The 72,089-nt window shown below is 35.8% G+C and overlaps 3 protein-coding genes and 1 non-coding gene across 4 annotated transcripts in view; 1 reads left to right on the forward strand and 3 right to left on the reverse strand.

Moving 5' to 3' along the window:
• Nucleotides 1-2,397: 2,397 nt before the first annotated feature.
• On the reverse strand, nt 2,398-36,317 carry Smp_073800 (hypothetical protein; the record flags this gene model as incomplete). The annotated part of the gene is made up of 8 exons (XM_018793181.1): nt 2,398-2,510; nt 2,610-2,727; nt 6,919-7,212; nt 15,865-16,697; nt 18,271-18,703; nt 33,116-33,390; nt 33,832-33,997; nt 35,979-36,317. 8 exons carry the CDS (start codon nt 36,315-36,317, stop codon nt 2,398-2,400), a joined length of 2,571 nt encoding a protein of 856 aa, XP_018647719.1.
• Smp_tRNA_01085_Gln_TTG.1.1 lies at nt 7,493-7,558 on the reverse strand. Its single transcript has one exon. It is a non-coding gene (tRNA).
• A 4,235-nt stretch (nt 36,318-40,552) lies between the features above and the next one.
• On the reverse strand, nt 40,553-44,449 carry Smp_073790 (putative gaba(A) receptor-associated protein). The gene is made up of 3 exons (XM_018793182.1): nt 44,311-44,449; nt 42,258-42,455; nt 40,553-40,996 (listed from the first exon to the last, which is right to left on the reverse strand). Exons 1-3 carry the CDS (start codon nt 44,398-44,400, stop codon nt 40,910-40,912), a joined length of 375 nt encoding a protein of 124 aa, XP_018647720.1. The 5' UTR covers nt 44,401-44,449; the 3' UTR covers nt 40,553-40,909.
• A 14,894-nt stretch (nt 44,450-59,343) lies between these two features.
• The window catches only part of Smp_162060 (hypothetical protein), a 42,736-nt gene continuing 29,990 nt past the window's right edge, over nt 59,344-72,089 (forward strand). Inside the window, exons 1-5 of the mRNA XM_018793183.1 lie at nt 59,344-59,649; nt 59,694-59,878; nt 59,925-60,000; nt 60,038-60,134; nt 64,681-64,955. Coding sequence (XP_018647721.1) covers nt 59,376-59,649; nt 59,694-59,878; nt 59,925-60,000; nt 60,038-60,134; nt 64,681-64,955 — 907 coding nt within the window. The 5' untranslated portion in view covers nt 59,344-59,375. The remainder of the gene's footprint in view (nt 59,650-59,693; nt 59,879-59,924; nt 60,001-60,037; nt 60,135-64,680; nt 64,956-72,089) is intronic.

Genomic DNA, 72,089 nt, shown 5'->3' on the forward strand with positions numbered 1-72,089 from the left:
GCATCTCAGAATTGATGTTCACTCCGGGACTCGAACCCAGTACGTTTCGCTCCAAACGCCATCGCGTTATCCACTCAGCTACTGAGTCCTGATAGCCACTTGCTTGTGCGATGGGGTGAAGTTTAAATTCACTTAGTATTACTTGTTTGAATCTTCCCCATTGATGTTTAGGACTGCAACTGGTGAGTCTCTAATTGGTATGACGTCCTGGGTTTGAGTCCCAGAGTGAACATCAACTCTGAGATGAAGGTACATCTGGCTGACGAGTCCCAAATAGGACGAAACGCGCGTCAAGCTGGATTCCACTGCTAGCCAATATCAATCTTTGCTTACTATGCTTGTGAATTAAGGCTATATCGAGGCAATACGCACAGTATGCACATACGCCAATAAGAAACTGATCAGTTGCAGTCCTAAACATCAATGAGAAGATTCAAACAAGTAATGCTGAGTGAATATAATTCATTTATTTTTTTATTTAAATAAGATATTACTGAGTATTACTACTGCTATTCCAAAGCCTTGACATAATTAAAAACTCAAATTTAATCTTATAAATTTTTCAATGTATCGATAAGACAATTAGTATCATTTTTATTCAATGTGACATACCTTATTAGTTGAAATTAGACATAAATCATATGACTGTCAAATAAGTAGAACAATGTCATTATTAGTATACCTATAAAAGAAAAAATGGTGATTGTTACACAATAATAAATTATAATAATTAATTGTTAACTATTTTAATGACATCATATGAGAATAATTGGTATAGATATGCTAAATGAAACCCATATTGTTGTAGTTTTCTTCTCTCTTATTCCATAGAATCAAGTTTCCAATAACATTTATCATCGGAACACATTCAAGTGTTATACAGATTGAATTAAGTTATGAGCAACGAATTTAGAACACAAATAGAGAGAGGGAATAACAAGTACACTTTCCATTAGGGAATTCACTAAACACAATACGGTATTCAAGATGATAAGAAAAAACCTCGACAAAGGCTGAAAAACAACGAGAACAAAATAAAAATATACTGAAATATAAAATCACACAACTAGGGAAAAAGTAGACAAACTATAGCATGAACATGATTAAACTTCATAACTATTCAAGGTCAAAATCTAGAAGACGATAAAGGATCAATACACCCTCTTTTTACTGTTGAAGCCGAATTTAGGTTGGACAGATCACAATTCGGAGGCCGGTACCTTGTAATACAGACACTCCGACAAACAATAAGTGGCTTCGTCAACTGATTTCGTTATTCAAACCTGTAATAAGTGACGCTGAATGATAAAGTATATCTGACAACAAATCAGAGCTTTCTTAACATTATATATATATATATATATCTTGGTGATGAAAACAGAGAATCGATTCCTGCTTACTGCTTAATTTATCTAGTCGGTCTAAATGATGTTCATAACTTACATATACAACAGATTGACGTTCATGATGTTGGAAGTCCATTTACAAAGTCACTCGAAGTCTAGAAAGGGCTAAAATAATTTTCTCCGATCGGTATTGTAAGGAGCCCGTCAAGAAAAGTGAAGGATTATACTTCACGCTGGATAATTACCTATATTAATACTGGATTCAGAAGTTTCTAGAAGATCAAGGTCACTAAAGAAACCAACAAACGAATCCAATTTTATGCATATAGATTCAATTTGAACTAAAGCTTTTACTCAAAATTCGCACCTTTTTCCTATTACTCGATTTTACGTTTATATATAGTCTGGAAGGGGGTATTTAGGAAGTCGGCCACAAGTGATTAAGTAGAAGACTTACTGATTTATATAACTAATTACCAGTGAAAAATTCAAATCAAGATACTACCAATCCATGCCATAGATTATCACTATGAGCCCGTAAGATAAACCTAGTTGACTTTGTACAATTCCAACTAATCAAAACACTTGTAAGCTATTAGAAATATAAGCAAAGATGGATAGTGGCTAGCAGTGGAATACAGTTTGACGCGCGTTTCCTCCTATTCGGGACTCATTAGCTGGATGTACCTGCATCTCAGAGTTGATGTTCACTTTGAGACTTGAACCCAGTACACCATACGCACAGTATGCATATATGCCAATTAGAGACTGACCAGTTGCAGTCCTAAACATCAATGGGAAGATTCAAACAAACAATACTAAGTGAATTTATTAGAAATATAATTATTACCCATCATTAACCACAAAAAGCAATCAGAAACAGAAAAGAGACACCATGTTACGTCATCATAATAGTAATATTTGCAAATAATTTTACATTTTCTCTGAAATGCAATAAAACATAAACTGTAATACACCTATAAAACTATGGACAAATATCTTAATGAATTTACAAAATTAGGAGAAAAAGAAAACATGAAAATTTATTTATTTATTCATCTATGTTTTTCTCTTTCATCTTTGATAGCAAACTTTTCTCTGTATAAAGAGCATTAATTCTGTTTTGTAATTCTTTCAACCAACATTGATCCATTTCTTTATAACCTATTAAAATAGGACGTATCGATAAGGATGATGATGATGATGATTGATCAATAGTAGTAGAAGTAGTAGTAGTAGTATTGTTTGCTGTATTCTTTTCACATTTTAAAACATTATCATTGCATGTTTGAATTGTAATATTGAATAAACCGCCTAAATGTGATAAAAATGTTTGGAAATTTGTTAATGCTGTACGTAAACGTTGACGATGTTTTTGTGCCTAATAGTGGAAACAAAAAAAAATAACAATACATAAAGTGATAATACTTAGACAGATGAGTAGTATAAACAGTAGTAGTAACAAGTTGCTTAAAACTATTCTTACATTCATTACTTAGAGAATTGTTTAATAATAATGATAACAAAAATAGGACAATAACTAAAACAAAGGAGTAACATACAAAACACAAACAAACAAGAAAATGAATGATCGTATCAAATGAATAACAAATCTACAAAATTATATGTATAGGAATATATCGGCAAGATGAATATAAAGCATGATAATGATGATGAGGTGGAGAAGAGAAGGAGAACATACAACACATTATGTAAGTAAACTTGACATTTTCTTCCTGCTAAGATCGGTCACGCAATTATTGAAAAATTAAAAACAATAATGACAATAACATTTAGCTAGTTAAGTTAATTTTTCACTCTTTACACCATCTTCATGCTTAATATTAAAGATAACATGATAATGATGAATGTATAAAATGAAAATAAGTTGTCCTTTTACTCTGTTTTCTCCTCTTTTCTTTTCTCTGAGATACATAAGATAGGAACAATGGAAACCAAGAAATACCCAATTTTCAATAAATCTTGAAATATATACACGTATTTTATTATGATTATTAATTCCACCTGTAGCTCTTTTAGGGCAAATGCCGGTTTCAAACCCAGGTAAAAGAGGAGGGTTGGACATGGGGTCAGCATCTCCATCCCGTAGAAAACAACCTTGCTAAAACAAACGCTAACTAAATTATTATTATTATCACTAATAATAGTAATAATAATAATAATAATAATAATAATAATGACAGTCCATATTTTAAACAATTGTAACATTGTGAACAATATTTACTTGGATTTCAAGATGAGGATAAGTTCAACCATTAATGAGAGATTAGAGATTATATAAATCCTGTCTTATTGAGAAGACTCTTTGAAACTGTCGTAATATTATGATAGTTGTGTATTAATCATAAAGATAACTTATATTTACTTTTTTTAAATTAACAGATGACTGAGACTAAGAACTTGAGAATCTATACATAAATAAGTAATATTTAATTGAGTTTGTAAGTAATCATTGAGTAACAGATGAAAAATTCATTTTTTATAATAGTAAGGCTTTAGATTATCCTTTTATTGATATTCGGGACTGAATTCTGATCATTCCTTTCATTATGATGTATGTTGTCTTATGCGAATTGCCTTGACATAGCCATTTTAAACAAAGATTGTTTAAAATAGGTGAATTATGGATAACAGTGGAATTCTAGGAACGTGTATCATCCTATTTGCGACTCGTCAGCTGGATGTACAACAACGGGACAGTTTAAACTCTTAGTAGTAACTATATAAAGGTCATGTTCTGAAAAAGTCAATAAAGTCATTAGATAAGGTCCTTCATTGAAGACCATACAGAGCTGAACAGAATTTTTACTTTAATCATTTCTCTAGCAGTATACGTCTCCACTGCGCCAAGGACCAAAACCAGGGCGATCCATGAACAATTAACTTCTATACTATCGATTTAGAATTCACTGATCTATAATTCTAATTCCAACCAACCAGTGAAATAGCACAACAATTATACAAACCTATTGGTCCTAACTGCCTTACTTTTCATTACAGACTGACTCTATCATACCATGTAATTATAACACTTAAAGCTATGAATCTATTAATCTAAGATTTCTATAAATTTGTTTAAATAATCATTTATCCTTTGCAGTTTCTTTCCTAGGGTTATCGAGCAAAAATGTAACGTCTCTAAACGATGGTAATATATATATATATAGTGAAATAAAAACAGTATCCTGTACTTTATTGTGCATAACACACGTAATGGATGAGAAATATTTATTTTCATATGACTTCCTAATTAAAATCTCTAAAGAATACATATTCAACCGAAAAATTTGTGAGATCTGAAACACTCAAAAAGTATATAACAATCTGCAGCAGAATAGCTTATTGATTAAGGGGTTCGAATTCAAACCACCAAGTTACATGTTCGACCCCTTGATAAAAAACATCAGGTAACTAGTTACACGATGGTCGAGTTAATTCGCAAGGCTACACTCGTAATTCATCTTTAAAGTACTAATAGAAAATGAACTTATTAAGCTTTTTCAAAAAATAATATCATTGTTGTTATTTGTAGTTAATTCGTTGAAGTTGGATTCCAACTTATTACATTATACTGAAAGATGAAGTCGGGTATTTAAAAGTAGAATGATTGTAATTGGATGATACGATTCTCGATAGTGATGTGACAGGTTATAGTGAAGGGATACTATCATCTTTTACCAATGTCCTGACTCACCAATGGAGTTAGGTAAGGTCGTCCGATCTCACTGTTTCTCTTCGACTTTGTCATCGATGATATTCTGGAAACAGCAATGATTGAAGTATGTGATGGTGTGGGTCTGTTACCTTGAGAGAGACTTTTCAATCTTGAATATGCAAACAATACTGCCCTACAGTGTGATGACACAAATTATGCAAATTCCACTTAATCAGTTGGCAATCAGTGGCCGTACGAGTAACATGGTATCTTCTAGATAAAAAGTACTCCCCGATTAATGATAAGGGTATGTGTTTGGAATCACTCTTCGTGGTGATGCATTAGAAGTAGTTGAGATGTTTGCACATTTGGATAGCTACGTAAATAACAGATGAAATAAATCTACGTATACTGAAAACCAGAGCCTTATCAGTCTAGGCAGCTGCTTTGGAATCGTCTTTAAGTTTTGTTCCATGCATTTGAAACCTAGACTCTCCGAGTTGAAGATGATCAGCAACCCTCTGTGTCCCATCATAGTTGTTTTCCAATGGTTTCTGACATTTAGTGGCAACATCATGTTAGTAACACTGAGTTTTGGTAACGAGTATTCTGACAATTCAATTGTTGTAACCATCTTTAAACATCGGCTTCGGAGGCCCGGATATGTTTTGTACGAATTTCATTTAGGCGGCTTCTACACCGGGAAACGATTTCCGATTTCGGGACTGGGTAGAAGAAATGGTCATTTTATAACATGGGGTCGGGTTACGGGAGAAAACTGTGTTCCATTATGACTATGTGTTTGGGGTACGAGAGATAGTGTGAATGAGTGGATTGAAATGTTATCAAATAAGGCTCAGAATAGAAACCAGTAGTGATCCTGATATAGTTTTCGTTTACTTTCAGCATAAACATGGAAGTCTTTCTTAGTTGTGCATTTTTAAAATAAAGTGTGTTTCTTACTAAATATTTTTATTCCCTCTTGTATTTCCTTATAATCCTATTTACTTGGTCGGTGTAGAGCATAACTCTGTATAATTAACAAAAATTATAATGAATTACTGTTTACAATACAATATGAAGACAGAAGGTCCTGAGATCGATCACAAGTGGTGAGGTTCTAATGTGGCCTTTCATCTGACTCCAATTAAATCGTGTTATGATTATCATTGAAATTTGCATTCTGTCTACCCTCATATACAATCATCGACTTAACTCGCGTTAGTGAATTACGGAATTAAAAAAAGTCAAATACGAGAATGAAGTTTGAATACGTATATTTCGTACGCGCATTGACCTGGATAGACAATCAGGGAAACGCAGAGAAGAGAGAGAAAAGTGAAACAAAATGACGCATAGTGGGGGTGAGTGAACCAACTCTATTTAATCAATCGTGACACGATATTTATAGTCAAACAAAAATAAGTTACAGACACATAACAAATAAGGTGAAAAATTAACACACATACACTCAACTAAAAACCGTTACGGTTAATAAGAGAATAAGTCACAAGGCAAGAATGTGACTTGAGAAGAATGAAAAGATTGGTCTGTCTAGAGGCTAGAATAACCTATGTGGGCTTGACATATTACCAGCCCCCACAGTGTCATAGAAATGCACTGATGAGGGGACTCATGCTAGAATGAAACTCTAGCCAAATACTTTCTACATTCAATGGTACTCTAGCTAAGATCCGTTTGTAATTTGAAAAAATAATAACTTTTCAGTAAAACATCAAAAACAAGTGTAACGGAATAATATAACAATCATGGAGATAAAATAATGAATGAATTTTTCATTATACTCTTACAGAAACGTTTTAAAATATTATTATCGAGCAAGAAAAAAAGCATTTCGAATTATCAGACCAGATGAGAAAGGAAAACAATACTCACTTCTTGAATTGCAAGAGGATTTGAAGAATTCGAGTCAATTTTACTTAATATTCTTAATGATTCACTTTCACTGGGAGTTAAACCAATCCATTCAGTTAGTAAATCCGAAGCGACATCTAGATCAAGAATTGCACTACCATCTGTAATTCGTACAGCAAGTGTCCACTTAGTACCATGATGGTGTTCCAATGATGACAATAGACTAATAAGTAAACCGCGAATTGTATAAACAGGATTTATGGAAGATGAACTATTACTACTATCTTTTGTTTTAAGTAGTTTGTCATATATATCCTAAAAAGATTAAAACAAAACCTAATCAGTATTAGCGAAAATCCAATGAAAGTTTTTATTAGAAAGACTATTAATTAAAAAGAAATTCAACCTTAGAATGATTTGAGAATGTGTAAGGTCAATATATCCTTTGATAATCACTGGAAATTAAATGAAAATGGGAAAACACTGAGCAAATTAAGCAGAGATGGATAGTGGCCAGCAGTGGAATACAGTATGACGCGCGTTTCGTCCTATTTGGGACTCGTCAGCTGGATGTACCTGCATCCCAGAGTTGATGTTCACTCCGGGACTCGAACCCAGTACCCTCGCTTCAAACGCCATCGCGTTATCCACTCAGCTACTGAGTCCAGATAGCCACTTGCTTGTGCGATGGGGTGAAGTTTAAATTCATTTAGTATTGCTTGTTTGAATCTTCCCATCGATGTGTTAGGACTGCAACTGGTCAGTCTCTAATTGGCATATGTGTATACTGTGCGTATTGCCTTGATATAGCCTCAATTCACAAGCATGTTAAGCAGAGATGGATAGTGGCTAATGTTTCGTTGCAACACGAGATTTATCAGATATGCGCATCTACAACATGGTTATACACTGAGTTGAGTTACTAACATTTTCTAATTTTATGCGATTCGAAAGCGGTCGCAAGTAATAGGACATGCGCTCAACGCATTAACTTAGGATTCATCATCCTCACGATATTTCCCCTACATGATAATACAATATGTTCACGAGCATACTTCTTTCTTCAGATAGGTTAATATAAAGACTCACAATATTCTGATAAAAAGCCATCCTGAAAAATTTTAATCAAATTCTGTGGGAGTTCGACTTTGGGTAGCTAACCAACTTTATGGATCGGTTTTTGGAGAACTAAATAGTATCATTAACCGATATTTTGTTATAAATAGGTATTAATACTATCGAAGCATTCAACTACACGACTGAGATAAGCGTGAAATCAAGGTTTAAAATGACAACTTGTGTAATGAACAATCCTCAACTTGTAAGGTATCGGTATCGGTTAACGTGTTTGTATGTATGAAAAGAAAAAGATTTCGAAAATGTAAATGACAGCCGGTAGCTGTGACTGAAGTCGATAATAACTATCAGCAATCAAAATCGGGACTAAGATCACATAAATAAAGAAGTTATCAAGTTCGAACGAAAATTCGAGGAATGCACAAAAAATGGAAATAACAGTTACAAGGGTTGAGAGAATGTAATTAGAATAATAAATGCAGTAAATGTCATTAGCTAATGTAAATACATTAGGATATTACACAATACCACGAATTATTTGAACTGATTACTGAATATTAGCAAGTAGTATAGAGCGATGTGCGAAAAACGAGTAGGTGAAAACACAAGAACAGGAAGTTCATATTTTCAATGTGATGATTAACATGATAAGCTGACTTTATTCAAATAAACATTTAGACATAGGGAGCACTAGATAGATGTTGAGTCTTCACACAAGACAATGAAGGCTGTAAGTGATATGTCTGAAGCGTTACGAATTCACTAGTAGCGAACGGAACAAAGACACGTGACCAGAGACCGATAACTAGCTATACTGACGCGACCCAGTCCCAGCTAACTAGAGTAAGAAGTCCAAGTTGGAGCGGGGAAGTTATATTCCGTAGCAACCAGAAGCACAGCAATCAAATAAGGGAAAACGTCAAGCGTATTTATACAGCAACAAAATGTCCTTGAGCATCATTAGTAAATAGCACACACAAAGAAACAATGGACCAATAGCGTTTAAGATAGTTTACAAGTGGGAAATATGACGTGAAGGTAAAGGAGCGCTTTTGGCGCGAAAACAGCTAAATTCAAATTTTCAAAATAAAATTACAAGATTAAGCCATTTACCAAGTAAGTTCTGGGGATTTGACATCCCCAACACCTCCCCCTTTAATAACGCACATTCTTCGGGTCCACTTGCATTCTGACTGTCTTTCGCCGTTGGCGCAGTGACCATCTTCGGGACCGTAGGTCGACCTTTTGTGTTTCTTCCTGCGTTGGGACTGCCGGCAGATTAAATGTATCCAATAGTACGTCCAGCGGAATCTTTACTCCGGTCGATGGGCGCTCTGGCATTAACCGCTTGCGTAGTTGATTTCGATGTCTGGTCCACCTGTCTGCTCCCACCTCAACCTCGTACATGACTTCTCCTATCCTTCTTACCACACGTGCTTCGATCCAAGGATCACGATTTGCTCTGTAGTCCCTAGCGAATACTGGGCACCCAACGTTGTACGTGGGTAGCTTCCGGGACGTGGTTTGTACTAGTGGTGGTGTGGTTTTCGGCAGCATCAAGTTGTGGATGGTCCTCAACCGCCTTCCCATGAGGATCTCTGCGGGCGACTTCTGCTCCGGCAGCGTATCGTTGGGGGTCGTTCTGTAGGCGAATAAAAAATTCTGCAGTGTTTCCACTGGCGTCCCCTCCCCTTTTGACTTAATCAGAGCCCTCTTGAATGTATCCACGAACCTTTCCGCTTGCCCATTCGATTGTGGGTGATAAGGCGGGGCGCGAAGATGCCTGATGGTTAGGCGTTTGCAGAACTCTTGGAACTGCGCCGAGGTGAACTGCGAACCGTTGTCGGATACAATCACTTCCGGTAATCCGTTTCGTGCGAACAACTCAGTCAGATGTTTCAGAGTCTGGGTGGTCGTTGGTGGAGTGACGGGAACAATCTCCGGCCATTTCGAGAAGGCGTCGACCACGACAAGATAAGTGGTGCCGTTGACTGGACCAGCAAAGTCGACATGTATCCTAGACCAGGGATGCTCAGGCTGTGGCCATGGAACCGGCGGCACCTTCGCATTGGACTTTGCAGCTTGTTGACACTGAGCACATTTGTTTACTAGATCCACGATATGCTGGTCCATGAGGGGCCAGTAAGCATAGCTCCTGGCGATGGATTTCATACGCTTTATGCCTGGATGACCAATGTGGAATTGCTTCAGCACTCTCGGTCGTAGGGATTCTGGCACCACCACTCTATCTCCAAACATCAAGCATTCATTTACCACACATAATGAGTCACGTCGATGGTAAAGCTGCTTCATGTCACCGTCAAGTTTAGTTGATGGCCAGCCATTGGTGACGTACTTCATCGTTTTCTTAATGATGGGGTCGTTTCTGGAAGCAGTTTGTATCTCAGATTCTGAGACTGGCAAAGCACGAACCGCAGTTGTCAGGTGGCATTGCGCGTGGTCTTCTGTCGAAAGAGAAGCAATAACAGCATCTTCGTCGGTCGTAGAGTGTTCGCTGATGAGTCGTGACAATGCGTCTGCTTGACCAAAATATTGGGTCCGTCGATACTGAATGTCAAAATCGTAACCCAAGAGAATCAAGGCCCATCGTTGGAGACGGTTTGCAGAGTGGGCCGGGACGCCAGACTTTGAACCAAAAATTGCAAGGAGAGGCTTGTGATCAGTTAGCAGAGTAAATCTCCGACCATAGAGAAATTTGTGAAAACGACGCACTGCGAAGACTAGGGCAAGAGCCTCCTTCTCTATCTGGCCATACTTCTTTTCTGCTGGGGTTAATGTTCGGGATGCATGCATGATGGCTTTCTCTGTCGCGTCGGGGAACTGGTGTGAAATGACAGCACCGAGCCCAAAGGCTGAAGCGTCTGCGGCCACGATGATTGGCAGAGACGGGTCGTAGTGCGTTAATAGTAGTTCTGAACTAATAATTGTCTTTAGCTTACAAAAGGCATTCTCACACTCCTTTGTCCAGTTCCAGCTGATATCCTTATTCAGAAGATAATTCAGTGGGGCGCGTATGTCATGCATCGATGGAACGAAGGCTGAGTAGTAACTAACCAATCCCAGGAATGATCGTAGAGTAGAGATATTGGTAGGTGTGGGCATAGTTCTTATAGCTCGAATGTTCTCGGGATCTGGTCTGCGACCTGCAGCATCGAAGATGAACCCCAAATACTTCACGGATTTCAAGAAAAGCTGGCACTTTTCCGGACGTAACCGGAACCCGTTGTCGCTGACGCGTTGGAGCACGGCTGTTGTGCGCTCTCGTAGCTGTTCCGACGTTGTGGCAACAATAAGGATGTCATCCAGATAAGTTGCGACCCCCGGGATACCCGATAGAATGGTATCCATCAGCTGCTGGAAAATAGATGGGGCGGTCTTGACTCCAAACGGCAGTCGATTATATTGGAACAGGCCACGATGAGTATTAATAGTGAGTAGCTCTCTTGATTCTTCAGCAACTTCTACTTGTAGGTAGGCATCAGCAAGATCTAACTTCGCAAAGAACTTTCCGCCATTCAGCATAGTGAACAAATCTGCCGGGACTGGCAGCGGGTAGTGATGCTGTTCTAGGGCTGCGTTGAGACCTGTGGAAAAATCTGCACATATTCGGATTGTACCATTAGCCTTCTTGATAACAACAATGGGTGCTGCCCATGCGGAATAAGAGACAGGAGTAATAACTCCTTCACGTTGAAGGCGATTAAGTTCTTCCTCAACCTTCTGCAATGCAGCATATGGTACTGGTCTCTTCGGACGAAAAACAGGTTTGACCCCAGGTTTCAATCGAAGCGTTGCTTTCATGGCTGAGCACCGACCCAAAACAGGCTGGAAGACGGTCGAAAACTTCGTAACTAGTTCCTTTGAATAGGCTTCCGGGTCATGGGGTTGCTTTACTAGTTGATACACAGTGTTTAACGGGACGTCTGCTAAATGCAGTTGGTCAAACCAATCTAATCCAAGTAAATTAAGATCACCCGGTGCAATGTAACATACCCCAGTGAACGTCGAATCGCGGAAAGACACTTCACAATGTAGTTGACCTAACAAACGTAAGTAACTACCGCATGCTGTACGAGGCTTTTGTGTTGTTGTCGCCATACGTGGTCTGCCCATTTTAATCCAGGATTTTTGTGAAAGAATTGTCACGTCCGATGCTGTGTCTATTTGTAATCTAAATGGGTGCCCGTTAATATTAATGGTAATAAATTTTCTCTCACCTGGGGTTGAGTTCTGACAGGATGCTACAAGACTCAACGAATTCGTGCACGGCTTGGGAGCAGACTTTCTAGTACTTCTGGGGCGATTCGGCTTTTTATTTTGGCAAAACCCATCTTTGTGGCCCACAGCTTTACACTTCCTGCAACGATGTTGTTTGTACGGGCAGCTTCGAACATAATGCCATGCACCACAGTGCCAGCATGGAGCAGGAGGATTCGTCTTTGCTTGTTGAACTGAGTTAGAGTGAGACGAACTAGGTATAGCTGGAGCGGGTTTAACAGGTTTCGTTTGTTGTTGGACTACATGTACTTCACGGCGATCAGAAACACCACGTTGAACCATGGTAGTGTCATTCTGCAGATTAACTAGACGTTGATATTCGTTAGCAATATCATTTAGAGTAAGCTTAGGGTCTTGATCCAATCGACTGAGTAACCGTGTTCTAATGTCACCGAACTTTTGCGATTGGAGGCTGCAGATGAGAATGAGGGCTTTAAACTGATCTTCAGTTAGCGACTTCAACCGAAAGCGTTCGCATTCGCGGTTGACAATGCCCACATGCGTCAAGTTGCTGCTCCCTGTTTGGCGGTCTCATCACCTCACCCATCAACTAATCATCCACTCGTCCACAGATATAACAATTGGTGACGGGGACAAAAAAAAGTGAAAAATGACGCTCCCTTCTGATCGATTACAGTTGCTATTTGACCGACATTTGGAGTTCATAGTCAAACTACGCACACAGTTTCTGGATCACCAATGCTTTGCATATGCGTCGGAAGTGGATGGATTAATTTCTGAATTGCACACAGAGCTGGTAAATGATCGCAGCCTTCATGAATCCTCGACCAGCCGCAACTCAAACGAAACAGCAGTCTCGCAAGAGACGCCCGGTTGTCCATTCAAGTCTATTTCAGAAACGTGCCCGGTAGTGGATTCAAACCCCACTATCCCTGAATTAGCAGGTCCGAACAGTGACGCTTCTAGCTCTCATCAACATGATGCCATGTCAAATGCCCATGAAATTGTCGAACCAACCGCCCACAAAGTGCCAGACATCATATCGAGCAGTACACCGAGCAAATCGCATTCTGCAATAGAAATTTTTACCGAATCTAGTGATAAAGATTCCCAAGCTTGTCCAGAAATTTTGTTACATGCATCAAATCTGGAACCTAGCGCAGTTTTGGTGGACGCTGTTTATCATAGTGATCCACAACCTGCCAGTGATGTTTGCAATAAGTCTGATGACTACATTTCTGCAGAATCAAATTCTGACCTCACATCAAATGTCGATCCTCACCATCCAGTCAATCTTAACGGGTTCCCTATTGAATGCCAGAAACATGTTATAAATAGAATCACATTAATAGAAACTTGGGTATATGAGGATCCAACACTATTTCGTGGGGGAGGAGGAGCTCGGAAAATTTAAAATCCGGATATCAACTCCGGATTTCTCAAAAAGGGGAGGTGTTATATCCCCCGGTGAATTACGAATGTTTACTTTTAGGTCTATTTATCGACCAATGTATTATGTCTATTTCCTATTGTATAATTGTTACGTAACTAAACTATTCATATTCGTGTTTCTCTTATCATGAGCTTTATTTTGATCTTTGATTTATTATCATACGATTCTTGAGTTATACTGTTATTGATTACTTTGGTTTGTATAAAAACCCAGTATGTTTGTAAATAATGATTCATACCACTGAGGCTGTTATTGGTGTTTTGGGCTTAAATGGCTGGGCTAGGCAGATCGCAGGACCGGTTAGCACTCTAGTCTGCTCGTACGGTTTCGTGTGTCACCGTTCCAACCGATAATTCGCTGCTTCCTAATTGGCGGTCTCATCAGTAAGCGCCTATAAATCAGCTATAAGACCAGGAACTCTTAAGTTTGTTATTCATGAAGATAATTGATAATCTTTGGGAGTAACATTATGAATTGATCGGAGTTAAAAATGTGAACCACTGATTCATGTGATGACTGAAGATCTTCATCTCAACGCTGTACTAATTCATTAGTGAGAAAAACTGAGCAGTCCCAAATTAAGACGGGAATCACATGACTTCAGGATTATCAAAGCATTAAGACTAAAGGGAATACGATGAAGGTTATCCAGTGCTACGCACCTATCAGTGATAGTAGCAAAGAAAAAGACCAGTTTTATGAGTGGCCAAGAAAAAACCTGACGATCTTGATGGGGTACCTAAATGCCGAAGTCGAAATGGACAGCGCTAAGCATGAACGCACTATGAAGCAACATGAACTGGGAGAAAGTAATTAGAATGGAGAGATTGGTAAATCTATGTATTTTCAACAATATAGTTATAGACAGAAACATTTCCGTCCGCAAATCTATATATAAAACCACACAGATTTCACTAAACCACACTACAGGAAACAAGATCGATCCCATCTCCATCAATAGAAACCAAGAAGGTCCATGAAAGAAGAACAAAGAGATAAGCTGATATAGCTTCAGATCAACTCCACGGTTAGATTATATGCGGGAAAAGGAGGATACTTGTAGAGTCACATAAGATCTTGGGCTTCTAGAAATTTCTGAGGCAACACAAAATATAGTAGCGGTATAGGTAAACATCCATATTTTTGCATTTTATAGATGTATCTGCGAAGATTCTATTCAACGCTGATTACGTGAAACGTTTCCTGGCCATTATGGGCCTCTAGGAACCTTGAAGAAGTAAACCTTGAGACTCATTCAACAAGACGTGCAGGTTTCCATCAGAGGAATGATTATATAACCTTATACATGTTAAGAATATTAGTTGGATGCATCATTTAAAACTAAGGGAATAATCAGATATTTTTGTTTAAACTAAGTGAACATTTGTTCGTATAAGACACCGTCAAATGGTTAACGAGAAATATAAATTGTTTAACATTTGACAAGTACTTTAATAACCAAACTGATTTTCATTAACCTTCTTATTCTTTTCTTCAAACAACACTAGAAGGAAAGTAAATCACTTCAACAATTTTTCTTTTCGACTTATTATTAGTCTAAACTATCCGACTGATCACAACTTAATACTAGATATTGTTTTCAACATAAGCTTTACCTTATTATGTTTACTCGTTAAAGTTCATAACATGTTAAGATGAAGATTGTTTTCTGAAGATTGAACTAACTGATTCGAGATAAAACGAATTTGAAACAAAATGTTAACAGATGACAATTGAGTAATGATTTTACGAGGTATACGATAGCTTCAATTAGCCACTGAACACTTTATGAAAGTGTTAAATGTAAATTTTAGACTGTTTGTTACGTAATTGTATCTGAAGGTGGTTAAGTAGTTAAGCTACCAAGCTTCCATCTTGTGGATCGCTAGTTTTACCCCATAATTCACCAACTTTGGTTTCACTAGGCAGGTAGTCGAATTAGCTATCACAAACAACATGACTCAGAATTGAGTACATAGCCGAATAGTAGATAAATGAGTTGCAATAATTAATCAATTTTAACGCTGAGGGATTTCATATTAAGATAAAACAGTCATTTAGCGCTCTGTGGTTTCCAATAATTTAAAATGAGATTAATCTTCACTACATGTCAAATCAGCCTTGAAATTCTGAAAGAAAAGACAGAAATGTGTAAGGGGGAATTAGTCATAACTCACTTGAATATAACAAAATGGATGGAAATGATAGTCAGTTTTCAATGAACTGGATGGCAGTTGTTTACTACTAACCATGTATTTATCATGATTATTTTCTGTAGTCATTGGAAAAACTTGATCGTTAGATGAAGACGCAAACTGTAGTATATTTTTAGATTTACTATTACTTGCAATAGAACTGTTCGTTTGTTTGAATTCCAATGTTTTACGTTTAGGCACTGGTGGCAGAAGATCTTCACTGTTGTCGATGTTAGTCTGTACTTTTATGATATCTGATTTTACTGGTTCTGGTGAGAATGTTTCAGTCGGTTGTGGTTTAGACGAAGAAGAAGGGAGCGATGGATTATCATTCGCTTTGTTCACTAATCGACTGCGTGATTGTAGCATTAATAAAGTTTGTTTCAAACTTTGTTTCGATTCTATTTGTGATTTTGTCGGTTTACTTAATGCACAACTTTTTGTCATTAAAGTCGATGATAACGTTGACGAAGTCGCAGTTGTTTCGAATACTTTTTTATTGGATTGGAAAATTCGCATTTCATTCCCTTTTAACTGATTAGTTTTGGGAAAATTCGTAGAATTCATTGGTTGTTGTTCGTCTATTTCAGCTAAAGCAGAGGCCAATATATCTGGATCGACTTGATCTTCTAAAAATGGATCATCGCTATCAAGAGAAACGTTATTCTCGCCCTCATCAACAACCCTGTGAGTTTGTTGAAGACAATTAAATTTAGATTCATTTGACAATCGCTCTCCTTCATCAGATGTAACACTTGCTGGTAAACGAAGTGGATCATTGAACGAATGAACGGAACTTCGTGAAATCAATACACCTAAAAATAATCATTATAAAAAATATTAATTTGATATTCGTTATGTGTGTTAAACTAGTCTCCAAGTTAAAATACAAATGATAGCTAGAACAAAAGCAAGTTGGAAGACGACTGGGGTGTAGTCAAATCACAAAATTCCGAAGGCCGTTTACATAAAAAATTCCTGAGCGGGTCATTCGGACATGATGGAATAGGAATCTATTTAGCTATAAGTGATCATAAGTTTTCTCCTAAAATTTCTCTTTAGGCAAGGCCAAGTGTAGACGAGAAAGCAGTTGCGATGGTCTTTTAAAATATGCTTATTTACAAGTAGTATTTAATGTAAAGTTGAAATGAATGTACAAAGTAATAACAAAACCTTTAAAATTGTTTTACCTTAAAGTTTATTGATTCATGTGATATTATATAGTTTTAAATCAATTCAAGAAATGAATTAAATGCTGATTTCAGGTCACTTAAAAGAATTATTAGAGGGGAAATATTTACTGATAGTCACAAAGTTAAATAATAAAAATTTTCATAGTTTAAGTCACGAACTGTTCTTAGCCAGATCACCAATTAAAACCAGAAAGTATTGGACAACCATTCCGTTCTAGTACGGGACTACCCAGCAGTACGCACCCAAGGTTAAATGTTCGTCCGTGAGACTAAAGGTCCTGGGTTCGATTTCTTGCGGTGAAGTTGTGGATGAGTACCGATGAAGAGTCCCGTAGTAGGATGAAGCAGTTATGAAGTACTTCATAGTTCTGATTGATGGCCTGAATTAAATTAGTTGGTGATTTAGACGATGGAAACCTGCAACCTCCTCCAAGTCCCGTATAGTAATAATAAGAGCTTGTTTGAACTTAGTAATTTCCTTATGTATCACTAGAAATCGGTATGTATTGTTCTTCGCAATGAAGATTATCAGTTTTAGTGTAATAAATGAGAACACGAGCGGGGACAATCGAATGTATTTGAACACAAAACTACAGAACGTCTTAGTAAAATCTGAGAACCATACAGTAAATACTTAATTTGCAAAATGTTAATCAATTGTCTCAAACTTGACTATTCCTTTTGCAAATATCAGTCAATCGTCTCAGACTCTATTGTTCCTTCATTTCTATACCAATCATTCTCTATTCTCGTTCACTTTCCATCGGTCTTCTTAACCTTCTACCGCCAGGCATTTCACTATCGATTGATGATACTACTTATGTCTGTCGACATCGGTAGCACACACCAAAGTCGGAAAAATTTAATGAACTTAACTATTGTTAGAAGATATCTGTTATCGCTCAAAAAAATCGCCTTAGAATGGGACTCTCTTCAAGATTGTCTACCTACAACCCTCTCCAAATCTGAAGGTTAAGTGCTTCCCATAAGGCCTAAATGTCCTAGACTCAATACTTGATGTGGTTGTGAATATCTACTGCTGAGAAGTCCCATACTAAAACCAAAAACCTGTCTAGCGCTTACTGGTTTCTAACGTCTGCCTAATTAAAGTAAGTCTGTGATAACAAACTCTAAATTTAATAATCTCCACAAAAGTTATTATTACAAAAATTTATAGACTTAAAAATAGCCTTACCATTTCTATTAGAATCTAACTGTTTCTCCATAGATTGAGCAGCATGACTCAATATTGCATCATCGAATATTTCATCATCCCATAATTCTGGAGAAACGCTACCACTGCCACCGACGCCACCCTTATCACCAGTAGAAACAGTACTCAGGGGGAAACGAACAGAACTTAGTGGATCTCTGCCATTTCCACTGTTAGTAATGTTATTATTACAGTTTTGTTGAACGTCTGCTACATAATTAGACTGTTCACTAGGTACTTCTAGATTTGGTAACGGATTATCACCAGCTGAGCTGTGTAACTGTCTAGATGATATACGAGGAAACCAGGATGGCAAGCTGTTATTTCCAGTTAATGGTATATTCAATTTATTAGCCAATAGTTTGCCAACCTCATACATAGTATTTTCTTCATAGTTTTCTAAGAGTTCATCAACCTGTAAATAGTAAAAAGCAAATAAATACAGCATCATTTTACGTATTCATAATTTATTTTTATTATCACATTATAGTTGAAGAGTATTTAAAACGATAATGACTGCAAATCTAAATAAATAGTGGACATTACAAATTTAAATGAAGTCACAATTATAAAAAAATATGTACATAAGTTGGGTATTTAAGTTCAATATGGATTTCCGCTATCAGAAATAGTCATTTGATAATTAATTCTAACAGTAACTGTAGTTAAAAATGTAAACCGATTGATTTCTACTCAGAAGTCGGAGGATGATACGCTCGACGAGGAACCTGAGAATTCTGGTTTTTATCAGTGACGTGGTTGCGAATCTACTTTGTTGAAGAATCTCACAGCACAATGAAACGTTAATTGAGTATCCCCTTGTTTTTAATGTCCAAAAACCTCATTCAAATTATACAAACTATTTGTTATTCCTATTCACAACTGGGGATAAAGGAATGATGTGATTTAATGAAGTTTAGTGTAGATTCATGTACTATGCTTCGGAATCTCAGACCTACTGTTTGAGGTTTAATGGTTTTACTGTACTATGAGACTCGAATCTGTGGCCAAACTATCGTTTAAATGAGGAACATAGAGCGAATTTTAAATGCAACGCAAATTTCTAAACGTTTGAAAATTACCAACAATTCAATAAAAATGTGATTTAAAAAAATGTTATTTATCAGTAAAAGCTGTCACTTGTCACTTTTGAATCATGATCTGAACTTCCAAAAAATAATAACGAAGTAACCCTACACTAACAACATATCTTAGCCAATCAATCAAAGAAGTAAATCAAGATAATAGGTAAGCAAAGAAAACCAAACTAGCTAATATCACGATGTAAAAATTATGGCTAAGTATTATTGATTAAAGTATTTAACTTACAATCAGTAAAACTTAATTTCAAACTCCATCCTACCTACCTTAGTTCGGAAATTCCAGTAATATATATATATATATATATATATATATCGGGACTTAATTATCTATACTTAGTAAACAAGTTGTAGTACTTATCAAACACCATTATAATACTCGTAACAATAAAAAGAAAAGACTAGTGTACAAAAAATCATTATTAGTTGTTATAACGATTAATGTGACGTTATAAGACCGCCAATTAGAGAGCGGCGAATTATCGATCAGAGCAGTGACACACGAAAACCGTATGAGTAGTCTAGAGTACTTGTCGGTCCTGCTTTCTTCCTAGATCAGCCAGTTAAGTCCAGAATAGCAATGACAGCCTCTGCAATACGTATCATCATTCTCAAACATACTGGGTTTATATACCAATCAAACAGATCATATCATACCATAAAATAGAAAATAACATTTGTACAAGATTTAGCCAAATGTGGCTGTGAATAGGGGGAACAGTAATTAATAGACTGGAGATAACTCAGGAATCGTAAATCATATAATAATAGTCTATGGGTCAAAATGAAGCTTATAACAAAAGGAACATGAATATGAATAGTTTAGTTACTTAGCGATTATACAATAGGAAATATACACATCAAATTGGTCCATGAATAGTTCTCAAAGTTACCATTCATAAATCTCCACGGGATATAACATTAGTATTATATAATGGATAAATATAAATAGTTGAGACTTTTCTCTATAGAACCTAATCAACACAATTGATGAATAAATTACAAATGAAATAATCTATTCAATAGTTAAATGAAAATGCATAGAGATGTACCATAAAAAAAGAAAAGAAACAAAAACGAATAGCCCATCATAATTTCAATGATGGAAATAAATTTTGACAATTTTTGACGATGTCGTTCAGAAGGACGATGAAAGCTCCACAACCAAACCATCCAGCTCACAGAACAAAACTCCATCAAAATAAACATTTTTGTATAAATATGCTTTAAAAAAAACTATTTAATTGAAGAAAACAAATCAAATCATATTCCTTAGAGAACTAATCAGGTATAAGATAAAAGGTCTCTAATTTTGGAGCGAAATTCACTCATCCACCTGGCTAAATAAAGTTTTGGCATTATAACTAATGTCAGTTCGTGATGAAAACCCTAAATTTAATTCCTAACCTTAACTATCAACTGTAGATCGTAATTCTAGTTCTTCACACAGGTTTACAACCCTCATTTGCCATAGTTATAAGTGGACATTCTTACGGTTAGTCTATAGTCGCTCAAATGTTGTCCATAAATTATAGTCTTATCCTGAAAAGATCTAAATGTAGATACTGTCACCAATATAACAGTCGCTAACTGTACAAAATAAAGGTAAACGAAAGTGTCGCTTGACATTCCTTGTTTCTATAAATCGTTACATCTTATACGTATATTTACCGCATACGTGTTTTTTTAGTTATTTAAGTTAACGAGAATGTTAATTCAAATAGATATTCATTTATATATTTAACAAATAATTGTAAAATACTCTAATCAGATATAATAGGGATGAAATATACATATTTGATATGATTCTTGAATTTATTGGATAGAAATGAAAACAGTTTCGAGATGGGGGAGAAGATTTGTAACTTAGGTGGATGATTTTGATGGAGTTTTGTTCTCTGAGCTGGATGGTTTGGTCATGGAGCTTTCATCGTCCTTCTGAAGGACATCATCAGCACAAACTTCGGGTAGAAGTGAAGTGTTTGAATTTCTCCACATGTGGTTCACAGCTTGTCCTGTGCACTTCGATGTTGACTAGTTCTTGTCGACCTTGAATTTGTCATTGTTTATTTCTTTGTTTTGGTTGTATCTCCCATTTCAACTATTCGTTTTATCCATGATTTATTCAAGTGGTATTGCAATGATCGAAAACTCAGGTTCGGTAAACTAATTTATTATCTAATACAGAATTACACTGTGGCCTAGTAAAATATGGAAATCATACATTGAATATGTCATTTGCATATCTTCCTTCAAATGCCCTTTACATACTTCATCATTCTTCCGATCCTGTTCTCATCCCGATTGTTTTCCGTTTTCCTTCCTCTCCTCTTTATTTCACTCTTCTGTTGGTAAGCATCGAACTTCCAATTCCTGCTATATACTGCTTATATCTGTCACACCACAGTATCATAATGTACAGAGTGTTTATGTTTCAGTGTGTATTTTAATCAGACGATTTTCAACAAATATTCGATTTTTAGTATGGGAGGATTTGTGGAGATTGTAGAATATTCATCGCTTAAGACAAGAACTGATCTCAGCTAAACTACCATTCAAAACCTGGAAACACTGGACGGCCCTCTCTTCCTAGTATTGGATTCATCATCAATTCACATCTTCGACTCGAATCTAAAACCTTCTGTCTCGTGTGCCAATGCTTAACCTAATGACTACTGAATCGACATCCAACGGTGTACATGTCTAGCTTCAATCAACTCAACATGTTCCACAACTTTCTTACACATGATATGGTTGAACTCCACTAGCCACAGCTTCTCACTATTACTCCGAGAACTCCATTCTAAAGCTTCTCACTTGTGAGTATATGATTACTATAAATACAGAGGAAATTTGCAGAGATTGTAGAATGTTCATAGTTTAAACCACCAATTAATCTACTGAGAAATCCTATACTAGGGAGAAACGTTCATCCAGTCCTTTCAGTAATGATTTTGGCTAAGATCATTTCGTGATTAAAGCCATGCAAATATTTATTTTTATGTAAATGAATCACGAACAATTAAAAAAGAGGATGATCATATTCATTTTATCTATTCTTCAACGAAATATCTCTCAGACAATAAATGACTATGTGTATGTGTACTCCTCTTACCAAAATTGTTTATGTTTAAATAAAAATTAATGTGAATTAATAAACACCGTAGAACTTCAATGAAGTCACACATACTTTATTTCTCCTCATATTTTAAACATATTTCACATGCACATTGATTTTATTAAGAGAACATAAGTTTTGTTTGCGTTTGGAAAACAATTCAGTTGAGCAATCACATAGCACAATCATTACAACACTTTCCACTACTGAGAAGTTCAATGTTGAAATGCAAGAGAGCAAGAGAACAAAATCACCTCAACACATAGCATAATTTATGACATAATCAACCATGAAATTCCCAATTCCTTTTTTATGATGTTGATTTTCCCTGTTGTACACCTTTATTTATCCAAATGTGATATTGTCTCAGCTGATCTTTATTTTCTCACAAACTTTACATATTTCCTTCTGATTTTCATTCTGTGTAATTGTTTACACATGTGTTCTCTTTCTCTTCTCAACAATTTAATCATCCAAAGAATAATGAAATATCAACCATATATATAGTTTTACATAGTTTATTGTATTGAATCTAACTGTATATTCAATGTTATTTTCATGTTTCATTGTTCATTTCTCTTTTTTTTTTAAACAGGTCATATGCCCATATGTTGTCGATATTTTCCCATCAGACAAAAATGATAATGATTAGGTTTGTCCTTATTTATTTATTTAAACACATGAACAATGGTACAAGGGGGCACCAAATATATATGCGCCACACAGATATTGTCATTCCATTTTAATTGTATGAGGGCAGTGATACTGCCCGGATGCCCAAACCGAAACAGGTGGTTTTTTTTAGGGGGGGCACACCCCGAGCCTTTGACCTAGAAGTCTAATCCACAAGGCAGCAGAGCAACGTAATGAGATGCGGTCACACGGTAGCCGGTGACCAACAATACATTCGTATGACATTTGTTCCCTCAGGGTACTGAAGCCCATGTGCACCATTGGTTTTGAATCAAGGTTTCCCAACTCCCCTAGGTGGATCCTCCATATACCCCAATCGGGTTAAAGCTCCAGACATGGACTTTTCGTCCTCTCACTTTCGTAAACAACACCCCATCCGCGAAAAGGCAGTGAGTAGGACTTCCTTGGCAGTGGCTATATACGCGTGGCCATATGAGAGCATTTCTAGAGAGAGCGCGGGCTCTCTCCACTCTCGGCCGTACCAGGGCATTTGTTACTTATATCGCTCTCTGATTTCCTTATCGTTCTCTTCATATCAACCTTCTGCTGCCAGGCACTCCACTTCCGACTGGTACTACATACTGCTTATAAGTAGCATACATCACAATAGCACAGAAATTTGAAATAAAATCGTCTAATAATTGTTTGTATCTACCAACGATTATCTAAAACACTGAATACACTTATGTCTTGATTTCTGGATTTCAAGAGCATGTTGGTCAACACAAAAAGTATGGGATTAAACCGATAGATTATAAAATCGCTACTTCTTATAGTGACATATATCTTGGATAAACTTTAAAACTAAAAGATTTTTCGACACTATGTACTTATCATAATTCGAAGACAATGGAGTGGAGATGGAGAATCTCATTGGCTGCTTTAACCATTAATTTTCTGTTATTTAATAATGTTCCAAACATGACGTAAAAATAAAGCTTTTAGTCACATGGCCAATGACGTGGGTTTTGTTTACGACTTCGAAATTATTCAATAGGACAACGAAATTACATTGACAACATGCTGGAATAATATAACTAGTCAAACAGATTATGTTTTATATGCAAAACATTTCTAAATTTTGTAGTTAACATTATGAGCTAGTTGTATCTACATAACTTCGTTGCCCCAATATTATGTTATCCAGATATACACATAAACAATATATACAGCGCGATTAGTACATATCCAAATGTAAAACTTCCTACGGCAATGTTCTATCAGTTAAACGACCATATATATATTGATGTATCAGAACGAAGATTGAAAAAAAATGGTAACACATCTATTTTATGGATTATTATTACTATATATATTACTAAACTATATATTGCATAATTACTAAATATTTAGATTAATAAGCTCCCGTAGTTCAGTTATCGTAAACTTTTGTTTAACTCATTAAGTATTATTATTACTGCTTATTATTCCTAATTTATTGCCAATCAACTATGCACAGCTTGCCTTGTTCGCAGATACATTTGGCTTGTTTGTGAGAATTGTAATTTTCTATCTTATGGTCCGGTAGGATGGTACATAAAAGCCCGCGTGTATTCGAAATAAGTGACGCAAAAGCTAACTGCTAACTTCTCTATGAACTCAAGGAAGGGAATGAACCAGTAAGAGAGTAACTTGTACTGGATAATAGTTAGCTATAGAGGTTAGAATGTATAACTGGTCAAGTCCACGACTCTTGGATATAGACGGAATGGTAGATGCAAGATAGAAAAATATCATAGATAAAAGTGTGATTAGTGAATTTAGCACGTGATATGGATTAGCGTCTCAAATTTTAAGTTGTGATTTCAATGTCTAGATACATTTTACGAACCGGAAAATAAATCATATGACTAAAACATTCTAAACACAGTAATGAAATGTAAACAGTAAATCAATAATAATGTGAATCGTGAAAGATTTTCTAAAACGAAAAAAAGCTATTTGGGATCATTTCTCCCTAAGATCATATTCCTTCATCTTTTCCAGACAACTGTAATTAATTACACAGAAGCATCTACATTAGTGTTAACTTATTTAGTAGTTCAAAAAGTGAATGAGATTTTATCGGTTAGTCAGTTATAAGCAACGTAGAACCTGGTTCAATTCGCGATAACATAACAGCACATCGATATGAAATTATCAAGATAGATTCAAAAGTAGTGAAACTAGTAACAGTATCTGGGGATAGTAGGAAACATTAAGCAAAGAGAGAAAGAACTCGAGGAACGAAAAGCAAAAAAAAGACAATTTTAAGACTAAAGATTCAAAGGAAGAGAGTGAATGTGTTTCTGCCATTGTGAACGATTTTGAGCCACGTCACCTAAAGTTCGTGACCATTGTTTACAATGATTGCGTGGACCCTAATCAGATAGTCTGTACTAACCAACAAAGCTCAATCCAACGTCAATCACTTCATGGGCTGGGGCCATGTCTTGATATGGCCATTACTAGCTTTCTTTCAGCCAGTAAACAGAGACCCAAGACAATTAAATAGTGTGAATTATGAAAATCATTATTTATCCAGCTTACCTCTCCTATTGTTGTACTACTCTTTCTCTCACTTCCTGTAGTGATGTGTGACAAATTGCATCGGAGATAAACACTCATGTTAGGTAATACATTAACCAAGATAAAGCTTGTGTACACAGTTTTCAACAACAATTTTTCAGTCTAGCAATACTACTAAACTGGCCAAGCCAGACTAGGTGGAGTGGGATTGGAACCTGTTTTTCAATGGTTGAAAGCTAAATGGTTCAACTGCTAACCCATCAACTAACTTCATTTATGTAATGGTTTTAATTTGTTGGTGATCATTGTTATAAACCAAATGTTAACTGAAGAACAGTAGAAAATCAATGTGTAATCAAGAAACAATCTCTTTTAATTTGTGAATGGAATTTTTCACTAGTAGGTCTCCGTTGAGGCGCGAGTAAAACCCAGGTTTCACTGGATAGTCATTTCGTCCTAGTATGAGACTTCTCAACAGTGTGTACACGCGACCCTACGAGGGATAGCAACTAAAACCTTCAGACCTCGCAGTGAACGCTTAACCGTCAAAATCACTGTGTTGGCATCTAATGGTACACATTTCTAAAATCAATCGGATTCGACAAATAGAGTGACGATCATTCACTGGCATGGGTGATAATTGTTTCACCCTCGACGTTTCTGAATTCCATCAGATACGACTTTCCGTTAGAACTATAGCGACTCATCTGGAAGTAATTCAATAATAAACTTGATTATATACATCGTTAGATTATTTGACTGTTTACGCTGTAATCTACAGGTACTACATAAAGGAATACAATAAATAAACTAGTCAGAAGAGATGAAAGAATACATTAGGATATGAAGAATAAGGAATAGATCCGTACAAAAGTGGGCTCAGTAGCTAAGTAGATAGTGCGTTGGGCACTCGTAGGCAAACGGTATTGGGTTGTAATCTTAGTGTAAACATTAACACTGGGATGCAGGTACATCCCTGATAGGACGAAAGTGGACCCTGGATTCCACGGCTAGCCGAATTCCATCTATTCTATAAAAATAGATTTCAGATTTAATATAAATATTAATTTCTCTAAAATGAAAATATTAGTTGTAAACACATATATTTAAGTTTTTCTTCAGCAAATAAATAATTAGAATTCAGCAATCTAAAACCTTACCGACAGTGTAGATTTAACTGTTGATACCTTAATGTGGTTATGCTTAAGTGGCATCCTATAAAAAGATGGAAGTGTTAGTAAACGGGATAAAAATGTGAGATCACATATAAACCCAATGTGATTCTTGTTCAGCATTACGTTCAATTCAGAGTAATCAGAACTATGAGAGAAGGAACCTGTCGTATCCTGGCTCAAAGTATTACTAGAGTTATCACTATTACTTTAAACTTGTCAGGCAGTAAAGAAAGAAACATACTATACAATTAATAAGTAACAAATGGGAAAGGTGACTTAGTGGTAAAAGCACGTAACTTTCAACTATTTGGTTCGAACCTCGAAACATTTACTTTGGTATAGGCAACCCAATAGTCTTTACACAGTGTGTTTGAACGTTGACTAAAAAAACCTGTAATTGGTACAAAAAAGCACTTAAACTTGAGTCAAACTAAAAATACCTGCTGATTTAATAACAGGAACGTTAATGTCAAACTTCACTAGACTAAAAGTTAATGACGATCATTATCAGTCTAATTCAAGTATCCAATAAGATCAAAAATCCACGATTTTAATAGCAGAAACAATTCATACCAGTGTTTAAATTTCACGAAAGAGTATTTAAGTGATTTATTTAATTTTTAATAATTCATCAAAATCACAGCACCTATAATAAGCACACTTTAAACACATCAAGTAAATAAACAAAATAATAATATAATATAATGTTGACATTGAGAAAATTATTAACCACTCATAGGACTACTTAGCTGTGAAAGAATTAACAAAATAAAACAGTAAAATTACAGTGAGTAGATAGCTCTGGCATGATTAATGAATTCTTACATATTGCATTATTAATTATAGTAGATGGAAAAAAGTTAAGTTTAAGTTACAAATGATGGTGCCTCCAAATGCCCTGGTACGGCTGAGAGTGAAGAGGGCCCACCCTCTCCCTCGAAATGCTCTCACACGACCATGCGTATACAGCCTCTGCCAGGAAAGTCCCACTCACTGCCTTCTCGTGGCATTACTGTTATTTACGAAATTGAGAGGATGAAAAGCGAATGTCCGGCGCTTTAACCGGGCGGGTGAACACGTTGAGTCCACCTGGGGGAGTTGGAAAACCCTGATTACAAACCAATCGTGCGCATGGGCTCCAGAATCCTGGAGAAACAAATGGTGTATGAACCTATTGTTGGTCACCGGCTACCATGGGATTGCATCTCCTCACAATGCTCCACTGCCTTGTGGATCAGATCTTTAGGTCAAAGGCTCCGGGTGTGGGCCCCTAAGAAAACCACCTGCTTCAGTCTGGGCAGCAGTATTACAGCCCTCACACAAATCAAATGAGGTTTGTGTGGCGCATATGTATCTGGTGCCCCTTTGTACCAATATTTATGTGTTTAAATAAATAAAACGAATGATGGTTAGTTATAATCATGAATACCCAATATATGTCAACTTATATTACGCGTGGCGTGGATGAGGTGTTTTATTTGTTTGTAAGTGAGAAAGTATCCAGTGAAACAGTTGACCTCGTAATAATTCACGACAGTGAAACATGGTCCGTGCAATTATATTTAAAGTAATGGTCATGTACAGGGAAATAATTGAATTGATAAGATTAATAGTAGAGTTTAAGGTAACAGTAGAAAATTGGTTGATGAAGGTATAAACCTTCATTCATTGAAATGATTATAATATATGTTACACACATCTCTAGTTATTCACTAATCCCAAAAGGTCAGTTAGTATTAAAGTCAGCTCTTAGCTTTTCATTTTTCTGAATTATAAATAAAATGGACTTCCCACTGTTCAGCTTTTATACAAAAACCTTTTAATTCTCGGAATTAGTTGTATGTACGTTTTCTTTCTATATAAAAGAACTTGTTAACGAAATATAAACTGAATGTTTAATTCTATTCCATTGCTAACTATAAACTATACAGCTTAATTTGCATGGACTTTATAGGTGAATCATTAGGTGAATATATATTTGAAAACTAACGACATTTACAAAGTCAATCACTTATGCTTTTTTCTTTAGTCTAATGATTTTACAAGTTTTATTCAAATCAAATGTGATATTAAATAGGAATAATATATTTGTAATATCTCAGCGAATGAATTTGAAGTAAATCCAACGTTTCGCCTGGTAATCTGGTCCAAGGTTTTTCAAGGAAATATATTTCCTTGAAAAAGATTATTCCTATTTAATGTTTTACATCAACTTGGCGCCCAAATACTGTGAAACCATTCGTTCTAATTTAGACGAAAGTTCTGATATATTGTTCTGTAATCGCATCAAATTATCTAAGAAAATGTACAACTGGTAATAACCACCGAATTTTCAATCTACGCTGTTTAAACCATCATGTTCATCTAAGAACGTTAAGAGTCAAGACTCCAGACAATTCACCGTGTTCACGAAAAGCAGCTGTTACAGCTACAAGAGTATTTCTTAGGGAACGTATTCATAAGTCCACTAAAAACTTGGAATCTCTACGTTCAAGTATAGGAAACAATGATAGTGTTTCATCATTAATTATACCAACAGAAATAAAAACAAATGTTGTTGAATTTTTCAAATATAAAGAAAACTTTTATGACCAAATTACAAAAAAACGTCAAATAAGAAAATTCGAACAAATGTTTCAACATCCATCAAACTTCAATAATGACGTGATTGGAAACAAATCCAAGGAACTAGATATAAACAAAATAGTTGTGAATCTATGAGATATATTTCCTTGAAAAGCTTGAACCAGATTGCCAGGCGAAACGTTGGGTTTACTTCAAATTCGTCCGCTGAGATTTTACAAATATATTATTCCTAATTAATGTCTTACATCAACTCGGCGTCCAAATACTGTGAAACTATTCGCTCTAATTTAGACGATAGTTCTTATAAATGTGATATTATGTTTAGGAATTACATCAGTTGAAAAATTATGCCACAATTATGAGTATTTGATATTCTGTTTTATCCTAGTTTGGGATTTTTCGGAGGTACGGATCTATACCTGGTCAATCAAATTGGGAGTAAAGCAGTGACTTACACTAATGGCATCTTACAATGGTTGTGATAAATTGTGAATCAGCGTAACGAATGTAAATGAATTAGTCTACAAGAACTGTGCACGTTGCAAGAAACGAAGTTGTTGACTGCTGAATAGAGCCGTGCTAGTAGATGCAGACTAAATGGTTGAAGTCTACACGATTATCATAACTAACGGTTGCGGATTTTGGATGATATTTCTTAAAATTGTTCTCGATGGTGAAGAAGGATTTAATCTTTGCCTTCCATCATATCATGAATCTTCAAATTATCGGACGCTTTATCTTCCGCGAATACGTTCTTCGATCATAATATTTATGCTTAATCTTTTTTACTACTGTTATTACTACTGTTAATCTGGCATTCATTTTAATGATTTCATTCCAGTGTGTTGATGTGGTAGCTTCAATCGATGCATATACATGCCAGATCCGACATCGCCTATGGCTGACTTGTGCAGTGTCAAAGGTGATCACTAAGGAGATGTTCTATTTAACCGATGGAATGTGACTGGCAGAGGAATTGATGATGTTTCGTCCTATTTGGGACCCGTCAGCTATATATACCTGTTAGATCCTGACGAAGAATAAATGAATGGTAACTGCTAGGAATTATTTATGGACTGTTATTATACATACATTCTGATTCTATAACTATTAAGTAACTAAACTGCATATATATTTACATTTCTCGTATTATAAAATTTCATTTGACATATTAATTACTATTATACGATTTACTATTTTTAAGTTACATCCAATCTATTAGTTACAGTCTCTCACACACTCACAGTCCCTTTCGGTTAGATCTCTTATAACTGTTACATCTATTTTATGGTATCATGAGGTCTGATTTACTTGTACATAATCTGTGGATGTCTGAAATACATGATTTATACAGCGGAAGATGAGATTGTGTTCTGGATTCAGAAGGCAGGGCTAGGTGCGAAGAACCAATAAAGACTCAGAGTAGACTCTAGGCTGTTCGTGCTGGTTAATGAATCATTGGTTCGGCACAAGACAGAGATCGTATAAGTCAGTGTTCTGATTAGCGATCTTATCACATGATAATTAACGGGCTACAGGACAAGACAGTAGCTACATCTCAGAGCTGATGTTCACTTCGCGATTCAAAACTAGTACCTTTTATTTCCACCACCTAATGCGTTATCTGCTTAGCTTCTGAGTTCACATAACCAGTCACTTGTGCAACAGGTATGAATTTTGATACAATTTGTAATGGTTTTGGATTATTCCAATTATTGGTGTTTTCGACAGAATTTCGATCAGTAAAAAATATCAACAATCGAATTATCCGAAATAACATTACAAACTAAATGAAGAGCTAAACAGTTATTCAGTACTCATTGATTTTCAATTATTCATAAGATCTTATCTGCAAATTTATCACATAATTGAGTGAGCCATGTAGGTGGGTGCAGATTACCTAGTTGGGGTCCTCAGGATTGTCGTAGCCAATGCTTATGGACTTTTTATATTGCTTAGAATCGTTAGGAATAACACAAATGTATTCCATCTTTGTCTTCACTTAAAATCCGAGTTCCAAAATGTTCTAACACCTTTTTTCTTTCCCTATACTTAGTCTTTTCTACTACTTCTACTACTCTAAGACTTGTCTAGGAATAGTTTTATATCGGTGAGATAATGCGGCTTAGTAACTTGAACTAATATACATACATCCCAGGTTTTACGTTGCATATGATTGACTGACTATTCATAACAACAAACAAACCATGAACTCCTCCTAAAAAGTCTTTTTGATAGGTAACGCATCAATTATTTCTATTAAATAAAAAAGTTAGTCGGTGAGTATTGGCGCCTTTGTAAGAGCGAACTAACATCTGCATATTTTTGATCATTTTAGAAAGGATATCCATAAAGAAAAAAAGAATAATTGGACTTTATCAAAAATGAACTATTAAATATTCAGTAAATTATATTTTAATCGATAGGACTTTAATACCAGATTATAATCCATTCTTATCAGTTTTAATTTGATCAATATTGTTCAATTTAGTCGAAGTAGACTTTTCATATGAATACAGCAGGAACAATGAGTGATGTAGAATAAAATGAGTTCAGTAACGATTTTGTAAATTGACTTTAGGTTTTAATAGGAGGATTATAATTTCCTATTGATATTTAGAACTGCAAATGATAAGTCTCTGTTGTGATATGTACAGCCTGAAGGACTGGTAACGATACATAGCCATTAACTTGTTCAACGGGTGGGTAAGTATTAACAAGGGTTTGTGATTTTCAGTTGCTGAAAATCATGATTGTAACTGGTCGGTCTCTGTTGCTGTTTTAGGACCTTATGTAAATCGGAAGATAATATATTACGTAATAAACAGACATCGCACAGAATCGGTTACGGTGGCCAAATGAATTTATTTTTTTTTGTCTTCTTATCTATCTTGAGTTTCAACATTATTTGATAATTTCTATTCTCTTTTACTTCATTCAATCTTACCGAATCATATTCTCTACGTCAAGCTATACTCTTTCATTTCGAGTCCCTTTGATGGGCGGATATAGTTCGAATTCAAACGAGGCACAAATTTACCGTTTAACTCTAATTATCGGACTTTACAAGTTGAATAGGATTGATAATTAAGTTGTTCGGAACAAGATATTTGGTTGACAAATACAGTTTTGTATTTTTGCTTTTAACTGATGAAAAAATTAAAATGACTTGCTTTTCTCAGCTTATTTGATTGACAAAGTATACAGCACTTTGAATGTATTACATGTATCATGAACTTAAAACTCGAGAAATATGTGTTTACATTAATAAGAAAATCAACATAACATTGACCATTGAGAGTTACAAAACTTAGAAAATTAGCTGTTGAAGTAATAACAGCTGATTTTCATGTAAAACCATAGCTGAAAATGGAGTTCGAGGGGAGGAGGACCTTACATATATACATTTTCGAATAAGTAAAGAAGATTATTGGAACTTTGGCAAGTATCTATTGAGATTTTATTACCTTGCTCTACTTGAGGTGGAGAGTTTTAAAGCTTTCAAGATGGTTATTAACATGTCTCTAGGGAGTACATGACCTATCATCATCGTGTAACCTGAATTATTTCAAGTAAAAATAGAGTTCACAAGGTGACATCTAAAAATCCCTGTAAAAACCAAAACTATACACATAGATATTAGTTACCTCACCACCTAAAACTTCCAACTGATGGCTTGATAGTGACTGTAAAGCACCAGGAGGAACAAGTAAAACGTTATTACGTAAAAGTAATGGTCCACGTAGACGAATTTTTACTCCAGGTCGAAGTTTTTTTAATAATTCTTTAAAAGGTAAAGAAGATCGTGATCTTGTAGATTGGGTGCCAAATTCAATAACTTTGATTTCATTCACTCCATCAGTAAGAAACAAAGTGAGACAATTGGCTATTGTTGACTGTCTAAAATTGTTTGTTTGAGTCGCTTCAACAGAAATATGAGAAGAGAACAGGAAAAGAATGTATTTAAAGGTAGAGAATAATGATTTACTGGATATATGTGAACATTAGTATTTGGGCGATGTAAACAATGCTTCAATCCCCTTTACTTATTTTGAACAGTTGAGGAGTATGTTTACTCACTTTATCCACAAACAATTTAACGTGCTTCAATGTTTGATAGATGTTTGCATACCTAAATCCTGAGTTTGAGAGGAAAGACGATTAACTGGACTACCAGTCATTAAGTAACATGATAAAACACACTTCTATTGATTCATTGAGAGCAAATGAGTAATATATCTACCTTAAAAACATCATATTAATAGCTTGTAATCAAGTATTTGTAAAATGTACTTGACTATTGAGGTAGAATGTGTCATTTACTCAAGAACAATGTAGAAAATATATAACACAATCTACTTACGACTTTGATTAAGATATTGACTAACAGCTTGTGTCATTTGTGTAGTATGTCCATCTGGATTATTTTCACTGTCTACTTCCAATGAAGGTAGATTCACGCTCAAATTACCCTCATGTCGTCTCAGTTGACCATAGTATGATTCACCTATGTTGAATAAATTGACAACCTATATTGAACAAGTAAATCAATGAATTATCAACTATATCATTTTTAGATTTTTTGTTTCAATGAGAAAAAGTTAACACGCGAATATAGTACATTTGTAGACATGTCAACTATATAAATCGTACTGTAATGGTGTGGGATTTTATGAACGAAATTTATGTTATTAAAGTGAGTGGATTGAATGTCGACTGATACATGATATGCAATGATACGATATACATAGTCAATTGATGGAAACTTACGAAACCGAACTATTGACGTAAGTCGTCAATCATACTGATATCTGAAGACAAAACAGTTGTTCAGTAGAACAGGTTTATTTTCCAAATAAAATAATGCACTTATATACAAGATATTGAAGACAGGTATAAGAATGATTAGAAGTCACTTACTAAATAGACAATCTAAGAACATAGGAACCTGTTATAATTGTTTTTTGTTAATAAACAACCCAGCTACTCCTATTGCTTAGTATTCTTATACGATGACACTCGACAAGACCCCAAATCAGAACACGTTGAACAGGAACGAAATTGTATTCAAAATAACAATGGTAGGTGAGCAGCAATCACTGGTTTGAATAACGTTCATATATTTATAGTATATACATAAGAAGCTTCTAGATTTTTTCTCCAATAATTTGCCAGGGCTGATTGGTTTGGAATTAGCCAATCAGCGCGTACCATCACGATCATGCACATAGCATGCCTTAATCTGGTTTATTTCCCGCTAACAGAACCACAAATCATTCACTCTCCAATGGAGTGACATATCATATCAATTATACAGTTTCAGAAAGTTTATCAACTACATTTTAAGTTATCAAGAATCGGGATGAATAGGCCTTATTAAACGACCATATTTAAAAAAATAACCAGTTAGTATAACTAATTGACCAAGTACAATTTCATATACTCGGAACTTTTAACCGAACTTTCTGTGTATGAAAGCTGGTTAGCGTTTTTTTAGCGAGTTGATTTTCTACGGGATGGGGTCGCTAACCCCATGCCCAACCCTCCTCCTTTACCCGGGCTTGGGACCGGCAGTAGCCCCTGGAGGAGCTACAGGCGGAGTTCGTGTATGAAAGCTAGGAATACTAAATGGAAAAGAGTTTCAAACTTACTACCTACTGGCTGAAAGTAGGATAGTTTAATCACTAAGCCACTGTGTATCACATACACTAAGTAGGTAGTCGATTGGAATAATGTTGAATCTGATGTTCTTAAACGGCATTATTACTATTGTCAACAAATTAAACCGATACAGATAAAAATTTTGAGTGTGTTCCGTCAAAGTAGATCATACTGGACTGATAACTTTATCAACTAATAGATCTGTATTACTTGATGCTTCAAATGTATCCATTATTTTTATTTTTATTTATACATATCAATATTGGTACAAGGAAGCACCAGATACATATGCGCCGCACAAATCTCATTTGATTTGTGTGAGAGCTGTGATACTGCCCAGGTGCCCAGACTGAAGCAGGTGGTTTTCTTAGGGGGCCACACCCGGAGCCTTTGACCTAAAGGTCTAGTCCCGAGGCAGTGGAGCATCGTGAGGAAATGCAGTCTCATGGTAGCCGGTGACCAACAATAGGTTCATACGCCATTCGTTCCATCAGGATCCTGGAGCCCATGTGCGCCATTGGTTTGGAATCAGGGTTTTCCAACTCCCCTAGGTGGACCCTCCACGTCCACCAACCCGGTTAAAGCGCCGGACATTCGCTCTTCGTCCTCTCAATTTCGTAAACAACACTCCCGCCACGAGAAGGCAGTGAGTAGGACTTCCCTGGCAGAGGCTATATATTCGCGTGGCCATGTGAGAGCATTTCGAGAGGGAGAGCGGACTCTCCCCACTCTCGGCCGTACCAGGGCATTTGGGGGCAAATGTATCCATAATATTGGTCGATTTAGAATAATACATGTTTACAAAATTAAACGCAAAAATTCAACAGTGAAGTGTATCACAAAGCTTACTTGAAGACAAAGTTCACCATCCAGCTTAAGTGCAGGTGAATTAATGGTATTGCTAAAAGAATTGTCATGGGGATTTCTGGAAGTAGATAAAGTTGACGGTAGAACTGGACATGCTAACTGTTTCAAATCAGAATGAAGCCATTGTTCATAGATTAATTGACACCAATCAGACTTTGTAAGATGATTACATGCATCAATCCCTCCATGCTCTTCAGCAAGCCAAGCCACACAAGCATCAATCCAACCAGGAGGTACATGGATAGCTTGACTAGTAAGCCAGAAGCTAAGTTGTGCTACACCGGTATTTATATTCAATGTTGAAATAAATGATGTGACCATAGGTATTGTACTATAAAGTACAAATAATAATAATCAGTAATGAATAGAGGTTAATTTTTCTCATCTATAAGTTAAACATTATGAAATCTAAAAAAATACAAAAAAAAACTATTATTTACCAGGTATCTTTTATATTTGATACTCACAGTACAATAACGAGTGTCAAAATAATTACTCGACAAGATACTATTCTATGTGATCTAGTTGTTTCCGATACATCATAACTGAATGTCATGGAATCCTTCAACAATATCAAACTGCAAAAATAGTTTCAGAAACTGCTTTCTATGAATATGCTACTATTTTTATGGGAGACAAGAAGTTAATAGTTAAACTATAGATGAATACACATAAGTTTATAAATATAAATTACGCAAGTCTACTTCATACAAAACACTAATCAATTTTCTGAAAAAAAACAGTTATTGACCAGATAGTTTGCCATTTACCAACACAATTCAAACAAACAGCCAATGAGTTAATGAACTGATAAAATGTCTTGATTTAGAGGTCCTTAAATTTCTTCTCAATTACTCCTGTCATACTCGACCTATGAAGCAAGTGAATATAAGAAACTATTTATAAATGTACTTATTAACTGCCTAGATTGCATTGAATAAGGTAAATGTTTTTGAACAATTCAGATGTAAAATTGATATCAACAAAAAAATGATAAGGCAGTACACATCAAGTAAACAGTCTAAGCTACCAGGCATATAGACATACACATAAAACAATACTGTCAACTGTTTAAGAAAAAAAGTAATCAGCTGACTTCCTTACAGATCACAGTGTAAACTAGGTAGTCGATTTATTATTACATTAAAAAGTCGAAATACAAATGAAAGGGAGTGTAAAACTAATAAAGGATTCATAAAATAAAACAATTGTTATACATCGATCAAACAAAATCATACGTTTATTGAATGAACAATCAGCTGATATACATGTAACAACAACAAAAAATTAGAAAAACCCATGAATCATTCAAAATATAATTAGTTTGCTAGTATTTATTATATGGAAAAGTGAAGTCCAAAGCACAAGATTTTCGTAACATAGCAAAGAGGAAACATGTAATAACAAAACAGATACTATCCTACTACAAAGCATTATTGAATGATTGAGAACTGTTCGTATGAAAGCTTACTGATATGGAAGATAGACAGTAGAACACCTTGAATCTACGTGTTCGAATCGTGTAAAATCTAAATTGCTTTATCCAACACTGCAATCGATATGTGTTGTGAATGAGAATGTCAACCGACATCCAGAAAATTTGTCAATTAGAATCCTCGTTATAATTTCTATACCCCACGTGTACTATTTCGTCTATAGTGTCGTGTCCTACGCTTTGATGCGCTCCAACTGTCAAAATTAACATTTAGCAAGGGCCGATATAGTCTTAGCTCCTATTAGTCTACCGGTACGCATGTCTTCTACCATTAATCTTCAGTTAAAATACGAGAACAAATCAGGTGAGGGGACCCAGTATATTTATCTCAAACACTCATTAGTTCATATGCATGAATCGTCAGACAGCAACACACCCCAATTAAGAAACAATTTGCACACAATGATGCCATGTAAGTGGAAGACAACGATACACAACTAATCAGTAACAATTAACAAATGGTAGAAAATATAACAATAGTTGATGGGTCCAACGGGAATTTACAATAACAAGAACAGAAATACAATAATTCAATTATCGAATAATTATACAACAAAAATAGGAATAATAAGTCTGTAAAGTAGTTTCAACTTCTCTAATATTCGCTTCATATCAAGAGATTGTTAAACTAACCAAACATGCAATAGATTATAAGAACGTTGGAGGGGGGACAGCTGGAAATGTTGATAGACAGGTAATACAATAACTCCTGCTATCAGGTACACGATAAATCCACAAATGCTTTACTTGGCGGACTTTTGATTTTATTAAGTGACGTTTTTTCATAATCCCTTCTAAATTATGACGACTTGAACTATACCTATCGACAATTATATGATAAAATTCCACTTGCATCCTTAGAACAATTTAATAAACAAACATTTGAAGTATAACCAGTAACCACTCAAAAATCTCATCACTTGCAAAATTTATGAACACAGATTTATGTAAATACTGTACTAAGTGAATAACAGGACACATTAATATTCAGAAGTGATTGGGATTCTACTTCACAACTCAGTTAATCAGTCACAAGCAACATAGAAGCTGGCACACATATGGATCGGCTTAAGTTGGTACATCTTATTAGCACAGAGAGATGAAAATGTTAAGAGAAATGCCATAGTAGAGGTAGTAGCCGTACCAGTGATAACAGAAGAGATTAAACATAGGTAATATGATTCAAGAGTGAATTCACGGAACCAAAGGTATGTAACAACTTTGAAACGCATGATCCAAGGATAAACAAAAATTGAATACATCTGCACCATTGCGACTCATTCTGAGCTATGTCATCTAACGCCTTCAATCATTTGACCATGACAATCAGGCGGATTCCAATCAGGTAATCTGTACTTACCAACCTGGCCAGTAGTTAATAACTACACAAATGAAATATGATCAGTGAGATTCAACATAAATATAACTACAGGTAAATAACCATCAGGATTTTATAAACACTATGTGGAATAGGTTTAACCACTAGGTAGGCAAAGCTAATATTAAGGTGTGAGGCTTCAGAGACAACAATATAGAGTATTCATTGATCAAGATTATTTGGACGTGAAACTCGTCTATCTTATAACCATTTTCTTCAATTTCCTATAACCGTGTGAATAAGCGTAAAATGATATTGCGAAACTGAAACACATAACCTGAGGCAATCATTGAAAACCAGGAAGCATTGGACAACAGTTCTGTCCTAGTATAGAACTCTTTAACGGTGTGCATCCAAGAACATACAGATGATCCAGCCCAGAACTTTCAGGTTTCAAGGTGAAAGCTTAACATTCAAACAACTGAGTAGATATCTGGTGCTTGTTGATTTTCATTAATTATCTAACCTAGGTTGGTTTACGATCCTCAATAATACACAACAATCTCCACAAACACACAAACTGAATGACTAACAGGACTACTGAGTTCCTAAATTTACCCAACTGTTATAAGAAACAATAAGTTTAGAGAGCTAGAAATATAACCCATGTACATTAACTTTGTTTGCATATTTTCAAACAGCATTCTTCAATTCAACACAACTCAAACCAGTCTTTTCCTACCGCCTAATTATCATTGATTGCACTGTACATTATATCAGATTATAAGATATAATGCACAACCAATCACCATATAAATATATTCAGTGGTTATATTTTCCATAAAAGCGAAGCAAAGTTAATAGTAGGTCTACAACTAGTTGGTCATAACAACTAATTCCCAATTAACAGATTCTATGCTCAGTGAAAACGGTTTGGTAGTATAGATCATGAGAGAATACTGATGATTTAAACTATATTGTACAATCCTGTAAGTCATATTAATGACATGAAGTCACTGTTTTAATTTTCTTAAATAAATATACAATTAGAGCCAGTAATAGCGAAGTTCAATTACCTCACTAAATTTACGTTTCAAAGGCAAAATTACGCCCGTCTAACCTTGAAGTCAGTTATTATCACACATTGAAATAAACGATGGCTTAATATTTATGGCATATTTCTGATGATTCCTGGAGTTCTTTAATTAATTACTATCATCATATTGCACCACCTCTAAACTTAGTCACTCATACGAAATGGATACTCTAGTGCCTCTGTTGATTAAAAATACTTCTAATCTCCTTATGTTATGCTTATACTGGATTATACTCCTTGAATAACATCTTCAAACCCTAATATTTTCGATTACTGCTTATACTCTTACTACTTCTACCACTATGGGATTTGAATCAACAACTGCATCTTTGTGCTAATGTGGTATGGCGACTAGAACTGATGTACGTACGTACGAAGTTCTGCGTTGTGACTGACTGTACTGACGAAGTCTTACAATCCTATATTAAAATAAAAGCAACTGTTGATCCTTACAGATTTAGATTTCAATGAACACTGAAACATGACATAACTAGTGACTAAACTGACACAACCTAAGAAATTCTGATCCGCAAAAGAACTCTATTGGTTGGTAATCCATAGTACTGTTATGTAACATAACATACATCAAACCGTATTATCTAAAACTTTAGGAATTCATATCAAACAAGCCAAAAAAGAACTAATATGTACGCTTTTACAAAATGTATTTCGTCTTCAGTTAAATTACTGAAAATGAAAATTATGAATGTCATTCGCAATAACTGTTTTGCACAAAATGCGAACTTTACTTAATAACTCTTAATTAGTAAATAACAAGAAAAAAAAGTGAAACACACATAATTATTAGTGTCGTTAGATGAATAATTAAAACACTGTAGTGTAGGTTTTAAAGAAGAAAAAAGATATGACTGGAAAAATCGACAGAAATGACTGGTTATGTGTTGTGTATGTGTGGAAACAATAGGTATATCGGTAGAATGATGTGGGAAGAAACACAGATTCAATAAGCTTTTGAAAACAGAACCGTGACCAATATTCAATTTTCATGAAGATGTGCAATCTTCCACTGATCCGTATATACTTTCATCACTGTATGCAATGTAGAGGAAGAGATCACGATCATGATGTTCCTAAAAGTAGGCCGAAATCGAAAGGCTCATGATAAAAACACCATCTATGTAAGTGTTGAATTTAATATGTACAAAGCTTATATATATAATGTTCTAATTCAATGAAAAAAATCAAACTGCCCGCAATTTAAAGACAGAGCTTGAAGTAGTAGATTAATGATTAAATCCGTTGGTTTTTAACTATAAATGTTCAAGCCTCGTTTCACCTGTTATGAGTAGCATCACTAGCCCTCGAGTACAATATGTACCTTACGGTAAAATGGCCCCAAATGCCCTGGTACGGCCGAGAGTGGGGAGAGCCCATCTTCTCTCTCTCGAAATGCCCTCACACGGCCACGCGTATACAGCCACTGTCAAGGAAGTCCTACTTACTGCCTTCTCGTGGCACTACTGTTGTTTACGAAATTGAGAGGACGAAAAGCGAATGTCCGGTGCTTTAACCGGGCTGGTGAACACGGTGAGTCCACCTAGGGGAGTTGGAAAACCCTGATTACAAACCAATCGTGTACATGGGCTCCAGTACCCTGAGGGAACAAATGTCGTATGAACGTATTGTTGGTCACCGGCTACCACGAGACTGCATCTCCCCACAATGCTCCACTGCCCTATGGGTTAGACCTTTGGGTCAAAAGCTCGGGTGTCTCCCTAAGAAAACCACCTGCTTTGGTCTGGGCACCCAGACAGTATCATAGCCCTCACACAATTAAAATGGAATGACAATTTTTTGTGTGGCGCATATATATCTGGTGCCCCCTTGTACCAATATTTGTGTTCAAATAAAAATAAGTAAATAAGTAAAAGTACGGTAAAATGAATAAATCTGTGCTTAACAAATGAGCTACATTATTGGTAGGACTAAAATAACAGACAGTCCAAATTAAATGAAGAAATCTATTTATTTCACAGTTCTTAGTCTTCGATAATAAGCTGATGTATAGACGTCTATTAAACAAGACATGACTGTTTAATGTTTCAAAAGTAAACAGAAATGAAACTACACTTCCATAGGAAAATGATCAATACGAACTGAAATTTAAACGTTGTACAAATGAAAACTAGTAGCATTATGAAAATGATCGCGATACCGAGCAATTGGATATGAAGCTGAAATGTAAGAGTCAATGATACTACTCGGTTGCCCAAACGGAAATAAGTGAAGGATTTAAACTCTGGACTTGATGGCTGAAAGTCGAATGCCCTAATCACTAGGCCACAGCTGAGTAAATATGCACCAAACAGAATAACAGCTAACACTACTTACCTGATAGAGAGCACCCATAGTAGCGCTTGTAGGAGGAATAATGTCTTTAACAAAGAAAAATAGCGCTTCTTCTGGATTTAATTGGATTTTTTTACGAATCAGGAAGTAAAATTGTCCGACAGTTAGGTCCGAAGGAACTAGATATTTGTTTTTCTCTAGATTGCCAACACGTGCACGAGGTGATTTTTCAACAATAACCTACAATTAGTCAAAACATGACGGGAACATGCGACAGAGACACTTATTATTATCAAGATGTTCAAATAACAAAATTATCATTTTCGTAAACTGCATACTATCTTCGCTCGGCATCACACTTTTGATGGTTCTATTCTATCGTCAAACTAGCAAATAAGTTGTAGTGGAGGGGCAAATCAGCAAACGGTTAATAGTCAACCTCTTACGTATTTGAGACAAATATAGATTATCTGGGTCAATTAGAAAATATTTGAGCCACATTACGAACTTCAACAAATGTTAAAATCCCTGAGAACACCATTTCCATTAGGATACAGTTTTAAGAAAGCTTCAAATTACTGTCAAACCATCATTGTTTGTTGTAAACATCCATTAATAGATACAATTCACAAGTGAAACCATATTTTGTACCACGGTTTTGAACTGATACTGTCAAGTCACCGAGAGGCAGTTAAGCCATGGCATAACATCCGTCCATGGAGACACTGACTTAGTATGAGCTATGTCTGTAGATGTAGACTTAGTGGGGGTCCGTGTAATAAGTGCAATCAGTGGCTGGAGACTTTGGGCGACATGGTTCAGGATCGTTCGTAGCAGGACAAATGCATTCACTCCTCATCTTCCTCTCGATATGGACATTTCTTCATCTTTTGAAGACTTAGTCTTCTTCCATTGTCATTGCTAATATATTATCTCTATCTCTTGTTAATTCCATCTCCTTATGCTAATATTGGACGGCAACTTAGGCCAACGCACATCTGTGCAAGATTCTACATTGATGACTGACTGAAACCGTTGATAGGAAGCAACTTAACTGCGTTAGTACATAGCTGAAGATATTTTACTGTCAAGTGAGTACCGCAGATACTCAGCCAGAATGCTACAATATATTTACAGAAAACGCAGGTCTTACATCCGCTCAATTTGACTAACGTAAATTAGCATTAAAGAAAATAAACGAACGGAACACCAAGAAAATGACGGCGTCACGAACATTATATCAACCGTGTTGATGTAATCTGTAGATGGAACAGGAACATAATATTCATGAAAATCAATAGATTAATGAAACAGAACAAAAGCTTAACCTACAAACCAATGATGCTGCAGAAGGATATGATAAGCAAGAATCACTCTTAACAGCGAGGGTCACATTTGTTGGGAAAAGACCCACAAATTAAATCTCCCTATCTCATTTATGAAATAAACTCATATTTTTTCATCAGTAATATACGGGTGAAATTATTGCATCGGAAAAAACCTTTTTGGCGGGTGTTCAGGTCAGGAACCGATGATAAAACTGGTGGGTAAATGAACTAGAAACCCCACATGCGAATCCTCCAATCTCTGGATTTTGAGGGAATTCCGGGGTTCTCCACACAGTTATATGAGAATCCGTAGTCTTTCAGTCCTAAAATATTGGGGAAAAGCCCCAGACTACGTGAAATTTGGAGGATTTAGTCACAATACCCCAAAATTCTCCATTGCAGCTCCCCCTAAATCTCATAACAATGATAAGACTTTTCTGGAAATTGAGAGTTTGGGTCACTACACGACTTTGAAGTTATGGGCGGCATTTAGGCTTGTAACCGACGAAATTCCATACTCGATAGCAGACCTCTGATTCTCATATGAAAAGTTTTGTGCCAAGAAGGGTAAATGTCGAATTCACATTATAGCCTAGACTACCAACGTTACACTTTCAAGCATTCCTCGCGGACGTGTTAGGGCTGAATTTCAGTTTGGGTTTCGAAGCGTTTTGATAATGTAAGAAGTCACTGAAATTTCTTGAACTTAGGAAACAGAGATTATGTAGGACAAATTATTTAAGTGATGAGCTGAAAACCCAACCTACTGGAACGCTGGAAGGGTACTTTTTACGTATATTTTGCCCTTCTTCTAGGCGTTTTTCAAACGGACGGTCTTCTTTGTACTGGAATTTCATTGCCCGGACAAAGGAGTACAACGAACAAAATAACCGCCGGGATTTTTATGCCGGAACAAACAATGTATAACTATGAATGATGTATAACTTGATTCTTAGTGATTATTTCAAATAGTTCTGGACGGAATAGAAGAAGCTTTCACCGAATTGGCTTCCGTACCTAGTAGCAGTGGATCACCGATGCCTACATGTAAGAATCTAGGTATGTTAACGATAAGCGGGAAAAGAAAAAAAGTAGTAAATACTAGTGAGATAATGTCCTTATTCCTTAAGAATATGTTAAGTTTCCTCCTAAAGGACTTCTTTGAAGTCTCTAGAATTAGCTCATCCAGCAACGAATCCCAACATTTGACTACTCTTAAGGAGTAGGTATGCTTACAATCCGTTCTATTGTGTTGTGTCTCCAGTTTCTGGATGTTACCCCCAAAGTTTTTGTCGGTACTAACCGTATGTAGGTGTTTTAGGAGATGTTCAGAAGTGTTTGGGAAGCTGTAAGTCATTAGGTCACCTCTAAGACGCCTGTACTCTATTGTGGAAGATCTCTTCATAAGACTTGAATTTGAGTCCCAAAACTGATTTCGTGACTTACCGTTGGATATGTCCCAGAGTGTCCTTACCATTTTCGAGTGAGGGGGGAAATACTATGTTTCCGTACTCTAAATGGGGACGACTAGAATTATTGAAGATTATGTGGAAAGTTCTTCCGTGGAACTGTGCAAAAATGAGCTTCGATGTTATCAGTGCAACGTTTTCCTCGAAAGACATTTTTGTCACAGTTAAAGTAAGACTTCAAATAGTGAAGTACCAACACTCCTAGATCTTTTTCAACGTGAGAGACCTCTAGATGCGAGTTACCTATGTTGTGATTGTAGTCTGTAACATGTCTTAGATGGGCTACTTTTTCCGTTTTCTTCTTTCCAACTTTGAAGTCAAGTCAGAGTCTCCTGAAGCACCAAGTTATCCTCTTCGTTGCATACCTCTCTCCAAAGTTTGACATCATCAGCAAAAAGTAATAAATCTGGTGATATCTGTTGTGGAATATTGTCTATGTAAGTCAAGAGAAGAAGAGGTCCCAGTACTGAACCCTGGGATACCCCACTTGGGCATTCCGTAGCCTGAGACAGACTGAAGTCGACCCTCACCGTAAAATGTAGATTTTTTAGATATGAAATGAGCCAATCTATTAAAGGTGATTTGATACCCAGTCCTTTGAGTTTATTGATAATAGATCGACCCTATCAAAAGGTTTTGAGAAGTCAAGGTAAACGACGTCACCTTCCACTTGAGATCAAGGATGGTTATCCATCTGTCCACCGCAGTTAGCAGGTTAGTTACACAAGAGTTACCTTTCCTGAAAGCGTACTGTCGCAGTGAAAAGAGGTTTATGGGTAGCAAATAGTCGTGTAGATCGTTGAGTATCAGTGACGATATAATTTTTGAGGGCATAGAGAGAAATGCTACCGGTTAGTAGCTCGAAGGTTTTCCACGTCAACCTCCTTTAAAAATTAGTGTGAGCTAGCTTTCAATTTTCTGATAACCTGTCTCGGCTTAACGAACGTGAGAACATCACGCTAAGCGGTGTTGCCATGAGTGAAGCTGCTTCCCTCAGTATAGCAGAATGGACCATATCCGGACCAGGTGAAATGTCTTTCCTAGGTGCTGCAGTTCCTGGTACCCCAAGTCAGAGCTCAGGTTCACTTCTGAAAGTCCTGTTGATTCGCGGATGAAGCTCTCATCAATAGCTAGTACGAGTCAGTTGAAATGTCTGAAAGTACTGCTCTGTCGGAAGATCGGCGGTGTTGCCATCGTTGTTAGTCGAAATTTTAGGACCTAGAAGTTGTGAGACTTCAATTTTGGCTCGTAGAAGAGAGGCTGTATGATGGAATAAGCTTTTCGGATAAGAAACAAATTTGTCGACAGGCTTGATCTGATGTTGAAGCCTGCCTTCTCTTATTGTAACTGTTCGCTGGTTCCTTGCATGTTTGAATGGTCTATATGCGTTAAATTTACCAGTCAATTTGTATTCCGTCTAGTAATGCGTTATGCTGCTTAGTGAACGGAGCGTACGATTCTTGATGACTATAGTTTGCTTGTAGGATTTGGGGGCCGTTTGCGGAAAAGACTGCTTTGTAACACACGAGGTTGTGTGCAGTAAGAAATCCCAATGAGCATCCTTATCAAGTTGGGAGGGAACTTCCCATACCACCTCCTGTAGATTGTCCTGTAAAGCTGACACATCCAACCGCTTGAAATTATAGCGCTTGTTGTCGGTAAGATGTCTACACTCAGTTTTGCAGATAAAATTGAAGGCTATGCCGGCGTGATAGCTTTTAGAACCGTTATTCCCCCAATCGCCTTGTTTTTATTTCAGAGGGGTAATAGTGGGTGTCTAAACTACCCAGGCAGTTATTCTTCAGCCAAACCTTAGTTTGGATATTACAGCTGGCTCCTGGTCTGTAATTTAAGAAGATAACTATGTTTCAGATATTCAAGTCAGGTGAGTATTACCGACATCCAATAGTTTACACAACTCATTCATTATATTCGTTAAACTGAAGGCGTTCATACATGAGCATGTTATGCTTTCAATTTAAAACTCATGAATTTCCCTGTCCTGTTTGTCTGTATGAGCCTTATGTGAATGGATAGGAAATCTATATACACGTGGTTTTTGGGTTGGCAACCCAAGTCCTTTCTACTTTTCTTTCGTGATCTTGACAGTCCATAGGTGAAACAGTTAGCTCCAATTCGCTTGTGTACTTGATCCTAGCATCATGTGGCCTACCCAGATGCATATAGATTCAAGTTGGCTACCGGCATCTGTTGGAACGAAACGCCTTGAGAGTTTCTATCACCATATGGAAGGATAAAAAGGTTATCTTCATCAGCTGGGCTCTGTCCTTCTTGGCTAGTTTCATGACTTGTTGAGTCAATGTTATTGTGCTTCAAGGATTGCTTGATGAATTTACATTCCCGAATATCATATTTTGTATGGTCAGGATCTGTGTTTTCAAGTACGCTTTGCACAATGATATTTCTTCCGCGGCTAAACTCGCGAGATTCCTTGGGAATGTTCCTGATCAGAGTGTGCTCAGAATACAGTATATCAGGCAGTTTTCCTACATCCCCATCTGATTTCATCAAGTGGCTAGCCAGTAGGATATCCTTTCCCCGAGTGAGCCGTGTGACCGTCAAAGGCTATATGATGGGAAGTTTGAGCTTCCTGTTTAACTCTTCCTAGAGCATCCTGTCACTATTGTTCTGCAGACTCAAGGGAAGGTCAGGGTTGAAGTTGTTCGCTCAAGACAACCTGAAAGTGATTGTCTTTGCAAATCGTAGATTTTATCTGAAAGTCACTTACTGTTGAAGCTAAAGTTTAAATGTAAAGCTTCTCACAGGCGTCAGAATTCTATGTTAACAGAACCTTTGCACATAGCTTATTATACAACCAAAACACTCAATACGATTGTTACGTGTATAGCAGTATACAGCGCCTAAAAGTGTGTGTCGATAAATAAATAAGCTTCCCCTTTAAATTCAAAAACAACGTAGTTGACAAACTAGTTGAATCTTATAACCGGGTTCTAGGGATCACAAGAATACTCAGTATCAAGGTCTATTCCCTCAAGGAAAGTCTTCAGTCGACCCAAAGCGAAAGTATACATCTCTGTAATATTTCCACTCATTTTCTCAACTTTCAATGTAATCTCAGACGACTTAAAACACTTCAACAAAGCCTATCATACAAAAGATCTTTTGCTAGACTGCGATGTACAGATAGCGTCAAGTGGTGTCCATACAAAAACATCTATGTAAAGTCTTCCTGAGATTTCAGGAAACCCTGAAGTTTCCTCAATCTCAAGCCCACTGACACAGCTAAACTTCCTGGAAATTCCGTTACTGGCTTTCATGAACGACCGGTGGGTATAGCCGCTTGTTATTCACTACCGCTATCGCAGCAGAGACTCATCTTCTCGCCCACAATGAATAAAAAAATACCATGCGTTCTGCGAACGCTAACGATAGTCAACAAGATACAACCTTCAATGCTCAGCCGACAATCGGTAAAATGACCACCATTTTCCTTAAAATGTAAGTTTACCTTGAATTCGTCTTACTCAGACATCCGCTGAATCCTTTCTACTGTAGAATTGTGAAAGTCAATAACTAGCATATGCCTGGTATAACACTGTGACTCACTCACTGACCCAAACAAGCGGAAGTTAACAGGCGACAACACTAAATTTTCTACTTAGGGAACTTTGCCCACGTTTATTCTGGTCCTCCCTTAGTTCCATTTGAATGTGCCATCGGTCCTTACTTCCAACAGATACTCGGTAAACATAACGGGGTTTATTAGTCACAATCGGAATGACCGTTCTTGAACAGCAGCGTTACACATCATATGACGACAATATCACTACCCTTATTACTGAAAACACGCCGAGTAGCCCCTAAGACGCTATCACTTTCTTAAAAAGAGTTTGATCACACGATGGATTTGCCGAACGTTTGGCCATTTGATAGCTTACAGGCGTCCTCAGTGCATTTTTACCCCTAAAAAGGAAGGCAATATTGACAAATTTCTCCTATCGTTTATTTGCATGACCATTTTTGCCAGGATATGTTGAGTGACTGGTTTTTGAATAATTCCGTTCGATCCAAATAAACGCATCTGTCTCTGGTGGGATGGATATATGATTTTCCAAGTTTCGGGGGAGTTTATTTTCTTAGACAGTTGGCTATTTATTTTGAAACTATTTGACCGATATTATTGTCTTTCCTGAACAAAATATTATCTCTACTTCGTAGTGACATATTTTGCTGGTTATTAGGTAATTATTGCACGTTCCTAAACTTCTAACCACTTACTGATCTGTAATTGATCCCGCAAGTTTCTCGTTGTAGTAGTGACTGTACCCTCTGTAGACAGCGTTGCAGAGTTTTATTGTGCTATTTTTACTGTTTGCCATTTAAAAATAGGTCTTTTGTGCGGTTTGTTTGCCTGAATAAGCATAATTGTGGCTGGCACACTTTCTTTTTTTTCCAGATGAAAAAAATGAGAGGGGCAAGGGCGAATACAACGAAACACACTTCCTAATCTTGTGCATTTTCACTATTCACCCCTCAACTCCTTAGAGTAAGTGATGATGTCTGGGCGCTAACAGACGCAGTAAGCTATCAAAAATGCCTTTGCTGACCGCATGCACGTCGGGTTTTAATTTCTGACTGGTCTCAACTTAAAGTCTTTACTGTCCCTTCTCTGGCGGAAATCAACTGTTGCGGTATATAAATCCCAAAAACAAACAGTTTTGCTAGTACTCGTCACTGGTGCTGAATTTATTGGTTTTACCGGACATAATCACATGTCGGGGTCTTCATAATGCAGTCGGACACCACAAGAAAGAGAGAGGGGGAGTAGGCAGTTTCGTCTGACTCCAGTCCTCACTTGGGATGCGTCTGTCAGCTGTCCTCTACGCACGATTATGCACTGTAGTCCGTCGTATGAATTCCTGATAATGTTGACAATCTTCTCAGGTACACCTTAGTGTTGAAGAAGTTTTCATGATGTTCTCCTATTCACTCTGTCAAACACCTTCTCGTGGTCAAGGGGGTTGATTTATAGTGACGAGTTCCATTCGACTGATTGTTCAGCTATGATCCCTAGTGCCATGCTTTGGTCTGTGCACAACCGACCGTTACAGAATCCAGTCTATTAATCACAATGTTTGAAGTCTATTAGGTCCTTCGTCCGGTAAAGCAACACTGTGTCAAAAACTTTCCCTGGTACCGATAGTAGTTTTCACATTTGCTTAGATCACCTTTCCCTGGTAATTCAATGAGATATCGTTCTTTCCAGTCTATCAACACTTACTTTTCCATCCAAATACTTCTAAATTGAATATATAGCATCTTAACAATTACCTTTTTGTTTGACATCAGCACTTCAACTAGTATGTTTTCTGGTCCCGCTACTTTTCCATTCTTCATTTGTCCGATGACGATCCTGATTTTTTTGGATGTTGGCTGGGTAGCATCAATCGGAAAGTTTGTGGGTGCTGCTTCGATAGTCATTGAACATGATGGAGCTGGCCAATTCAAGAGTTCTTCAAAATGTCCTACCCATCTATCCCTCCCTTCTTGAATATAAGTGATTAGCTTGCCGTCTTTACTGTTGATCGGTATCTCTGGTTTACTATGTTTCCCTACCAAATTATTCGTTGTGTCATACAGTTGTTTCATATTTCTTTTTCTTGCAGCCTTTTCCACTGTCACTGAGACTTCTTCCACGTATTTCTGCTTGCCAACTCCTACGCCCGTCTTTGCTTGCATGTTCGCTTCTGTGTATTTAGCTTGTGCCTTGGCATTCTCTACTCTTGTTCGACTGTTACTAATTGCTGTCTTCTTGTTTTTCCTTTCTTGAATCTTGTTCAGTGGTCGATAGAGGTCTATTCCTCATGATGATGCTTCTTAAGTCTCAGCAATCCCTGGCACATTGAAATCAGTGCTTCTTTGATCCCTTTCTAGTTGTCCTCCAGTTATGTATCTGAATTATCATACAAACTATTAATCCCAAAAGTAACGCAATCAAGGCCAAATACAACTAGGTGAGCACAAACGAAAATATTGCATTTAGAATTCGAAATCATATATTCATCGAGTACAAAAGAATCATTAGTTCATTCAAACACCAAATCCACCACGGCTTAATTCGGAGTCCAAGTTTCTGTAGTCGATTAGACGTCTTATCCTCAAGTTCGTCCTGTGTCTGTCCGACAGTGTATTTGATAAAGACTCTGTATGTTGAAGCGGCAATAGAATCAATGGCAGTTTTCAATGTCCTGACAAAATTGTCTACCTGACCATTAGAACAAGGGTGCCTGGAAGCAGTGAACAGATGTCTGCATCCTATGCAGCTCAACCAGGTAGTGACTGTATCAGCAGAAAAATGAGACCCTTTATCTACCACTAATGCCATGCAAACCCCTCCCTACCAAAAAACATTCATCGATGCTTGGACTGTGAAGTCAGATTATGGTGAAGTTGTGAAAAAACTTCAGGCTACTTCGAAAAAGAATCAATAACTACAAGTACATAATATTTTTCAAGAAATGGGCCACAATAGTCTGCTTGAATTCTCTGCCAGGCCTCAGATGACACTGGTCATGGGGTCCACTTCGAAGACTGACATTTCAATGTATTATATTTTTCACAATTGTTTGCTGCACGACATATGTCTGTACTGATCTCTGGCCACCAACTTGTGAGCCTTACCAAGGACCTTGTTTTCTCGACACCTAAATGTCCACTATGAAGATCTTCAAGGACGCACTCATATAACAAAGGAGGAATAACAACACAATCATTTAAAAACAAAATATCACCAAGAGTAGTGGATACTTCATTCCGCTTTGAAAAACAGATGGGAAATCTACGTTTCAGACTAGCATTCTAATCTTTCCCTATAGCACTGAGTATACATACACAGTATCTACGAGTTTCTCTGGTGAGATCTGGACGTCTCACCGGTAAAGGTTTCACTAACAAACAGTCTGAAGTATTAACAGATCCATCTTGTAATGATTGTCGAGAAATGTAGTCAATGTGTTGAATTCGTTTGGCACTCTTATGCTGAACCGTATAGTCATAGGCATCTCAAAGAAATACTCCATCGCTGAACCATAGCAGCTGAGGAACGTGCTAAGGATTTGTCAGGATGATAAATGAACCCTAAAGCTTCACGACCAGTAACAATGGTAACCTTCTTTCTTATCAAACAAATACTTATGAAGTCTTTTAACAGCCCAAAACACAGCTAATGGTTCCCGCAGAGTTTGTGAATAACCTTATTCAGTAACAGTAAGTTTGAGTGAAACACAGATAACTGGTCTATCTTCCTGTTCCAAAACTGCACCAATAGCCACAGGTGATGCATCAGTAATAAGTACAGAATGTACACTGGGTGAGTAAGTTCGAAGAACAGCATCACGTTGGCGAAACTTCAGCCGACTTTGTAAGCGTGACTTTTGTTCCTCACCCCAGTCGAATGGATTGGATGTCAAAATATTGGATAAACAATTGGCAAGACAATAAAAATTAGGAATAAAACGAGAATAGTATTGAACAGTACCCACTAGTGAACGTAATTCCGTGAGATTTTTTGGAGACGGTGTATTTGTCAGTGGGGCTAGTCGTTTCATATCTGCTTAAAACCATTACCATCAACCAGGTATCCACAGCATTCGAAACTAGATACACAAAATGAACACTTATTTGGATTCACTGTAATATTCTTCTCAATTAAACGACGCAATAAATCAATACGTCTCTAGTCATAAACTACTTTATTAGTACCATGAACGATGAGATCATCTTGATAAACTTCAATACCCTTAAGATCACTGACTGCCTTATTCATAACTTCCTGAAATATGGCAGGAGAACAACTAAGACCAAATGGAAGGAAGTCTTATTTGAACAGACCAAAAGGAGTGTTAATTGTTGTCAAGATAGATGAAGATTGATCTAAAGGGATTTGAAGATAATCATCGTTCAAGTCGACTTTCAAGAACACTTTAGAACCATGAAGTCGATTTAGAATATCTTCAGCCTACATCGTCGTGCATGTTTGCTTCAACAGACGGGAGTTCAGTGTTAATCTGTGATCACCACATATTCTAGGGTCTTGCCATCCGACTTCAATGGCGTAACAATAAGAGTACCCCATGCTGAGGACTGAACTGGTTCAATTATACCTTTCACACACAAATGGTTCAGTGACTTATATACTGATTTTCGAAGACCATAAGGAAAGACTGGATCACTCTGTACTTGAAGTTTTATAAGCTGAATTTTCATACCTCCACTACGCTTAGCCCACACAGCTATCAAATCTTTGAGTAAAGCATCAGAATTCTCTGTAGAAACTAGTAGAGACAATTTCACTTTAAGCCTTTTCAGATTTTTTAAACCCAGTATTGACAGTCCTGTTTCACAAACTAAAAATTCACAAAGTATGTTTGAAGAATTATCATTTCTTATTAGCAATTCACAGCATCCTCGTATTAGCAGCCTGTGTCCAGTAATCCTCAATATTGAGACTTCAATGGGTCTTACCACAAAATTAGGATCCAAAGATTTCAAGTTCTTGAATGAAATAATGGATTCTATACTACCTGTGTCCACAATAAAGTCATGAAATGAACCAAGGAATGTGTATAATCGCTTTTGAATGTGAACATTACCTTCCGAAATGGTGGATAAAGATAAATGATCATCAAGAACAGCCAAATTATTGGGATCTAAGTTACAAGACTTAGTAACACTTGGAGCAAAGTGAACAGTAGTTTTGCATGTTGACTGAATGTGTACTATCTTGCCACATTTAAAACATTTAGCATTACAAAATGTACATGAATTACGAGAATGAAATTTCCCACAAGATAAGCATTTAGCAAACTTTTTCTCACCTTTGTTATTTGCTTTGAAGTTCCTTGTTGAATCACCTTTCATATTTTCGCGAGAACAGAAGTCACCAATAGACGAACGAAAATTTGATCGACCCTGAGATTGTATTCCATCATGACGACTGAGCAAAGTGTTAGAAATTTTCATCGATTGAATATCAAGTTCATTTACTGCTTCGTAGTTAATACATGCGGTTCTATCATCTTCAAAGGAACAGTTCGGCATTATTAACAGCTCTTAGTATGTTAATTCCTGCAATTAATCGATCTTTCAGCTGTACATGAAGTTGGTCACCAAAATTGCATTTAACAGCTTGTCTTTGCAATTCAATGGTGAATTCCCTAACCTTCTGGTTATTTTGACGAATCATCTTATGAAATGTCGCTCTTTCACGACATTCAAAACTGGTGCACTTTACATGAGTTAATAGTAGTTTCTTGACCGTTGTATAAGGAAGTAAGATAGGCTTTTCAGGATATGCTACAGTTTTTAGTAAACTGTAGGCTTCTTTACCAGTGAGTGTAAGAAAATATGCTACAATTTTATTACTCATCATACCTTTCTTGGTCATGCTCCACATCTTAAACCTTTCAAAATAATCCTCAAAAGCTTCAGAAGTTGAATGAATGTCCAACTGTTCTATCGCAGGCCCCATCGCGACGCCAATGTAATGTTTAAAAGTATTTGAATTAGTGTACAAACTAGTAATCTCAGTAATAAAGCAAGTTTAATCAACAAGTATTAGATGAGCTAGAACAAATGTACTGTATTTGTAATTCAAAATCAAAACAGTCATCAATACAAGGGAATCATTGGTTCATTCAAACACCACAGGTAAACTAAGATAAGACAATTATTGAGAGACTTAATGACATCAAGAGCTTATTTGTAAACAGTACGTTAGTAATAGTTGCAATCAAGACCATGAGAGGAAACAAATATATGAAAATACAAATAACAATAGGAGAAAGGACACATAAAAACGGAAAATAAATCCGTAATCATACATATGTTTAATTTACGTAGGATGACTGTGAAAATCGAGAAAAGCAGTCAAATGCACCACAAGGCAAGCCCTCACACGGAATCATGAGGGCCAAAGGAAAAGAAAAAGACCGAAGAACATATTACGCCTAGAAATGGAGACAGACATTAGAAGAATGAACGAAATTGGATAGAACTAGAAAGGAAGGCCCTGGACAGAGTGGGTTGGAGAATGCTGGTCGGGGGCCTACGCTCCAGTGGGAGTAACAGGCGTAAGTAAGTAAGTAACTGTGAACGTAGTGTGATCTTGGTATAGATTTGCACAAAATTATCATACAGATTAGTTTCTGAGTCATTTTAACTCATTAACAGTGGATTCATCACATCTTATTGGTTGAGAAAAGTCTAATTTTGCACAAAATGTACTTATTGAGAGGGAATCTCACGGATCCAGAATCATCAAAGCATCATTCAAAACAAAGAGGAAGGGAATTACAATGAATGTTATCCAATGTTATGCACCAACCAATGATGGCAACGACGATGATAAAGATCAGTTCTATGAAAGGCTGCAATCGATCATAGCGAAGTGCTCAAGAAAGAACCGGACAATCCTGATGGGAGATCTAAACACTAAAGTCGGAGTGTACAACACAGTACATGAAGATATAATTGGACGACATGGACCAGGAGAGAGAGATGAAAATGGTCAGAGATTCGCAAATCTATGTGCATTCAACAAATTGGCTATAGGCGGCACAATATTCCCACACAAACGCATACACAAAGCTACATGGATCTCACCAGACCACACTACAGAGAACCAGATAGATCATATCTGTATCAACAAAAAACTCCGAAGGACAATGGAAGATGTGGGTACAAGGAGAGGAGCTGACGAAGCTTCAGATCACCACCTGGTTGTGACCAAAATGAAATTGAGGCTAAAGAAACAATGGACAACTGAGGGAACAGTATTACAAAGGTTCAATACAGCCTTTCTTCAAGATACTAACAAACTCAACGAATTCAAGATAACTCTCAACAACAGGTTTCAAGCTTTACAGGAAAGAACAAGGAAGTACGATGGAGGACAACTGGAAAGGAATAAAAGAAGCATTAACTTCGACGTGTCAGGAGGTTCTGGGTAGCAAGAAGCATCATCATAAGGAATGTGTCTCTATGGGCACCCTGGACTAGATTCAAGAAAGGAAGAACTGTGGTGAACAAATCACCGGTTGGGGACAATCTAATGTATTTAAGCGAAAATTACAGACTATCTCAGTAAATTCTTTCAACCATACAATGAACAGTCAATTTGCAAATTAACAACCAATAGTCTGGATCTTCACTGTTTCTTCTCTAACTCCATTGTTCGTCCGTTTTCCTTCCGATTGCGCTTCGTTTCAGTTCTTTCCTCATCGGTCTTCTGCGAAAATACATTCTATGTCTGACCAACACCATATACTACTTATATGGATATAAGTAGACCACACCACAGAACAAGAAGACAACAATTAACAACAGTCTAACGCGAGCAGAGAAAGTCAAGTCGCAAGCAGACTACGCAGGAGCGAACAGGCAAGTGAAAAAGAGCATTAAAGCTGACAAGCAGAAATACATGGGAGAACTAGCAACGACGGCGGAAATAGCTGCAATAGAAGAGAATATGAAACAACTATATGATACAACGACGAAACTAGCAAGGGGATATAGTAAACCGGACAGACCAGTCAAGGACAAAGAAGGAAAGACAATCACGGAGATTGAAGAAAAGAGGAAAAGAAGGTCAGAATACTTCGAGGAACTGCTGAATAGACCAGCTCCATTGAATCCACCGGACATCGAAGCAGCACACACAGACCTTCCTATAGATGTCACTTCATCAACGACAGAAAAAATCAAGATGGACACCAGACAAATCAAGAGTTGGAAAACAGCAGGATCTGACAATATACCAGCTGAGGCACTGAAGTCAGACATTGTAGCAACTGCAAATATGCTCCACGTTCTATTCAGGAAGATTTGTGAGGAGGAACAAGTACCGACGGACTGGAAAGAAGGATACCTCATCAAGATACCGAAGAAGGGAGATCTGAGCAAATGTGAGACTTACAGAGGCATTAGTTTGTTGTCAGTCCCAGGAAAAGTTTCCAGCAGAGTGTTTCTGAACCGGATGAAAGACACAGTAGACGCTTGACTTTGAGATCAACAGGCTGAATTCCGTAAGGAGCGGTTGTGCACAGACCAAACTGCGACACTACGGATCATCGTAGAACAATCAGTTGAGTGGAATTCGTTGCTATACATCAACTTTGTTGACTATGAGAAGGCGTTTGATAGTGTGGACCGGAGAACATTATGGAAACTTCTTCGACACTATGGAGTTCCTGAGAAGATTGTCAACATTATCCAAAACTCATACGACAGGCTACAGTGCAAAGTCGTGCATGAAGGACAGCTGACAGATGCATTTCCAGTAAGGACCAGAGTCAGACAAGGCTATCTACTCTCCTCGTTCCTCTTTCCTCTGGTGGTTGACTGCATTATGAAGACCTCGATATCTGAAAGGAAGCAAGGAATACAATGGACATCTCAGAACCAATTGGACGATTTGGACTTCGCAGATGACCTAGCCCCCCTACCCCATACACATGAACAAATACAGACGAAGACAACTAATGTAGCAGCAGTCTCTGCATCAATAGACCTCAACATACACAAAGGAAAAGCAAGATTCTCAAATACAACACGGAGAACACAAACCCAATCACACTTGATGGAGAAACTCTGGGAGAGGTGGAAATATTCACGTATCTGGGAAGTATCATTGATAAACAAGGAGAATCGGATGTAGATGTAAAGGCAAAGATTGGCAACCAAGGGCAGCATTTCTACAATTGAAGAACATATGGAACTCAAAACAACTGTCAACTAACTTCAAAGTGAGAATCTTCAATACGAACGTCAAGATAGTCAGTTCTGCTGTACGGAGCTGAAACGTGGAGAACTACTACAACCATCGTCAAGAATGTACAAGCATTTATGAACAGTTGTCTACACAAAATACTCAACATTCACTGGCCGAATACTATCAGCAACAGCGTTTTATGGGAGAGGACAAACCAACTTCCAGCTGAAAAGGAAATTAGGAAAAGACGTTGGAAGTGGATCGGACATACATTAAGGAAATCAACAAACTGCACCACAAGGCAAGCCCTAACTTGGAATTCTGAAGGGAAGTGGAAAAGAGGAAGGCCAAAGAACACATTAAGTTGTGAAATAGAAGCAGATATGAAAAGGATGAATGTTAACTAGAAAGAACTGGAAAAATTTGCCCAGGACAGGGTTGGATGGAGAATGCTGATGTGCGGCCTACGCTCCTCGAGGGGTAACAGGCGTAAGTAAGTAAGTAAGTGTAGACTTTATATCTTCACCTCGTATCACAAACCAGACATATGCATTTGACAAGGTCACTGTTGTTCCCAACACTATTCAACCCTGTATGATGACGATCTACTTAGTGTTCCCTTTTACACCATAAAATCATTATATACCTGACTGTTATATTTTCAGGGGTTTCCTGTTGAAAATACAATTGATTTATTACCATCACCTTTCTAACAATACTGCTGAGACAATATTCATTCTGTTAAAATATTATGTACCATATCTATCATGACTGTAAAACTGGAGTCCAGCTGTTCTATCCAATAGCCGTAACTTCTGCAATACAAAGCGAATTTGAGCGTTAGTTTCTTAGACTTTTTACCTTGACATTGTAAATGATAGCAGAGGCTTGGTATGAGACTCAATAACTATATTTTACTGGATATAAACAGAAACTATTCAATAGATGGGATTATCGGTTTCGAATGTACGTGTAACTTCATAGTAGATAGCTCAGCAGTAACGTCTTTGTGCTTAGTTTTGAATGATGTAAACTTTAGTATGAAAAAAAGACTTGTAATAGTCAAGATAGTAAAAAGATGCTCTATCACTTGTGTCTTCAAATAAGTGATTTCCTCTTCAGAATTTCATGTACAATGTTTCTACATAACTGGACACAAATCTTTTTAACATTTATATACTCATTACAGTTTATCCTGGATCTGTGCCTATTGAACATGTATTTATATATAAACTATATAAAACAGATTTCAATGTTTATATATCTTAGTAATTATATTATTTAATAATGACACCCCTATTATCATTGATGAATATAATCAGGTGAACAATAAATTAATTTACCTAGACAAATTTAACCAAAATGATCGATTACTAATTTACTAAAAAATCTGCTTAAACATACTAAATTGAATAAGTTGGTGTATTTTGTTACCATGTAAAAAAATTAGTCATAATTAGAAATTGCGTAGGTGTTTAATATTTTAACCTTGTCAGAGAATAATTTGATTGGTTAGCTTATTTATAGACAAACTTGTATAAATCGTTTCAATGAAGTGTAATCATAACAGTTGTACAATATTTTGTTTTAATATGTGATCATATCATTACGAATGTTACGATTTAAACAAAATCTATGCTTACTATGGTTTCTATGGTGTTTACTTCATTGTAATGCAAAAAAACCTTTAAAATCTTCGATGAAAAATGGATATTTTCATGAATTATATGATGATAACTATGCTGAATCGTTTAATTCAATGAATAATTTATTTGTCAATAATGTGTATACAAATTTAAAATTACCTGAAATCAAAACATCTTGTGCAAATGATATTCTTAATATTATATTGGGTATATATCAAAAGCAAAGTTGGGCGTTACAATGTTTGATTCGCATAACTTTTGTATTAACATCTTTTATTGTATAGGGTTAGATGCTACAGCACATCCTCCACCAGGAATTCTAGGTGGTGCTATGCATTGGGTGGGAAGTTATGATGTATGTCTTAAATGTTCAGGATATCATTCAATTGGAGAAAAAGAAGAACCGAAATTTCATGGATCATATTGTACTATGGTATTTGATATGAACACTTCTATAGCAATAATTCCGGTAAAATTATTATTTTATGTCGGATTTGATTTGTTTCATTTTATAGGAATTAAGAATGTCAGTTGGATTATGTATGCCTAATACTTGTACTAGTGAAGAGGTTAGAAGTATTATCAATACAAGTAAGATTATACCGTGTTATTTTTTTTATGATATTAGCTGCGTATTATCTCTTACTTAGGTTGAATCAAAAAGAAAGTTTTTGTCATCGATTTGTTGGTGATGTTCAAAAAGACACATGGTATTACATAGCTGTGTAAGTATTACATGTAATAGAATTTTTAAAAAATTAAGACTGTCAAACATCAGACATTTTTGTCACGATTTTATAATTAATTAAACTTTGGTGTCATCTGAAGTAATAACTATAATTACTACTGATTTTATTTAAGGAACCTTTTACTGAATTTTGGGTATTTCATTTGAAAGAAATGACTGTGTACTTATTTGAAATAGGTTTCTGTATGACAGTTAGTTAAAACTACAAGTATATACTGAATACAGAAGTAAAGAAAAACAATTTTATGAGTTATAAGAGTTATAATACTGTTTCCTGTAGCTCCTATCGTATCCACTGTAATACTGTTTATACTTGACAGTTAAGAATCACTGTCATCCTCACAATGCAAAGTGAGGAGCAAATGAAAATCATATTGACTCTTCAAAAATATTCCCGAAATACGTTATCAAGACAAGCCGTCATTAAACTTGAATACACTCATTTATGTGCTGATTTTATACAAACTTGGTGATTTATTAATAAATATTATATATTTTTCAAAGTTGAAATCATGAGCCAACTGAAGCTAGACCACCATGGAAAACCTGGAAGAACTGGACGGCCGTTTCGTCCAATTATGGGACTCCTCAGCAGTGCGCATCCACGACCTCTCACTCGCGAGATTCGAACCCAGGACCTACGAGTCTCGAGCCAGAGCACTTAACCGATAGACCACTGAGCCGGCATCCAACAGTATTAATGTCTAACTTCAACCGATCGACGAAATTGAGCAACCATTCACCAATGTCATTAGTGAGTTGATATCTCCCAACAGACCTGGTTGAACTCCACTGGTTACTGCTTCCCACTAGAACTCCAGGACATGTATCTTGAAGTCAGTCACTAGTGAGCATATGATTATAAACAGAAGGGGTTTTGTGGTGATTTCAGTATTTTTCAAAGTTTCAAAGCTTCAATCGACTCATGATTTCAACTTTGAAAAATACTGAAATCTCCACAAAACCCCTTCGGAAATATTATATATGTAAAAAAATAGACAAAGTTATTGACATTAGCATATCAGAAGTTCAAACTCAATTAATACAACGAATATAATTATCATATGAGACCAGAGTTCAAACTTGTCATGCTTCATAAAAATTCATACTGATATGAAGTTCATTCAATTGATTCCTTGGCATAAATGAATGGTTGTAAAATAAGGATAATGAACATTATAGAATTAAGTGAATTTATTTCATTTCTTGTTGTGACTTCATAAAAGGCCGTCGCCAATTTGTTATGCTAATTCGTTACTGATTTTTTATGTCCGGCTTTTATCACGTGAATTATTCACCAATTGAAATACGACTTTTCCAATCTTAACGCTGTGCCAAATCAATGACGTTCTACCAGTATGAGTAGTCTAGAGTCCTTATTGGTCCTTCGTCCGCCCAGCCCTTTTAATTGAGTTTAGAACACCAATGACAGCTTCTGTAATGCGAATCATTTATTTCAAGCATACTCGGTCTATATACCAGACAGACCGCATCACACCATAAAATAGAAAATAGTATTTGTACAAGATCAAACCAAATGTGGCTGTGAACGTGGGATACAATAATCAATAAACTGAATATAATTTAGGGATAGTAAATCGCATAATAATAATTCATAGATCAAAATGAAGCTTATAATAAGATGAATATAGATATACACAAACTAGTTACTCAATAGTTAAACAATAAGAATATATATAGAATAATCGTCCATTAATAGGTCCCGGAAATTACCCATACTTATGTTTTCGCTAGGATATAACATTTCTTGTGCTCTGAATATGAAATGAAATAAATTCACTTTATTACATAATGCTCGTTATTCTTACTTTATAAAAATTCATGCTGAAATAGTAACCTGTATTAATATCATCTTTTTATCTCACCATATCTATTAGTCAACTAACTACCAATAAAAATAGAGAGTATTATATTATGATATTTGGAATAGTTTCTTAATTTCCTACCAATATATACTTAGATTACGATACGTGCGTAGAGCGTAGAGCGTATCCGCTTTTTTTTTCAAAGTTCAATACGTCTACAGTATCAAACATATCCAGACATTTTCTGAATGAGTGTTGCGTAGATGGAACTCCGCTTGTAACTCTTGTAGAGTTACTGCCGGTCCCAAGCCCACGTAAAGGAGGAGGGTTGGGCATGGGGTTAGCGACTTCATCCCATAGAAAACTAACCCGCTAAAAAACGCTAACCAGAAAAAACAATTCAAATCATTTGAGCTGTTGCGTAGATGAGCATGCTTTTCTCTGGGGATTTCATTTCAAACACTAACTTTCAATTTATTTGCTTTTTTCATCCAGAAACTTATGATTTACTACAGTAGTAAGTTCACACAAGACATACGTATATAGCTTTAGATGACTAAAATGAAATTCCTAGTGAAATCATACTTTCTTTGTTACACATACCCAATAGATGGATTGATAAATGCTCGAAAATGTTAAATATTATGATTTTATCGAATGTTTATTCCCATGAATATACACATATATCATTGTATTCTACATTACAATCCAAAATAATAATGACATTTTTAACAATTAAACTTAGCAATTTAACCAGTCATATATGCTTCAATATGATTTCTATAAAATTGAAAGTTTTAACCATTTATATTGTATCCAGATATTTAAAATTAACATGCACTTAGTATAACTTCACGTTTTAAACTCACCTTTTAAGATAGTGGTTTAAACCGAATTATGTTCATTAGAACAAAATAATTTTAATCGTTGAAATCATGAGTCAATTGAAGCTAGACCACCATGAAAAACCTGGAAGCACTGGACAGCCATCTCGTCCTATTAAGAAACTTCTCAACAGTGCGCATCCACGATCCCGCCTCGTGAGATTTGAACTCAAGACTCATGATCTCAACTATTAAAATTACTATAATATCCACAAGATATCCCTTCTGATAGAAAAAAAGTGTTTACCATTACTTTCAACTTGGTGAAGTAATTTTGTGAAATATCTATTTCTCACTTCACGATCAACTAAAATACAAAATTCTAAGCTCATCTGATTTCAATTTTATAAAGATTATTTTAAATTGTTCAATTTTGCATGTAAGAAAAATCAATTAGATCCATCATAGAGAACGACTATAAAACAAAATTTTCATTTAGAAGTGAAAAAGTGTTTATCATTTGTAAAAACATGTTGTGATCAATAAAATGTGTATTTTATTAAATTAGTATACACTCACTGACCTTGAAAGTAAAAGTGATGTGTTGATCATGGTTTTATGCGGGTTTTTTATTTATTGACATTACTTAGCAAATTTATATACTTTTGCTAATGACTAAAGTTGTACCCTTTGAATTAATGTTGTTCAATATTCAAAACTTTCAATATTTTACTACGCTCAGTCACAAATAATATCATGTAGAAGTGAGTTATATACACTTACTTACTTAATTACGTATGCCTGTTACTCCAAATGGAGCATAGGCCCCCGACCAACATTCTCCAACCCACTCTGTCCTCGGACTTCCTTTCTAGTTCTATCCAATTTTTGTTCATTCTTTTCATGTCTGTTTCCATTTCTCGGAGTAATGTGTTCTTTGGTCTTCCTCTTTTTCTTTGGCCGTCAGGACTCTATGTGAGGGCTTGCCTTGTGACGCAGTTGGGTGATTTCCTCAATGTGCGTCATATATATATATATATATATATATATATATATATATATATATAATGAAAAATATCCTCACACCAGGATTCATTGGGTTTCCTGACTGTTCGATAACATGTCTTTCTAGAATAAGAAATAATTATCTTAGTTTAACGTTAAATAATCTACTCAAAACGTTTATACATTAATGTTTTTAAAGTGGAGGACTAGTAAAATAAATGATTTTTCTTGTTAATGACATGAAGAATTTCGTTGTTGTCAGTAAAAATTACATTCTTCGGTGAGACAACGAACAGTTTCATTTAATTTTGATGGAATTTCATTCACTGAGCTGCGTGGTTTAATCATGAAGCTTTGATTGTTCTTATGAACATCATCATCAGCAACAATTTCAGGTAGAAGTATGTTATTCGAACTTCTCTTCATATGACTGATAGCTCATTCTGTTAATATGGAGTTCAACTACTTATTGTTGACTTTTACCTTATCATTATCTGTATATTTATTTTGACTGTTTCACTATTTGACTGGATTATTGTTGCTATATTTGTCCATAATTTTTCGACGTTTTAATAAGTGAGAATTCTTACCATGGAATAGTTTAAGAATTGATATCAGTTGTCTCAGTTAACTTAATGAGAAGAATAATTTTCAAGAAACAGAGGTGAAATGTTCATATGAGGACTTTAAAATGCAGTTGAAACTTATGCTAAACCCTTTGAAAATAGAGAATATTGAATCTCGAACTGGAGTTACTTAGATATGAGTTATACACAAACTGTTATTCACTATGTAATTTAATTTGAGTACAGCAAATTAAACAATACATTCTACTTATCTAAAAAAACCGATTTTTCTTGTTTTGCAGATCAATATGCTCAGCATTAACTATTCTTGTGGTAATCGCCACAAGTATAGATATGTTTTTATACATTCAATGGTATCATGTACAAAATTTAAACAAGTATATTACTGGAACAAATCATATCTCTGAAAGAAGCTCAATTGAAAATGTGAATCATATTGAAGAACAAACACATCCTTTAATAGAATCAGATGGTATTGTCAACAATGATCAAGAACGGGAAAATGTGAGGAAAATTGATGAGAAACACTTGACAACATTTAATGAATACAGAAAAAGTAATTCTAATTATTATTAAAAAGTTACATAATATGTAGATGGAAAGAAAACTTAAGTTAAATTGTATATATTACAAGATTAGTGATCGAATTTGGTTTCAGATTTCACTCAACAACTACTATTACTATTGGAAAAATGATTAGTAATGCGTTATAAATTTGAAAACGAATTAGAGTGTAATGTTTAACTTAATGTCCGCCAGAATGTTTCAAATGAAGACACTGAATTATTATGTTTACAGACTAGTGACAGATTACTTTTATGACTAAAAATTTGGATTAATAATATTGTCCTAACCTGATTAAATTATTTTACAACTGACATATGGTTTACTGATGATATGTCTCCAAGCCTGATAAAGTCCTTGATTTTTGATTGTCAGAGATCTTAGACTATACAGAACGATCATGTTGTGTAAATCATATATGAACCAACTGTAACAAGAACAGATGGACACATTCAGAAGTATTAAAATAGTGTCACATTGAAAAGCAAGGAAATTTGAGCCAATTAAAGATAAATTCTAATAATACACTTTCCCTTTGGAACTCTTTTATTATATCATTTTGTGTTTGCATCTGGATGAATACACAACTATTTTATATCACTGACTTAGACTCATATAAAAATGTGAACGCAGTACCATCTAAAGCCCCTAGGTTTTAACGTATAATTTGCCTTAGACTTCACCTAAGAAGTCTTAGTTCATTACTTACTCTGTAACTGGATGTCGGGAAATTCACCTCCTCTTTGGTTGATCTTTCCTTAGCTGTATTCTTTCAACTCATAGTACCTCAGTTCATGTGCATCCAAAACCCTGATAAACTAACTGAGATTTGTTGCTCAAAACACTATGTGTTGAGTGATCATTAAACAATAAACATTTCCAAAACATTGAGTACTTTGAAACTCTATTGTTAACTGGTTACCCTTCATATATTATGGTCTTCTACAAGTATTATTAAGTTTTTCCAATCACTACTACCCTTTTAATCATTATCTCACTGAAAGCTGAACCATTCATAGTCGTATGTATTCACTGTACAGAGTGTTAATAATCTACAGTTTTAGTTTATCTCTGAGAAATACAGCAATTACACAAAAGTACCTTTGAAAAGTCGCGTTTTACTAAGATTTTGACTAAACTCCTTTACTGTGAACTGTTCATTTAAACAATCACTCACAAGATATATGTTTCGATAAATTTAAGTATTTAATTTTAGATGGTAAATATTTGTGTTATGCATGTTTACACTAATAGACCACACAGTCGCAGCTAACATAATTTCGTTTAATTCATAGAATCACCAGTGTAAGCAATTTGGCTTTATATAGAACTCTCACTAATATTAAGTGGTTAAAGTCTACTTGTTAGAATCCAGAATCTAGATTTCACACCAGTTGGTATTTATTGATATGCCATATTTGTAATCATGAAGAATTCCACTAGTAATAATGATTGGTTCCCATAATTTTAGTCCACCAACTGACATTAGTTAGGCTACCACTGGAAACTTGAAAGAAATAGACAGCCGTTCTCTTCTCTTATGGGACTCCAAAACGGATCGCATCCACAACTGCGAATCCGAGAGCTGAACTTATGGCCTTCGAACACTTAAACCCTAGACTACTGAAGAAGCACTCAACGGTAGTAATATCAATCCAAGGTATTGTATAACCGTCATCAATTGCGTAATACATATCTGACATGGTTTTGCCCTACTAGTCATGGCTTTCCATTAGAACTACAGGAGTTACTGTTAGTTATGTCCATAACTAACCAATCAAATCGTTGCTTAAGCTCCCACCACGTCAATCTGGTCTGATGTGTCTGTAAACTATCCCTGTTGCATGTCACCTACCAATTGAAAGACATTATTATCCTATTATATTAGTGTGACTCATAAATTTTATTCATTTAATAAGACACGCAATACTGGTCGGTATGTTTGTGCGTTTTACTTAATGACTGTAATTCTCTAATTATTGTACTAATTTAATTGTTTTTATGTTTAGAAACAGATAAAGTTTAAAGCCAAGTTGTCCTTGTTCTGACTATAAGCTTTCACATAGACTCTGGGATCGCCAGTATCGTGTTTACAGTTTAATAGTATATCTGTAGGACAAAATAAATCCTACAGTTACATCTTCGAGCTAATCAGTAGTGACCACTTGATTATTACCAGTATAGGGGGAGTTTGTGATTCACAATATGAAAGTTTCATAATTTCCATCGATCCCCTTATACTGAAAATTGTTGAAGTATTGATTAATTTACATTGAAATTAATTTTCACATTCTGTTAATAGTGTAATGTAATTGTGAAAGCGACGGTTGCAGCATGTTTACTTCATTTCATAGTATTATTTATTATGGATTTATGTAAACATAATTCTAACCATAGTTTATATGAAGTGATTTAACGATAGGTAAGCCATATTAGGTATATTACTATGTTGTTGTATCAAATACTCATATTAAAAAGTATTAAATAATTTTTATTGAAATGATCTAAATACCGGATGTTCCTTGTATCCATGTGAACCAAGTTTTACTATTCACGCTCTAATCAATTTTAGAATAAACAGTAAAATTTTCAAATCATTTGATAATACTGTTGAAATTATGCATGGTTTTTATTTAAGTAACTACAGAATTTATATAGGAATAATATATACTTGTAAAATCTCAGCGAATGAATTTGTAGTAAATCCAACGTTTCCTTGAAAAAGCTTGGACCAGATTGCCAGGCGAAACGTTGGATTTACTACAAATTCATTCGCTGAGATTTTACAAATATATATTATTCCTATATAATGTCTTACATCAACTCGGTGCTCAAATGCTGTGAAACTATTCGCTCTAATTTAGACGAGAGTTCTTATATAACTACAGAATTGTACTGTTTATCCATTATAAAGTAACTTCTTTCTACATATTTATGTGGTAAATGAAATACTTGGCTATTTTAAAGGTAATTTTGATTGCAAACAAAAAAAACTGTTTGTTGTGTACTGAAGCCAGATAGTTTAGACATTCTGAACGAATAAAGTAAGTCTTGGTTACTCATATCGTCCAGGGTTATATTCCTTCAGTTTACTTCGATAGTTTTATTGCACAAACATAATTACCTGTTAGTGCTCAGATCATATTCACATCTATGTAACCCCTAGTAACTCTATGTTATTAACACAGAAAGTTTGTGGAGATTGTTCATTGTCAAAATGGTTTGTATCACATACTGATTTTAGTTAGACAACTGATAAAAATAAAAGGGTTAAAGTCAGCCACTGAAGTAAAAAATTACAAATAAAACAGTTTTTCATAAGCTTCTTGAGCATGAAATTGTCGTGCATTTACTGGTGACTTCTGAAAAACATTCTCACCGAAAGTCGTGATCAGTGAATAGCAGTGGATGAATGTAACATAATATCACGAATCGACTGAAGCTGTGGATCAACGATTCTTAGCGTTATAGTGGATACTTACTGAGCCGGCATCCAACTATTGAAATTACTATAATATCCACAAGACCCCTTCTGATATTAATCCACATATGCTCACTAGTGACTGGCTTCAAGAGGTATTTCCTGGAGCTGGATATTTTAGTAAAAGTATACTATACTGACGACTTTGGGTGACTGACCTATTAACCAATCAGAAAACAATAACTAGTTTAGTTATAAAACAATGAAAAGGATCGGTTGAAGTTAGACATTAACACCGTTGGAATACCTCTTGAAGCCAGTCACTAGTGAGCATATGTGTTATGACTTGACCTAGCCGTCGCCAATTGTTATGTTTTGATCAAGGTCGTCGCTAATTCGTTATGACCTTACAAATTAACAAGGACGTAATTCGCGTAAATTATCCACCAATGGAATACGACTTCTACGACCTTAAAACTGTGACAATGACGTTCGAGTAGTATGAGTAATCTAGCGTCCTTATTGGTCCTTAATCCGCCTAGCCCGTCCACTTGAGTCCAAAACACCAATAGCAGCTGCTGTAATGCGAACCGTTTATTCCAAGCATACTTTGTTTATATACCAGACAAACAGACCACACCACACCATAAAATAGAAAATAATATTTGTACAAAACCAAGCCAAATGTGGCTGTAAGCGTGGGAGACAGTATTCAATAAACCGAGTATAATTTAGGGACAATAAATCATATAATAATAATCAATAGGTCAAAATGAAGCTTGTAATAAGATGAATATAGATATACATAATCTAGTTACTGGATAGTTATACGATAGGAATATAAATAGAATAATAGTCCAATAATAGGTACCGTAAGTTATCCGTACTTACTTCTTTCCTAGTATATAACAATATGTTTATTAATATCAGAAGGGGTCTTTTGGATATTATAGTAATTTCAATAGTTGGATGCCGGCTCAGTGGTCTAGAGGTTAAGCGCTCTCGCGCAAGACTGATAGGTTCGGGGTTCGAATCTGGCGAGGAGGGATCGTGGATGCTCACTGTTGAGGAGTCCCACAATAGGACAAGACGGCCGTCCAGTGATTTCAGGTTTTCTATGGTGGTCTGACTTCAATTGACTCATGATCTTAATTATTGAAATTACTATAATATCCACAAAACCCCTTCTGATATCAATATGATAGTGTTGAACACATCCAATACCTAATTCTGTTTCTGTAGATTGTATACAACAGGCTAATCTTCACCATAAATCCTTAATTCTAAAACTAACCTATTCGTGGTGGCACCACGTGGTGGATGAAACAACCAGACAAAGCCTCTTATATTTTCGAGCAAAGTTCATTCAGAATATTTTAACATAGTAGCCGATGTGAGTTTAAGATAAAAACTCTAACTCTAAACCCTAAATTTCTAACCCCAAGAAAAAACAACGTGGGGATTCATAAAAAATCTACTTGGATTATTTTAGGAGTTCAAGAATATGGACAATTTATGGCCGTAAGAACGAGCTTATAAGTGGTTGTTTTTGCTATTTACAGATAGTGTAACCTATAAAAGACATCAGTAGACTTACTAATCCATAAAATATCCATTTGTAAAATCCGTTTTCTGATGGATTAGGAACTAGCTGGAAATTAGTTGCAGTTGTTTTAATCTCATCCCTATACTGTAGTTTAACCAAAATCTGTAATAAGTTTGTTGATAATAATATCAGGTCACTGTAAAAAGGAATAACACTGAACGAAGTACACAAAAGTACTATTCCTAATCAAAAACCTCTATAACTGATTTTGATCCATGTCATTCATTGTTGTAAGGTAATATATTCAGATGTTCAATAGATATGTTATGATAAAAGAAACTGAGTTTTCTAAGAAACGTCAGGAACCAGCAACATAGATATTACTAAAAGTAATCTGAATCAATACGTCTTAAATATCATTGAGAATGAGTGCAAATATCGAATCGATACTGATTATCTTTTAATCAAAAATCATCAACTTAGCCAATGGTTTTATGAAATCAATCAATCAGACACAAAGTATCATTCTCAAGTTTACAGTGCTCATGATAATCTTTTGAGTCATAACATCCTTGTTTATGTTATGGAATGGAGCGAAGTATATTCTGAGGAGAAAAACATAGTACTTTCAAGCTCAAAACATACACATTACACTAGTTTAAAGACTTCGTCACGGAGCCCATCTATGAAATATCCTTAAAATTGTAAAATTTTTGCTTCAATAATATGACTAGTAATTAAAATGAAAACTCTAACTTCAAATGAACTTCCAACCACAACTTTCTGGTTACGGATATTTTTAACCTAATTTGTTCAGTATTGTTATGTATAATTTAACGTCAGATATAATTTTGTTCACTAAGAAAATCGTAAGATGTATAATCATTAGACTAATCAATGTCAATCAAATGGTTTATTCAACAGAATATTAAACCAATTAAATGTTTAGCTAATAAACAAGTAGTTTATAAATCAATGAAGGAAACCATATCATGTAAAGTAGACTGGTTTATTAGTATCGTATAATGAATAACTGATTTAGTGATTTATTGATTCCTCTATGGAATGTAGTATTAGCAAAAGTACCTGACACAATATGAGCATTGTATGTGATAACATGTGTGAATGAAATATTGCAATGTGCTTTTGTGTATGTGCGTGTGTGTGTAGCTGAAAGAAAATACACTTGATACAGTATTGTTTGACAACTGAAAACAAATTATGAATGATCATGTTTAACTGTGAAGATAATTTTCATCATGGAATGACTTTATCTAAAGAGCTAATGAAAATTAAAGAGCACTAGGTGGTCTAAAAGCTTTATTTTTAAACCCCATAGAAGTATATATTCAAGACCTCATTAGGAATCGAACCCAGAGATCTTCAAATTTCTTAGTAAAGGTCATACTGTAGTGTGGTCTACTTATATCCATATAAGTAGTATGTGGCGATGGTCAGACATAGAATGTATTTTGGCAGAAGACCGATGAGGAAAGAACTGAAACGAAGCGCAATTGGTAGGAAAATGCATGAACAATGAAATTAGAGATGAATTAATATTTACAGAAGGAACAGTGAAGAATGAGACAAGTGGTTGTTAATTTGCAAATTAACTGTTCACTGTATGGTTATCAGAATTTAGTGAGATAGTCTGTAATTTGTGTCTTAATGCATTCAATTGTCCCTAGCCGCGTTTTGTTCACTTCATATTAAAGCACTTTGATCACCCAGAGATATAAAGTTCCTAGAGTCTATTGTTGGTGAGTTCTTCAGTGAGTTCTTCTAAGGTTTTTCAAATGAGAACCAATAAAGCTTTTCAGTAAACCTTAGTTGTAAATAGTTTGTCAGATAAAATAAAATAAAAATGTTAGTGATGATTTTAGATCAGAAGGGGTTTTGTGGAGATTTCAGTATTTTCATAGTTGAAATCATGAATCATCATATGCTCAGTAGTGACTGACTTCAAGAGATATTTCCTAGAGTTCTAGTGGAAAGCAGTGACCAGTGGAGTTCAACCACGTCTGTTGTAGAGATATCAACTGACTGAAGACAATTGGTGAACGGTTACTCAAACTTCATGGATTGGTTGAAGTGAGACATTCACACCGTTTGATGCCGGCTCATTGGTCTATCGGTTAAGTGCTCTGGCGCGAGACTTA

This window comes from Schistosoma mansoni, chromosome 1, assembly GCF_000237925.1.
Source record: "Schistosoma mansoni strain Puerto Rico chromosome 1, complete genome".
NCBI classification, from domain to species: Eukaryota; Metazoa; Platyhelminthes; class Trematoda; order Strigeidida; family Schistosomatidae; genus Schistosoma; species Schistosoma mansoni.

Excerpts from the sequence above, each read along its gene's own strand:
- Smp_073790 (XM_018793182.1), bottom strand. The coding sequence starts at position 44,400 with ATGAAATTCCAGTACAAAGAAGACCGTCCGTTTGAAAAACGCCTAGAA. Across the intron at positions 42,456-44,310 it reads AGTACCCTTCCAGCGTTCCA|GTTATTGTTGAAAAATCACC; the intron begins GTAGGTTGGGTT and ends GACTAATTGTAG. Across the intron at positions 40,997-42,257 it reads CTATGGGTGCTCTCTATCAG|GAACATCATGATCGTGATCT; the intron begins GTAAGTAGTGTT and ends GCCTACTTTTAG.